Raw genomic sequence first — 70,493 nt, forward strand, 5'->3', positions numbered from 1 at the left:
TATGATAAGTAAAGTATAAATTATATATAAGTAAAAAAGACACGCAAATTAAATGTTTCAATTTTTTTAGTTAATATATAATATTAGATTCATTGTGCATTTTTTACATATATATATACACACACACATATGCATGATAATATATACCCGAGTAAAACATCATTCCTTTTCAAACAGTACAAAACTTGAAAGAGAAAATAAGAGAAAAAGCAACATAAGTTCACTAATAAGAACAAGACAAGTTTTCTAATATAAGCACTGAATTCCTTCAGAGAACCCACATCTAATTTCCAAATATCCTGTCATTTAAGCTTGTTGTTTAAGGCATTAAAGTCTAAAACAGCTACACCTAATGTTAAATGCGAAGGTTTTCCACATACAAATTTCCAAAACGAATCAAGAATAGAATAATGGGAAGTTGCAATGTCAATTTCCTGTTGCCTATTCCCGTAAACTTAAGTCGTACTCTCTGGAGTGAACAATTTCTAAATTTTGCCTCAATAATGTGTGGATGAGATTGAATGCAGAAAGCCAATAACTACGGTGATGAGCACTCCTCCTCTCGTTGTTCTTCAAAAAGCTAGAACAATGATAATGAATTTATGAAAATAGTTCACAAATATTTTTTACTTTAACCTATTATAAGTTCTTTCGAGTTGTTAAAAAGATTATGATAAAATTTAAAAAGTAAATCCTTATATTAAACAAACATTTAATTAATCAAGATTTTCAATTAAAATAAAAAATTATCCTCCGACACAAATGTGCCAACCATGCACACTCCCCCAAGAAATTTTCGTACTGCATTCTAGAGTGCTGGTGTCATCAAATCTAAAATTGTCTATGTTGCAGGTTTTATAACCCTTGTCAATCCTTTTCTTTCCACTGCACAATGACCTATAAACGCAGTTAATAGATTCTATAGCGCATTTGGTCAACTAAGAGCTCCAATAACAATAATCGAGATGCGAATTAAGATTTTTTTTTGTTTTTTGTGATCGACCATTTCAACTTTCTTAAGTGTTCTTGAAGTATCTTATTCACAGGCGAGCACGATGTTCTCAACTCTCTAATGTACAAATGATGTAAGCGTGTAAAAGATATAAAACTAAAATTGCTCGTAAATGATTTTGTATCTGTGATATATTATCGTATATGAGTGATAAGGACTCTTCAGATAAATCGTAAAATTAATTTGAATTTCAGATCCATTCTTATCATCTTTTATTTTTCTAATGAAACAATTAGCTTTCAATGCATAATAAAAACGCCTTTATATGTATATGACGAACTCTAGTTTGAAACAACTCGCACAATGAGCATATGTTAAAATATATAGATTCATAAACTTTCAGCAAACAGTATACATGTTATAGAAGAAATTGTAGGCATCTTATTTTTTAGAAGTTGGCTACTTCGCGTCTGGTGCAAAAGGAAGTTTTCTCAAAAGTTTAGGTACATATACCTCAATCATAAATTTTTTATGCAAGTAACGATCAAGCGACAAAAACAAAATTAAAATTATTAGAATAAAAATAAAAAAATTAGCTCATTCTTTATTTTATCTTAAATTATATTTAAAATTAATTAAAGGTATATTTACAATATTATATATATAATATTTATATATAAACATTAACATAAATTTTAATGATCTTCTTATATTAATAAGTTCAAATTAAAATAAATTAAATAAAATAATAAGTTTTTATTTTAAATTAAAGTTTAAAGTATGTCATGTTTAATATTAAAATAATTAAATTAAATATAATAATTAAATTTTAACAAGACTCATTAGAATTCAAATTTTATAAGCACGTATAATATACTATTTTTTTTAAAAAAATAATCTTTTTTATCTTTTCCTTTATCACATTAAACTCTTCCAATACTTTAAACATTTTGTCTTTAGTAATTTTTTTTTTATTTTCATTGACAGGAGTCTTTTGTCCTAAAATAAAAATAAAAAATTATGTAATTTTTTAAATTTGTGTTATTGTTTTTTATATAACATAGTTATTTAATTTTGTTTGTTATTATTATAGCTTTTTAAATATTTTATTTCTATGCTAGTCTCTAGCTTGTGGTTTAATTTGTCACAAAAAGGTAATATTTTTTTAAATAATTTGATGATAAAATTTTTAAAACATTAACGTGACTGCAATTTGAACCTTTAAAAATTAATTTAATCATTAAATAATATGATGACGGATATAACTTTAAAATACCAAATTGGAGATTTTTTTTTCTTCCTAAAAATTTCAATTTAGGTGCATAGAGAGTAGAGTGTTACCTATCTCTACATCTTTTAATTTTTTTCCTTTTATTTTTATCATACATCGGTTACTTTAATCTTTAAAAATATAAAATTATATAAAATATAAGTTTAAAGTGAATGCGATTATAATTTTAATGATTAGATATGAGTTTAAACATGATTTGAGGTTGCATTAAGAAAATGAGGGGGATCTTCACTCACGTTTTGATGTACTTGTTTTAGTCATTGTAATATATGAAAATTTTGAGAGGAAAGCCAGAGAGATAAAGCGAAAACAAGGATAGTAAAAATTCTCATAGCGTGTGGGTATTTATGAGCATCACTCCTAACAAGGCACCTACCTATACACACACATACTACACGTATTTATTGAACTTTATAAGCATGACTTCAATGATATCAAGTTAAACTTCTAATTAATATTTTTTTTTCTGAATTGATTTTTCACAGTTAATTAAGAATTGAAAAAAATGTTTTATTATTTTTTTTAAAAAACATATAAAAAAAAATTCACTTTAACTAAAATCTAAATAATGAACCTAATTGTAGTAGAAAATTATAACGGCATCGTTACTGATATAACAGTAGACAATGCAGGAGATATTTTTTCATGTTGTTTGCTATAGTACTTTTAAACTTGAAAGTGTATTGAATATTTTTTTTATTATATTAAGATATTAAAAAATATTTATATTTTTTTAAATACATCACTAATTTTATTACTAAAATTAATGATTATGATTATTTCACGCATACATATTATAGAATATTTTCTTATTTTTTAGAATACAGTGAAATTTATTTTTTTATTAATTTGACGAAATGTTAGGACGTGGTGGATTGTAGGACTAGTTGAGTCATAGTTTTACTTTTAGTTATTCAGTTGAGTCATAGTTGGGTATGTAAGTTTGATATGGATCGGTCACAAAACTTGGGCTTTGGGGGTTGGTACCTTTAACTTTTGTGTTAAAACTAAGAGGAACAGGGCCCAAACTGAAGCTTTTGTAATAGCAACGGCTTAGGTGAAAGCATGCAAGAGAGAAACTAAAATTTTGGGAAATTAGCCTAATAATGGAAGACATTTATGTGTTATTATAAAAATGCACGCCAGCATTTGCTATCATCATGATCATTTTATAAAACGTTACCAATGAATAACGACATTCTCAAAACCTTTTTATAACATATCGGCATGTTTTAAATTCGATTAAATTAAAACAGTGAAATATGTAAATAGGTTACAACTTATATAAATGATTTTTAATTTTTTACAATAAATTAATCAGTATAATTAAAATATGCTTTTTTATTTTTAAAAAATTATAAGATAAACATTTATATAAGAATTTCAACATACCCTTAGTTTATATATATATAAAAATATTTTAGTTTTCGTGTAACATAAAATTTATAAATTACTCTCTACTATTTATTATCTTGCAATGTTTTACACACAAATTTTAATTTAAATAGAAATTAAAAGGATAACGAGTATTAAGTACATGAACAAAATTTAATATTATTTTAATTTTATTACAGTAGATAATTTCATTACTTATTTCATTTTTATTTATAAAAAAACAATTATCACTATTTTTTGTCACATGAATTAATGAAACACTTATTCATTATTCATATAAGTAAATACATTTATTTATTTTATATTAATTTAATTATTTATTACTATAGATATTTTTTAAATATACTGTGAATTTATGATATATATAATTTTTTAATTTTAATAAATTAGTCATTTATTTATTATAAAATGATAAAAAATAAAATATAATTTTTAAATATATACAATCTGAAAAAAAAAGTATCCAATAGATGAACAAAATTTATAATCAAACCTAAAAAAAGAGTAATGTTAATATAAAATGAAAATATTATTATCAAATATCGATGTTAAGTTGGCGTGTGAATTTTTCCTTTCTCTTGAATTAGTGAGATAATGATAAGAATAGTGAATAAGACGGAGATACCATCGATAAATGATGAGAAGTTCGAAGATATACACTGAATCACAAAACATTGCATAAGCACATGAATCAACGATATTTCAGACGACCAAGCCAAACAGAGACAATTAAATAATACGAAAAATATCACACCAACATTTCCACTTACTTTCACATAGCGCACCCTTTCTCTTCGCTCACCAACTCTCTCTCTCTCTCTCTCTCTCTCTCTCTCGATCCATGGGTAACACGATCCTCTTTCACTTTCACTTCGTTACTTTTTGTCAACCAAACGCGATTCATTTTTCTGATTTTTGTTTTATATTTTGGTTTTCGTTTTGAAATGTTTGGTCGGTTGGTGCAGCTTCTGAAAATCCTTTCAATAGCATTTTGAAGACGCTTGAGAAGCCCGGTGGTGGTGCTGAGTTTGGAAAGTACTATAGCTTACCGGCTCTCAATGATCCTAGAATCGGTGAGTCGCTGATTTTCATTCCGCTGATAATGATTAATGGTTGCTGAAAGAAAATGATCGAGGAAACGCCGTTCGATTTATTTTGTTTTTGGTTTTAGTTTTTGTGTGTTACTTGAAAATTGTTTTGATGGATATTGGCATGACAAGGACTCTGGATTGAGTTCGATGGTTCTATTTATCAATTGCATTGATGAGATCTGTTGCTGTTTTTTTTTTTCTTTTTTTTGTTAATTTGGGAGAGGGATTGCAAAATGTAATGCGGTGATTTCGCTGATGATTGCTGAGTTAAATTTGATTTGTAGAGGTAGAGAATTAATGGTGATATTCATGTGTTTGTCGCAGATAGACTTCCTTACTCTGTCAGAATTCTTTTGGAATCTGCAATCCGTAACTGTGATGAGTTTCAAGTTAAGAGTAATGACGTTGAAAAAATTATTGATTGGGAGAATACCTCTCCAAAGCAGGTGGAGATTCCGTTCAAGCCAGCTAGAGTGCTTCTGCAGGTGAGTAGTACGAAGATATTGATGCTGTTAGCTATGTTTGTGGTATTCACTGAGCTCTGAATGTCAATATCAGGATTTTACTGGGGTGCCTGCTGTCGTTGATCTTGCTTGCATGCGAGATGCGATGAACAAACTTGGTGGTGAGTCTAATAAAATTAACCCCTTGGTAAGCCCCATGCATATGTGTATTAATGGATTTAGATTAATATTGATTTTTTATTTTTCAATGTGTTGGATATGTGTAATGATTTTGAAATTGGATTCCTTTAGGTTCCAGTAGATCTTGTCATTGATCACTCTGTTCAGGTTGATGTGGCGAGATCAGAAAATGCTGTTCAGGCAAATATGGAACTTGAATTCCAAAGAAACAAGGAAAGATTTGGTTTCCTCAAATGGGGTTCAAATGCATTCAATAACATGCTCGTTGTTCCTCCTGGATCAGGCATAGTTCATCAGGTCCATAGCCAGTGATGTGTGTGTGTGTGGATATGTAATATTTGATCTGATTCTGTAATATTTAATTTCAAAATTACTTCTTTTTTTTTAACATATGAAGACAGACTTTCTTATCCATGGATTCCAGTTGTCTTCTGAATCAAGTTTTGCAATTTATATTTTTGCAGGTTAATTTAGAATACCTTGGTAGAGTCGTGTTCAACACAAATGGTGTGCTTTATCCTGACAGTGTTGTTGGAACTGATTCACACACAACTATGATAGATGGCCTGGGTGTTGCTGGATGGGGAGTTGGTGGAATAGAAGCAGAAGCTGCGATGCTTGGCCAGGTATAAGTAACTTTGCTAATTTATTTACTGGGTATTTCTGAAAATTTTCATCTCTCTCCCGTGTAAACAATATGCATGTTGGTTGTTATAATATATTTAGACTTGTGTAGCTCTGGCCAATGGGAAAGTTGTTTTTAGTTGTTACAAATTTTTATTTACCTCTCATATTTTTGCAGCCCATGAGCATGGTCCTACCAGGTGTTGTTGGGTTTAAATTGTTAGGCAAACTACGGGATGGTGTCACAGCTACTGATTTGGTGTTGACTGTTACTCAAATGCTAAGAAAGCATGGGGTTGTTGGCAAGTTTGTGGAGTTTTATGGTAAATACTAATTTATGAAAATGATGCAATGGTATCTTCTTTTTGTATCATTGCCTGTCTAGCTGATTAATATTTCCTTGGATAATTGTTTTTTACCTCCCTTATGCAGGGGAAGGCATGAGTGAACTGTCTTTGGCAGATCGTGCCACCATAGCAAACATGTCTCCTGAGTATGGTGCAACCATGGGCTTCTTTCCTGTGGATCACGTCACTTTGCAATATTTGAAATTGACCGGCAGAAGTGATGAGACTGTAAGTCAACACATATTTCATGGTATTTCAGGTTGTCTACATGTGCTTACATGTCTTTCTTACAGGTTTCTATGATAGAATCCTATTTACGAGCTAATAAGATGTTTGTGGACTACAGTGAGGTATACTATGCATATATATTGTTTATTGAAAGTTATATCTAAAATGTGTGAAAGGACCTCATCTGGCCAAGACTTTGCTATTGTACAGCCCCAAGTGGAGAGAGTGTATTCATCATACTTGGAACTCAATCTTGAGGATGTAGATCCCTGTGTCTCGGGTCCAAAAAGGTAACAAGTCATTGTGTTTTCCACTTAAAGATTAGGGTAAATTATTCTCCCATTTCTTGTATTTTGCATTTACTGCACGTCTTTCCTCTATTAAAAAATTCTACCTAGAACTGCATTGCTTTAGAAAAATTAAAAAACTAATCCCAAAATGCTATTGCTACCCTTGTTCAGTTATATATTTTGAGAAAAGGGAAGAACACATTCATTTGGCTTAGCTGAATTGATACTTAAATTTGGCTACAAAACATTTGTAAGCTACTACGTTATCAAATATTCGTATTCTGACAATCTTGAGGAGTTAGATGTGGTTTTTTATTTGAATGAATACAGTAAAGTTTTGTGCAGGGCTTCAAAATGGAGGGTTTGTATAGTAAGCATGAATTAGATGGGAAAAGGATGAGTTTTATTCTAAAAGTAAATTATATTTTCAGTTTTTTCATGGTGTAAATAAATCCTTTCAGGCCTCATGATCGTGTCCCTTTGAAGGAAATGAAAGTAGATTGGCATGCCTGCCTCAACAATAAAGTTGGGTTTAAGGTATGAACTTCTTGAAATGTGTATTCTATTTTTCATGTCTAAATAAATATATATATAGTAACATAGCTTTATCCATAGCATCTATGGCATCTAAGATTTTATCTCTTCAGTTTTCAAATATGATTTTTTTTAAGGAACTGTACTTTTTTAGCAGCACATCTGTGTGTGTGATGGGGGGGGGGGGGGTTGCCTTGAAATCACCAATGAAATGTGCCAAGTAAGGCACCAGATGGGTTCAGCATCGCTTGTTTGTTTTAGGATCTGCTCTAGGTTTGCACCTTAGGCACATCTTAATGGTTCAAGTGAGGCACACCTTTGGTACCTTATTGATAGTATTAAAAAAAAAAAAAATAGCTCACCTCCCACCTGTTTAATGTGCTAACTGTGGTTCTAAAAGATGTAAAATAGTCCAACACACACACACACACACACAACACATGCATGAATGCATATACTATTTTACTTGAATATTTTATTTTTAATATGAATAATGTGCTTGTTCAAGTAATTCATGAAGCAAATTAATGCAAAATAGTCATATATTTTACAGTACTTTTTTAAAAATAATTTTCACACCTATTTTTCATGAAGTATGCACTTATTGGTGTCTCTCACTTTACGGGTGTTAAAACTGCCTTGCACCTCAATAATGACCTTTACCTTTGACTACCTCTGGTGAAATTTGAACTAATATCACTGCAGATTCATTACCTCTTCCAGGAAGTCAAATAGTGCAATTGACTATATATACTTATCCTAGGGAAATGATTTTAGTATTTTGTGCCACATTACAGCTTTAATCATTATTGTTGTTTGAGATTTATAATATTGCATAATTTCAGGGTTTTGCTGTACCAAAAGAATCTCAGGAGAAGGTTGTGGAGTTTGCATTTCATGGGACACCAGCACATCTTAGACATGGGGATGTTGTTATAGCGGCTATCACCAGCTGTACGAATACTTCAAATCCCAGTGTAATGCTTGGTGCTGCATTGGTTGCAAAGAAAGCATGTGAATTGGGATTGGAGGTTAGTAGATGGCTCCACATTTTGTACCTTCATCATCATTATGATTTAACTCAATTATGATATGCTCACACATATTATGTACATAAATTGAATGAGCAGATACTCTGATGCTATAATTGGGCTGTGTGAGAGTATAGACAGGCTTGATCTGGATTTTACTTAAATTGTCTAAATGTATATATATCTTTATAACATTATCACGTACAATGACATTGCATCCTTGAGATCCCCAAACAAAAGATTAAGAAGGAAGACCATGTGTTTAACATTTGACTTGGCTGTTGTAGAACTTAGTACATCTTTGTATTCTTGTTGCTTTCCCATTTCTGAACAATGTTGAAGTTACAGTGGCAACTATTTTAGGCTTCCTTTTGTTTTCTAGTAGTTAGATTCATATTTGATAGAATACATGAGATGAGCTTTAATTTCTTTTTCCCCAATGTTGTTTGATGCTGCTAATTGTTTGCTATTGTTTCACAAATTGATATTAACTATCAGGTGAAGCCATGGATTAAAACAAGTCTTGCTCCAGGTTCTGGTGTTGTAACTAAGTATTTGCAGCGGAGGTATTATTTTTTAGAATATAGTCAAGTGTATAAATTCACAAAATGGTGGAATTCACATTTAGGTGGCTAAACGATTCCTGACTGGCTTCTGCAGTGGCTTGCAAAAGTATTTGAATCAGCTAGGGTTTCATATAGTTGGGTATGGATGCACCACATGCATTGGAAATTCAGGGGACATTGATGAAGCTGTTGCATCTGCAATTACTGAAAATGGTACATATCCTTGTGTAAGTAGTATTTTCTTAGTACTCACTTAGGAGTCTCTCAGGTTACCTAAGCATTGGTTTTCTGAATATTCCAGATATAGTAGCTGCAGCCGTATTGTCTGGAAATAGGAACTTTGAGGGCCGAGTTCACCCATTAACAAGGGCTAATTATCTTGCTTCTCCTCCTCTTGTTGTTGCCTATGCCCTTGCTGGCACAGTATGTGGCTTGTAAATTGATTCCAAGTATGAATTTCAAAGCTTGCTATACTTTTTAATTTGGCACACTATTCTGCAGGTGAACATTGACTTTGATACTGAACCCATTGGGATAGGGAAGGATGGAACAAAGATCTTCTTCAGAGATATTTGGCCATCCAGTGAAGAAATAGCTAATGTAAGTGCCTCAATGTATATTTAGCTATTGCTTTTTCTTATATTAAATTGGAGCTTTCACAAGAGTGAGGACTTCTATCAATTTACTCTCTATTCCAATGTGCTATATGACTTCTTCCACGTAAAGCACTTCATTTTTTTTTTCTCGAAGACTATTCCTTAAATTTAGTCAATATCAAATTACCCTATTATCAATACCAAAACTTTCCATATCTGTAAATTTACAATTCATAAATTTTGAATTTTATCACATTATATCTAATTAGTAGTTAATTCACATAATTTACTCGTTAAATCTAAAAGTCTTATCTCTTAAATTTTTTTTCTTATGCAACAATAATTCCAAAAAGAACAGAACTTGAGTAATAAAACACCAGGTTATTTTGTTCTCTAAATAAAATTGGAGTTTTACCTAAATATTACATAGGTTATCGATCATGTCAGGAATATGTAATTGTTTAAAAAATATAATTTTTAAAAGAATGAGACATCAGATCTGGTTGGAGCAACCTAAAGTACTACCCATCTTGTTCCTACAATATGTTGCATATAAATTGTTCATATTTGTCCAATTTTCAGGTTGTACAGTCAAGTGTGCTGCCTGATATGTTTAGGGATACATATAATGCAATCACCAAAGGCAATCCCATGTGGAATAATTTATCTGTTCCATCAGGCACTCTTTATGCATGGGACCCTACATCAACTTATATTCATGAGCCACCTTATTTTAAAGATATGAACATGTCTCCCCCTGGTGCTCATGGGGTGAAGAATGCTTACTGTTTGCTCAACTTTGGAGACAGTATTACAACAGATCACATTTCTCCAGCTGGCAGCATACATAAGGACAGTCCTGCCGCCAGATACCTTATTGAACGTGGGGTTGATAGACGAGACTTCAACTCCTATGGAAGTCGCCGTGGTAATGATGAGGTGATGGCACGGGGAACTTTTGCCAATATTCGCCTTGTCAACAAATTCTTGAATGGAGAAGTTGGACCTAAAACCATTCATATTCCCTCTGGGGAGAAGTTATCAGTTTTTGATGCTGCGATGGTAATTTTTCTGAACTGTGCCGTATTTACGCAACAGATATCTCCACCTACTGTGCATGTGTTAATTTTGATTTCTGGTTGGAGAAGATTGTTGATGTTGTGATCTGATATTTTGTTGTTCATGGGTATCAAATTACGAAAATGGATAAATTGGAGAAAGATAAATTCCCAAAATTTATGATTTCAATTACTTTTTAATCCAAGAACTAAAACAGCTGACCCAAAGATTTTAATTTGGTTTCTTGTTATGCTTCATATTGACTCCGAGGTAGATTGCAAATGCTCCATGTGTGCATCAAATTTTAAACATTTCAACCTTTGTTTCCTTTTGGTATTGACACTACTTAATTGTCAGAAATACAAGACCGAGGGGCATGATATGATTATCTTAGCTGGAGCTGAATATGGTAGTGGAAGTTCCCGTGATTGGGCTGCAAAGGGGCCAATGCTACTGGTACATTCTGGTGGCCATTCTGCTCTGACCGATTTGTTTGTGTATATTCTGTTGGTTTTGTGTAATTCTGTATCTGTTTATTATCATTTCTAGGGCGTGAAAGCTGTCATAGCAAAAAGTTTTGAAAGGATTCACCGAAGTAATTTGGTGGGAATGGGTATCATTCCTCTGTGTTTTAAGCCTGGGGAGGATGCTGAGACTCTTGGATTGACTGGCCATGAACGTTACACCATTGATCTTCCAAGCAGTGTGAATGAAATACGACCTGGTCAAGATGTCACAGTGGTGAAGGATGACGGGAAGACATTTGTATCTACCCTGAGATTTGATACAGAGGTTATATTTTATCCTTCATCTATTAATGGTAGTATCTGTTTGTTGTGCTTTGCTCTTATTCCTTGAGATTCTCTTTTTTCCTGCTGATGTTTGGTTACTTCATTGCAGGTTGAACTAGCTTACTTTAACCATGGAGGCATCTTACAATATGTCATCCGAAACTTGGTCGATGCTAAACATTGAATTGGATACATACCAGGTTTGCGGGTTGAATTGCTAGCACCCACTGGTGCTCATTTTTAGCTTTGGTCAAATAATCTAGTATGGGTCAGCAAAGGTCCTTTCAATTAGTGTGGGAGGAAATCCATGCTATTCAGCTATTCAAATAAACCAAGGAACTTGATGGCTGCTAGTGCTACAAGAAAGAGTTGGTCTGTGTCGTTTGTTCAGGAAATGTGATTTTTTTTTTTCAGTCTGTCTGTCTCGATGAAAAATCCTTGTTAAAGAAATGCGATTTATAAATAGTTTTACAGTTTTGAGTTTTTAGGAAACAATGCCCTTCTAGTTCTGCCACCCGACTATGAGATTGAGAATATCAGGAATATTTGTTGAAATTGTGAGCGGTGTGCCCTAAAATACTGAGGGGTGAATGGTCGTAACTTTGTATAATCAAAGCTTGAAGCCTTAATCTTAACAATTGAGCTTAAAAGGACATTGTGACCTGCTACAGCTGGAAAGCATTTCCCAAGAGACAAGGCAGTTACTCGAGAAATGATTATAGACTGGGTCTCAAGCACGGTAAAACAAAATTGAGAATGAGTTTGCTCCTAATCTGAGTAATATTGCGCGTAAAAATGTTTGAGATGGGGAATTTTTATTTTTTTTTAGAATTTTTCACAAACCATAAAAACTAATTCTTTCAAAATTATCTAATCTCTCCTAGAAAAGCAGGCGACTCGTCGAATATTATCATAGCTAACAAACCTAGATTGAGCTTTTAAAAAGGTTTATGAAGACGTTGTTATTTAGGTCTATTCGGCCTATTATGAAGAGTTATTATTTTTCATATATAGTTCAAAATTTGATATTTATAAAATTTAATACTTGTAAACTAATATATTGTATAAATGTTATTTTTTGGATAAAACTTATTTTTAATGTTAAAAAATATGGTTTTATTTATTTAGTTCTCTAGATACATTAGTTATGAATTTTAGAATTTTTATTTTTATTTTTTTAACATCTCTATCACTGCTTACTATGATGTAACATGTTAATCACATTACTTTTAAGTACTGTTTTTAAAACCAAACTAGTGATTGCACAAGTGAAAGCACTAGTTCACGGTTTAATAATTCGATCATGGTTGAACTAGCATCAAACCGGTGATAATTAAATGATACTTGTTAATATTATATAGTAAATTAACAAAATATTTAAAAGATGAAAATTTAATGATATCTATATAAATTTAAAATATATCGACTTTAATTTTATATATAATATAATAATTTCATTAAAAGTTATACTCATTTAATTTTTTTTTTTTAAAAAGAAATCTGTTGACTGTGATGCTAATTCCTATCACCTATATTTAATATACAAAAATGTTTACCTAAGAACACCTTGCCCACAAAGGTATGTATAGACAAATGTAGGTTACAGTCATTCCATCGCTAGAGTTAATATGTTCTGTATAATTTTTAAATTAAAATAATATTGGTCCCTTAAAAATTTACATTTTTTCTCATTTAAACCCTCATGCGTTTAAGATAAAACGTATAAGTTGCAAGACTATAAGTATAATATTAATTTTTTAAAATTTAAAATTAATATATTAAATAACACGAATAAGGACGGGTTGGATGGTAAAATATCCATACCAACATCCATCTCCATAATTTTTTTGCTGGTAAATATTTTTCAAAAAATACCCATCGTAAATATTTTTTTAAAAAGTACCCCATTGGGTTTAGGTCCAATTACCATCCATACAATACAAGCTGACATATAACAACGATTACAACACAAAGGTAAAGGAAGCTCCAAGGAAAAAGCTGGTATACTCGTTCCATCTATTGGTTTCATACATTTCTTGAACATCCCTAATTTAATACATAATTTTTTATTATTATATTTGCTAGTAACATAAATGAAAAGGGTAGGGAAAAAATGAGTTAGCTTACAGAAGAACATCCAAAATTACAGAATGCCACGTCATGCTGTAAATATTTCCTTCAAGATCTGAAGATTATCGCAGAAAGTTTTAGCTCAGACTTCAAAATAGCACACCATTGGCTAGATGAATTCAGACAAGCCTGAAAAATAAGGTAATCAACGTGAAAGGTGATCAACAATACTAGCATATTAAATATATCAAACTAAAGGCAACAAACTGAGAATAATGCCAAGCAAGGCACACTATTGAGCTGTAAATACTAAATACAGTTCTGCAAACAATATTAAATGTGACGTACACAGAGATCAATTTTCCAATTTTAGCAATCTTAATCCTAAAGAATATTCTAACCTACCTCTCTACATGAGCATATATTCTGTGATCTTAAATTCAATTGAATCCAAGAACTTAAGAACTTGGCGAACATGATAGTTCGCACAAATCAACTCTTATGATTACATTTTGTGTAAAACTATATTAAATGCATGCAATCCGTTGGCTAATTAATACTAATGTTAAATATTGCCAACAAGCATGAATATCTTGCCTTAACTGTATTGACAGTATCACAAGAAAGGGGAGATAAATACCTTTAGTAATGTATATTCAAGCTTTGTATTCATCGACACGCATCCATTTGGTACTTGACCACTTATTACCCTTAATCACTGGACAACCACCTGAAAATGATCAAGAAAACAGTTTTGCCAATTTAATCTCCTTTAGTCCTCTATTAAAGTTTATTGTTATATAGCAGCACAAATATGGTAATAATGAAAATAATAAGAGAAACTAACCATGCAAGCTTGATGGATCTAATGTTGCATCCGGCTTCATGCTCCAAAAAAGTAAAGCATCACCCCTCTTTGGCTTAATTGAAAGTCCTTTTTTTCCACAATCAGAAAGCTCATTCCACCATGGCACGGAACTAAAATTCCCTTTGGCTGCTGGGAACACTGTCTCACCCCCTTCTTCCACATCTGTACTGAAAAATTAAAATACAAAAGCAACAGAGTATGAAAACCTGTCCTCATATCCAAGAGAACTTGAACTTAATAACTAAGTGTGCACATGATATCACTTACAGGTACATCAGTAGTGTTGCTATACGCTGACCCCCATTCTTAGTGTTAAACTCATCAAGAAAGTAGTCATAGTGAGGCTCATATTTTTGTCCAACTTCATAGTGTAGAACTTGAAGCCCTTCACCATGCTCTGTACATTGTGAGTCATAATTTATGTAATGCTTTGCAAAGTATTTAATATTAAATAATCTACTATCCTAGATCATAGAATAGAAAGGCAGGTGGAAAAGGAAACTGAAAATACTCCACTGAAACATGCATAACATCTCAAACTACTCAACAATTCTAAATCACAGACAAAATGATCACTGGAGAAAGAGACTTTATGGTACACTAATATAACAGTTAGATACTATTGTAGACTTTAACACATAGGAGAAACATAAAAAACAGCACCAGCATCAAACCCTTCACTGGTTCATTTTATTAATAATACAAAGTTTGTAAAAAAGATATAAGAGTTGCAAAATACTTACCTACAGGGATAAAAGTAAAGTCTGCAATTCTTTTCTCAATATTCCTGACAACCTTATCACGACCTCTAGCCAGAAAAGTTCCAGAGCTTGTACGCACTCTAAATGTTAAAGGAATATGTAATGTTAAGGTTTGTCATATGGCAGTCTAAATGACACAAGAAATTATTATCAATATCAAAGGACACTTAATAGAGAAAAATAGAAAATAATCCAACCTGCTGTCTTTACTCTTTCCAGTTTCGCTATCCACAACCGTTGACTTGTGCATACTTGGCTTTGCTATTTCAATGAGATACTCGCATTCCTCCTTTGTCTACCCAGATTATTCAGCTAAGCTTTAGTATTTGGAAGATGAGACATTAAAATGCATCATACTAAATTATTATTGCTCCAAGGGAGCACAAGCCTTAACCAACAGTTAAACATAAGATCATCCCATCATGCTAAAGTCAAATTCAAAAGCACAAATTGAACATTGTGCCAAGCATTGTTTAGCCAAGGAAAACAAACAGTTATGGTGATATCATAATCATCAAAGTGAAAGAAAGACAAATTCATCATCATAAACTACAAGGAATTAAAAGACTCTGAACTGTTGTATCGAGAAAAAATCCTAGTACTAAACCCTAATTCTATTCCTCTTCATTCACAATATCGTTACCCTAATTGCATTAGATCCTTAACATAAGATCCAGTGAAATTACCAAATACGGAATCTGAAAACGGAACGCATTTGCTATAACGAGAAACTAACCAGAAAATTATGATAAACAAAAGCTCTAGGCTCCCACGATATTACTTCAACCCACTGTTCTCCCCTCTCATCGTCACCATCGGTTCTGATTAGAAAACGAAACGTACGAATAAGATAGATAATCAATTTGAATACGAAAATTAACAGAAGAGGAAGAAGGTGAAGTGAGATACCTATCGAGTGTGTTTCGAGCAATGGAAGTAAGATCGTTAGGTTTGGGCAAATTGGAGCGTGAGGAGTTAGGGATGGAGAGGATTCCGAGAGCAAGGAGAATGAGAACGAGGAAGGTGAAGATAAGTAACAAAGTGAGGATGAGCGTAGATGAAGAGGATGATGACTTTCGCTGTGGAAGCCGAGAGTATCTTGGTTTCGCCATTGTCGTTGTGCTCTCAGATCTGGAATTCGATGAAATGAAATCAACACTTGGATTTGAATATGTGTAATGGAACACTATGTCAAATGTCAATATTCCTGTACTCTCTGGACCAGAGACGGTGGAACAAAAGATAAGTTTCTTTCTTCTCTTCGTATTTACTACAGTACTATACAACAATTATGTTGATTAATACCCTTTTTTATTAATTTTTAATAAATAATTTCTGTTTTTTAGTTTTGAAAGAGGTTCTTTGGGAATAATTGTTGTCTTTAAAAAAAAAAATGTCAATATAACTTTATTAAAATTTACTATATAATATATAATAGTATTTCAAATTTCTCTGTACTATAACTATAGTAGATAAAATTTAGGGGGAAAAAAGCTTGTTGTCCATCGGATTTCATCTAAAGTATCACCAAAGTGGGAAGGGATAATATTTAATTATGTTATACTTCAATGTTTAAACATCATTTTTTTTTGTTTCTCATGCCATTTTTGAACTAAAAAAGAATAAGATTATTAAAATTTTCAAAATTACATTTTAAAAAAACTATATGGTTATGTATTCAGAATTCAAACCAGATTTAATAAGTTAATATAATTCTTTATTAATATCCATTGAAGTATTAAATGGTAAACTTATATATATATATATATCAATGGATATTAATAAAGAATTATATTAACTTATTATATATATATATATATTACTTCATGAAAAAAATTATTCAAAAAATTGAGTTTGATAAGAAAATTGATATTAAATAGTTATTAAAAACTTATTTAATTATACAATAAATAGTTTGCATTCGATTATACACATAGAGATAGTTTCCGTGTGTGTTTAAATTCGTGTTTAAATAATCATTGATTCATGTTTATTTTAATATTATTACTTATAATTTTGTATTTGATTTACCTTCGCATGATTTTAAACATGTTTTCAAACATGCATGTAATTTTATATTCATTATAATCAAAATACGTTAAATATAATTTCTTAATCTCAACAAAATCAATTCTAATTTTCGTACAAACCTTTAGGCAGATGAAGTTAAATGTAAGCGTTATTTGTTTTACTTTGTTAAACAAAATTATTTAATTTTATACTAAAGCTTGATTGTAAAAAACTAACTTAAGCACACAACTTTCATAATTATAATGATTAAACTATTTACATTTTTAGGTTGACGGAAAGGAGTGCTACTTTTGTTTCTCTTTTTTTTTTTTTCGGGTTTAATTCAGCATAAAATTAGCTAGCAGAGGCAGAGGATGATAAGGTAGATACGAAAAACAACTTCTCTCTGATTATTAAAAAAGAAAAAAAAGAACTTCTCTGACTAATTATGCATTTGTGTCAAAATATTCTTAAACTAATGTCTAATGGAGTGTGGGGTAAAATAATTTAAATATGGTAAAATATAAATAATATACACAAAATATGATTTGTTGGCAAATTTATGTGAACACGGTGTTTCAAAAATTGCTATTGGCGAGATATTTTGGAGACCGAATGACATGGATATCTGAAAAATTGCCACTAACGATGTTTGACCACATTGCAAGGGATCTTTCAAAAATTGCCATTGGCGACCGACTTTATGGCAATTGCCTATAAATACCGAGTTCTTCATTCTTTGTAAGTTGCAAGAGTAAGATTTTAGATAAAGAGTAAGCGGAGAGGAAACATTTTAAATAGAGAAAGTGAGTTTATCATTAGAAAAAAAATGAGTGTACTTTAATTGATTTACTTTAATTGTGAGATTATTACAAATACTTGTGAAGATGTGAAGTAAACTGACCAGCAAGTGTATTAGTGTTGTTGTAGCAAGTTATAAAAAATCTTAGAATTAAATTGAGTTCCAAGTATCGTTTCCAGGGAATAAAGTTCTCAATTACCATTTCACAAGATCACAATTAGTTGAGCTTAACAAATTTCAGATGAATTTAGTATGAATGTATCAAAAACTAATTTAGAAAGCAAAACAGAACACTTAGCATGAAAGTATGTAGTAAACAGATATAGAAAGAGTAGTTAGGAAATTGTTTCACCAAAACTTCAACATTGAATCAATAAAGTTTTTAACTTTCAAGCATTTAGATGGAATGACAATCAGTTTTACGTTCTATTAATCAAAGGACAATCCCTTGCCCAATGAATCTAGCATCTAATTAAATCTCTCTAATCCCTTAGATCTAATCCAATTAAATGCTGCATTAAGTTTGAGAAACCAAAAGATTGCAAGATTAAGATATCTTATCCCTAAGAAACCAGTAACCTTGGCAATTGATTCAAATATGAGAAACAAATTCAATTCCCATTGATAAGAGTTCCTTTATGATTAGTTAATCAAATTTCCATTCAATCACTACTTTAACAATAGAATCAATCACTCAATCCAATCCAAAACTCAAAGTTCAGATCCAAAATCAATTCAACATTTCCATTTCACATCCACAGTTCCTAACTACAAAGAGTTAAACAAACATTACAAAAAGAGAAGAGAAGAGAAGAGGAGAAGAGAAGAGGAGAGGAGAAGAGAATGAACAAAGAAGAAACATCTTCAAGCCAATCTCTAATTTGATCCCTCAAGAAATGAAGCTTGGTGTTTGTCCTCAATCTCCCTCTCTGACTTTCTCAACAGCAAAAACAAATGGAAAATGAAAAATGAACAAAAGATTACAAAATTCCTGAGCTAACTGTCTTTTATAGAATTCTTGCTCTGCTGGCGTGATCACTTTCACCAGCAATAGTAATCACGCAGAGGCTGGTTTGGAAACTCTAAGATTGGAATGATCACTTTTATGGACAATAGTGAACACGCAGAGGTTAATTCTTCATTTTCACTTGCGCGTGTTCACTTTTGTTGAAAATAGTAGCCACGTGTACTTCAAAGTGTTCACTTTTGTTAAAAATAGTAGCCACGCAGAAGCTTCCCTTGCTTATATCATGCGCGTGTTCACTTTGATAGGAGAAACTCTTTCTCCTCAAGGATCGATGCTTATAGTAATCGATCTGACTTTGTCTCTGCTAGAAGATCTTTTTCTTCTAGATCTTATGTTAGACCTGATATTCCTAGGTCTGTTAATCATGACCCTTCTCTAAATCTTCAAGGTTTAGACACTTCTTCTAGGATTCCTAGAAATGTTTATCAGACTTCTGAAAAAGAAGACGAAAATCAGAGTATCCAATCTCCAACTTACTCTTCCCTTAATGAGTCTTATGATGTTATCTCATAAATTCATTATAGATAAGGAAACCCTTAGGAAAGATTTCTACTCTGAGGAATGGAAACCTCAAAGAGAGTGGTTCTTTCAAAATTATAGGGGAAAAGACAGGTCTGCTATCCAAGAGAAATTCTATCAATTTCTTGAAAAAGTCAAACAAAATATTCCATTCTTTGATTGGTATCATGCTTATACCATTCGAAATAATATTAATTATCCCTGGCAAGAAGATGTTATTAGTACCTCCTCTGCTAATGTTATAACCTGGCAAATCAAAGACGGACAAATAGTCCAAAGTGATTTACCGCCCACATCTCAATACCAATTGCCTAATTTGAAAGACAAAGGCGGTAACCCTGTTACTGCTACTCCTTTTAAGTCTAAAAATCCTGATGAGTCTATCACTCCTCATGACATCTAAGGCCTCATGGAACAGGCCAATTATACCAATAAATACCTTCAGGTTTTAGGTGAGAAAATCTATGTTAATCCTGTCAAACCAAAAATTGAAGAAACTACTTCTTCATCCTCCCAACCACAATTAGAAAAACCTCTATTTAAACCTTTTAAGATCAGCGCCAAAGCTAAGCAGAAAATCTTAGAACTCAGGCAAAAAGAGAAAACCAAAATAAATGAGGAAAACCAAAACGAGTTGCTTAGTAAAATTACTAGCCTCCTCACTACCATTCCTGACACTCCTCAGCCCTTTGAAGAATCTAGTGCTAAACCCAGGACTAGGTCTCTCGCCAAAACTATCAATGCCATCTCTAAGGCTGATTCAGAACATTGTTCTGAAACAGACTCTGTCTTAGCCATTAATCCAATCAATAATTGGAAAAATTCTTCCAAGCTTTATTATAATAAAGCTACTGCTCCTGATCTTATTTTAGAAGAAAAACAAGATTTTATTCAAAGTTTTAATTCTAATGATATTTATATTTGGAATATCGATGGATTATCTGAATATAATATCATTGCCAAGCTTCAAAATATGTCGGTTGTCGCTATGGGCTATTTTACTAACCAAAATATGCCTGAAGACACCATTGTCTATATTCTCGTTGCCGGTTTTACTGGCCAACTCAAAGGTTGGTGGGATAATTATCTCACTGAAGCTGACAGAGATAACATTCTCTCTGCAGTTAAAATTAATGATAAAGGGAAAACCATTGTCAGTGACAATGAGCATCTCCCTGATGCTGTGTATACGTTATTATACACAATATCCCAATATTTCCTAGGTGATCCTTCTCTTTGGAGAGAGAGATCTGGTGAGTTACTTTCAAAACTCAAGTGTGATTCCTTAGAACATTTCAAGTGGTATAAAGATACCTTTATGTCTAGGGTCCTTACTAGGGAAGATTGCAACCAAGCCTATTGGAAAGAAAAATATCTTGATGGTCTTCCTAAAGCATTCGGAGATCTTATTAGAAGTAAACTCCGAAGTCGTTCTCCCACTGGAGAAATCAATTATGATAATTATGATTATGGTCAGCTTACTGCTATCATTATCCATAGCGGTATTAAAGCCTGCCAGAAAGATAAACTCCAAAAACAGCTTGCTAAAGAAAAAACTTTGAGCAAGAAAGAATTAGGTTCATTCTGCGAGCAGTTTGGTCTTCCATCCTACTCTCCCAAAAGAAAGAAACATGCCCCTAAGAAAGAGGCTGTAGAACCTTACAAAAAGCCCTATAAGCGCAGGTACAATAGAAAACCCAGTCCTAAGAAACAAGGGGATAATGTCATCCCCACCAATATTCCCAAAAAACCTAGAACAGGCGTAACCTGTTACAATTGTGGTAAACCTGGCCATATTAGTAAGTATTGCAGGCTAAAGAAAAAGATTAGTAGCCTCAATCTAGAGCCTTCTTTAGAGGACCAAATCAATAATCTCCTGGCTAATACCTCTGATGAAGATTCTAATAAAGAATCTGAAGAAGAGGTCAACCAAATTCAAGATGATGATCAAGCTTCTTCTTCTGACAGCGATGAAACTCCAGAAATCAATGTTTTGACAAAAGAACAAGATCTTCTTTTTGAAGCTATAAGCTCTATTTCAGATTTTCAAGAAAGAAAAGAATTTTTAAACAAATTCAAAGAGGTTTTAGAAAATAAACCTAAACCTAAAGAATATTTTACCTCAAACAAATTTGATATTACAGATATTTTCAAAAGATTAGAAAAGAATTCTAATATTAAACCAACCACTATTCAAGATCTCCAGATTGAGATAAATAATCTCAAAAAAGAGATCAGAGAAATCAAAGATCAACAACAAATTCATCAAGTTATTCTTTCTCAGATAGATGATGATTCTGACATTAAGAAAGTAGAACTTCCTGAGGATAATGATTCTGTAAAGGTTGATTCTGATAATCCAGAAGAAACTTTTATGTGTTTGATCAACAAGGTCAAAATACAAAAATTTTACATTAATATCAGAATCGTTATTAATGATTTTGTTCTTGACACTTTGGCCCTTTTTGATACAGGTGCTGATTCAAATTGTATTTTAGAAGGATTAATTCCTACAAAATATTTTGAAAAAACCTCTGAAAAACTCAGCACTGCTAGTGGTTCAAAACTGAAAATTAATTATAAGCTTTCTAAAGCTGTAATTGAAAATCAAGAACTTAAGATTGAAACAAACTTTCTTCTTGTTAAAAATTTAAAAAACGAAGTTATTTTGGGAACACCTTTCATAAAGGCTCTTTTCCCTTTGCAAATTTCGAGAGATGGTATATCCACTCGACATTTAGGGAAACAAATAACCTTCAAATTTTCTAATAAGCCCTTTACAAAAAATATTAATTTTATTCAAAACAAAGTTAATCAGATTAACTTTTTAAAAGAAGAAGTTTCTTTTGCTAATATTGATAAACAATTATGTAATTCTTCACTACAAAAGAAAATCCAGTCTCTTTTAAACAAAATCCAAACTTCTATATGTTCTGACCTACCCAGCGCTTTCTGGAATAGGAAAAAACATATTGTCAGTCTCCCTTATGAATCAGGATTCAAAGATACCCAGATTCCCACTAAAGCCAGACCAATTCAGATGAATGAAGAACTCCTTCATTATTGTCAGAAAGAGATTACAGATCTCTTAGACAAAAATCTTATTAGGAAAAGCAAGAGTCCTTGGTCTTGCTCTGCTTTTTATGTTAATAAACCTGCTGAGATTGAGAGAGGTACTCCCAGACTTGTCATCAATTACAAATCCCTCAATCAAGCCCTTCAATGGATTAGGCATCCTATCCCCAATAAAAAAGATCTTCTTAACAGACTTAATTCTGCTAAGATCTTTTCAAAATTCGATATGAAATCTGGATTTTGGCAAATCTAAATTTTCAAAAATGATAGGTACAAAACTGCCTTTACTGTTCCTTTTGGGCATTACGAATGGAATGTTATGCCCTTTGGTCTAAAAAATGCTCCTTCTGAATTTCAAAAAATCATGAATGACATTTTCAATCCTTACTCAAAATTTGTCATTGTCTACATTGACGATGTTTTAATTTTTTCCCAATCCATTGATCAACATTTTAAACATATAAATGTTTTTATCAATGTTATTAAACAAAACGGTCTTGCCGTTTCAAAATCAAAAATTAGTCTCTTTCAAACCAATATCAGATTCCTTGGACATAATATCCACCAAGGTACCATTATCCCTATCAGTAGGTCCATTGAATTTACTGATAAATTTCCTGACAGGATTCTTGATAAAACCCAATTACAGAGATTTTTGGAATGTCTCAATTACGTAGGAGATTTCATCCCCCACCTAAATAACATCATCAAGCCTTTACATGATAGGCTTAGGAAGAATCCTCCCCCTTGGACTGATGTCCACACTAATGTCATTAAAGAAATCAAAAACAAAGTCAGGAAGATAAATTGCCTATATCTTCCCATCCCCCAAGCCTTCAAAATCGTTGAAACTGATGCCTCAGACTTAGGTTATGGAGGCATTCTTAAACAAAAAATCGAGTCTCATGAGCATATCATTGCATACACTTCAAAACATTGGAATTCTGCACAACAGAATTATTCTACTGTTAAAAAGGAAGTTTTGGCAATTGTTTTATGCGTTTCAAAATTCCAATCTGATTTATTAAACCAAAAATTTTTAATTAGGGTAGACTGCAAGTCTGCCAAAGAAATTTTACAAAAAGATGTTAAAAATCTTGCCTCAAAACAAATTTTTGCGAGATGGCAAGCAATTTTAAGTGTTTTTGATTTTGACATAGAATATCTCAAAGGCACTTCAAACTCCCTTCCTGATTATCTTACCCGTGAATATTTACAGGATAAGTAAAATGCCTAGAAAGGCAGTTACCCCTTCTAGGGGAGGGACCACCAGAGGCGGCAAAGTCAGATTAGCTCTGACTCTAAACAAACCAAGACCACAATCTGCTTCAGCAGATTCAAAAACCTCTTCTTCTGGGTCATCTACCCCCATTGAGTCATCGACTCAAAAGGCAATCCAAATTGTTGAGTCATCAACTCAGCAATCTGGAACTCCAAAAGAATCCTCCAAAAAGACTGATTCTGTTGTCAAAACCACCAAACAAACCAAAGCAGACTATGCTCTCCCAATTAGTACGCTTTTAGCTGTCCAACAAGGAAGCTTGAGTAGCCTACCAAATAAATCTTGGGCAGACATTGCCTCTGAAGAAGATATGGAATTAGATTTAGCTAGCCTAAACACTATACTCCAGTCCTTCAACCAAACCCAAAAAACAATAACCAATAAAACAGAAGGGACCCTTGACCTTCAAAAGGGAAAACAAAAAACTTCAAATCCAAGCCATTATGTAGCCAAAGGAAAATTCTCCTCAGTCATACAAATGGAACCTGAATTTTGGGACAAAAACCCATACAAGGCAATTACCAAAGTTTTCCCACCAGGATTTCATTTCAGACCATATCAGGCTAATAAAACCAGGCAGTTTTATGAGTTTATCTTAGTGGATTCAGATTCTGTTTCCATTAAACACTACAAAGACCACAAAGATCCGTCAGTTACAACCCATTCGACAATCCAAATCCTGAAAGTCTTAACTCCAAAGGCTTTTGGAAAAAATTTAAATTCTTATAAAAAGTTTTCCCAACCATTTGATCCAGTAGGATATAATTATTGGGATTACATTGACGCATGGACAATAGTGAACACGCACAGCAACGCTTCTTGGAGAACTCTGGAATGCTCACTTTCACCAGCAAAAGTGATTACGCAAAAGCTCTTCACAATGCAACCTCTCTGGAACGATCACTTTTGCCAGCAAAAGTGATTACGCAGAAGCTATTCTTCATTTTATGGTTCTGGAGTGATCACTTTCACCAGCGAAAGTGATCACGCAGAGGCTGTTCTTCAATTACCAGCTTCTTTCCTCCAATTTTTGCTACTTTTCTTCTATTTTTCCTTTGATCATCCAATCCTCGTAAACTTGGCTCAGAATTTCCTACAAAAACATACTTGAATTGTCACATTTTTATAGAAAATCTATGAATTTTAAAACAACTATGTTTATGAGTGACATGCAACATTTTATTATTTTTTTAGGTTTTCTACTATTTCTAGCATGTTTTCTTTATTAAATGCACTAAAAACTATTGTAAAATACTAGTAAAATAAGGATTCAGCAGTGAACTTATGAGAGCGGTTAAAAATGAACTGTTCTCCAAAGTGAACTTATGAAAGTGGTCCTAATTGAACAGCTCTCCAAAGTGAACTTATGACAACAGTTCAAATTGAAGCACTATCCAAAATGAACTTATGAGAGCGGTTAAATTTGAATCGCTCTCCAAAGTTAACTTCTGAGAGCGGTTAAAATTAGGCCAAAGTGAAATTAGTTCAAATTGAACCGCTATCCAAACTAAACTTATGAGAGCAGTTCAAATTGAAGTGCTCTCCAAAGTTAACTATGCAATGACGTCGTGCCACTTTCCTGCTCACTCTCAAATGAGTAGTTCATTCATTGGTAAGTTTTTTCATTTTCTATATTTTAAATATTAATTTCAGATAATTTAAACAATTATTCCATTTTTTCATTAAGTTATATATTTTTAATACGTTTAATGTTTTCTTTTTTATTCCTCCTATCATGCCTTAGATCACGATGATAAGTAAATCAAATTTAAAAACAAATAGATAAAATTATACTTGTCACCAATTTCATTTAAATTCAAATAATTTTTTAAAATTTTGATATATGAAAAATAGATTAGATTTACGAGTGAACTTATGAGAGCGATTCAAATTAAATTGCTCTGCAAAGTGGACTTCTGAGAGCGTTTCAAACTGAACTGTTCTCCAAAGTGAACTTCTGAGAGCGGTTATATTTTAGCGCACTCTAAAGTTAACTTCTAAGAGCCGTTCAAATTGGGCAAAAGTGAACTTATGAGAGTGGTTAAAATTGTACCGCTCTCCAAAGTTATCTTATGAGAGCGGTTCGAATTGAACCGCTCTCCAAAGTGAACTTACTGATAGCGGTTAAATTTGAACCGCTCTCTAAACTTTGCATTTTCAATTTTTTTTTTCACAAAACCAAAGCAAACCAAACTGACCCGTGGACACTCCTGCAACTATGGATTTGGGGAATTATCAATTAGGTCCCTTTTCAAGTTTTCCCTCTCACTTTCTCCACTCGTATTAGAATGGGCACTATGCAACGACGTCATACCACTTTCCTGCTCACTCTCAAATGAGTAGTTCATTCATTTGTCAGTTTTTTCATTTTCTATATTATAAATATGAAATTCAGACAATTTAAACAATTATTCCATTTTTTTCATTCAGTTATATATTTTTCATACGTTTAATGTTTTATTTTTTATTCCTCTTATCATGCCTTAGATCACGATGATAAGTAAATCAAATTTAAAAACAAAAATAGATAAAATTATAATTGTCACCAATTTCATTTAAATTAAAATAATTTTTTAAAATTTGATATCTGAAAAATAGATTAGATTTAAGAGTGAACTTATGAGAGCGGTTCGAATTGAACCGCTCTCCAAAGGGATCTTCTGAGAGTAGTAATATTTGAACAGCTTTCCAAAGTTAACTTCTGAGAGCGGTTCAAATTAGGCCAAAGTGAAATTATTTTGAATTGAACCGCTCTCTAAACTGAACTTATGAGAGCGGTTCAAATTGAAGCGCTCTCCAAAGTGAACTTATGAGAGCAGTTAAATTTGAACCGCTCTTCAAAGTGAACTTATGAGAGCGGTTCAAATTGATGCGCTCTCCAAAGTGAACATATGAGAGCGGTTCCAATTGAAGCGCTCTCCAAAGTGAACTTGTGAGAGCGATTAAATTTGAGCCACTCTCCAAAGTTAACTTCTGAGAGCGGTTAAATTTGAACTGCTCTCTAAAGTTAACTTCTAAAAGCAGTTCAAATTGGGCCAAAGTGAACTTATGAGACCGGTTAAAATTGAACCGCTCTTCAAAGTGAACTTATGAGACCGGTTCGAATTGAACCGCTCTCCAAAGTTAACTTCTAAGAGCGGTTCAAATTGAAGCGCTTTCCAAAGTTAACTTCTAAGAGCGGTTCAAATTGAAGCGCTCTCCAAAGTTAACTTCTTAGAGCGGTTAAATTTAAACTGCTTTTCAAACTTTGCATTTTCAAATTTTTTTTCACTAAACAGAACCAAACCAAAACGACTCGTGGACACCCCTGTATGGATTTGGGGAATTATCAATTAGGCCCATTTTCAAGTTTTCCCTCTCACTTTCTTCACTCGTATTAGAATGGGCACTATGCAACGACGTCATACCACTTTCCTGCTCACTCTCAAATGAATAGTTCATTCATTGGTCAGTTTTTTCATTTTCTATATTATAAATATGAATTTAAGATAATTTAAACAATTATTCAATTTTTTTCATTAAGTTATATATTTTTCATACCTTTAGTGTTTTATTTTTTATTCCTCCTATCATGCCTTAGATCACGATGATAAGTAAATCAAATTTAAAAAGAAAAATAGATAAAATTAAAATTGTCACCAATTTCATTTAAATTAAAATAATTTTTCAAATTTTTATTTATGAAAAATAGATTAGATTTAGGGGTGAACTTATGAGAGCGGTCCAAATTGAAGCGCTCTCCAAAGTTAACTTCTGAGAGGGAATAAATTTGAACCGCTCTCCAAACTTTGCAATTTCAAAATTTTTTTCACAAAACTTAACCAAACCAAACCGACCCGTGGACACGCCTGCAACTATAGATTTGGGGAATTATCAATTAGGCCCCTTTTCAAGTTTTCCCTCTCACTTTCTCCCCTCGTATTAGAATGAGCACTATCCAACAAAGTCGTACCACTTTCCTGCTCACTCTCAAATGGGTAGTTCATTCATTGGTCAGTTTTTTCATTTTCTATATCATAAATATGAATTTTAGATAATTTAAACAATTATTTTATTTTTTTATTAAGTTATATATTTTTCATACGTTTAATGTTTTATTTTTTATTCCTTCTATCATGCCTTAGATCACGATGATAAGTAAATCAAATTTAAAAATAAAAATAGATAAAATTATAATTGTCACCAATTTCATTTAAATTAAAATAATTTTTTAGATTTTTATATATGAAAATTAGATTAGATTTACGAGTGAACTTATGAGAGCGGTTCGAATTGAACCGCTCTCCAAAGTGAACTGACAAATTAAATTTGCTAATTGCTTCCATACAGTGTTATGCGTTTCATTTATTTGTTAAATTGCTAATTATTTTTTATATTACCAAGATTGCTAATCCTTTGTTTCCCCTGTACAGCATCTTTATTATCGAGTCCTAATTTAACTAGGAAAGCTACCCGTCAAACTCTAACTAAGGAGGGCCTATGATGGTGATGCAAACCCAACAATATTGTGAGGTGCTGAATTGGCTGATCATATTCCCATTAATTTATTAGGATTTACTTAAACAATGAACAAGAGGTAAAATAGCATACATAAACAATAAATCTACTGGTACATTTACCAGATAAAGAAGTTTCCCAGGGTAGCTAGTTACTTAAAGAAACTACGGCAACAACATACTTGCAACTTGCTTGCTGCACCCCCTGAATCCTGATTAGTACACGAATTTTCAAAATCTCAGGCTCATTTAGTAGAAGGAGAAAAAATTTTAAATTGAACATTCATATAGCATTTATAATAATCGGCCAAGGCTCCTCAATGAACCAGAGAAAACAGATAAACCAATAAAACATGGATATATCATTGATATAATTTTCTACAACGTTATTTTTTTTCTTTGCTTCTTCATCGCATCAATCATCTCATACCACATTTGTCTCTTCTCTCTTCCAATTTCTTCCTTTGGACAAACTTTTTACAAAGAAATTGTATAAATTCAAAATCTCCATATCATAATCTTGATGCAGCTGAGTCCTTCCCGTTCATTCATTCATTCATTCATCTCCCTACACATATTTCAACGTGACAATGAGGACGTTCCTAATCCTAGGCAGAGAAGGTGACATTGAGAATATCTGGAAACTTGTCTTTGATAGCAGCTTTGATTCCTGATCCAATGGACTCAGGCCCAACATACTTCACAAGACACTCCCCACCTTCAACGGACAACACTTCCACACTCCCTTCATAATTCTTAATGGTCGGTCTCAATATCCCAAGATGATTATTCACCGCCTATAAATAATTTCAATTTTCACATTAGACAATCATATAATCACTTGTTATTATAAACAATTTCAATAATTCAAATATGTAAACAAAAGCTAACCTCAACCGTTGTCTCTCTCGTTTCTTCGTCGTAGATTTGACGTATATCCTTCACGGCTTCGCCAAATTTTTCCTTGAGAACGCGCTCGATTCCCATTTTCATTGTTGTGGTGGAGCTAGGGCAACTCTCACATGCTCCTTGGAGACGTAGGGATATAACGCTGTCTTTCACGGAGACGACGACCACGTTGCCGCCGTCGACGATGAGGTAAGGGCGAACGTCGTAGAGAACGAGGTCAACATTAGATGCGGTGAGGTCAAATTTCTTGGCAGAGTATAATCCGGGAGAAGACTGAAGATTCTGGTTGTGATTAGAGGCAAAGACCAATCAGATTGTGCTATTTTGCTTTCAAGGTGTGAAACTGAAAATCGATGATTTGAATTCATGGCTATGGTTTTGAGTACTGAATCTAATTGTGGAACAAATAGGGGTTATTGCCGCCATAGGAGCCACTAATCAGAGGCTCACGAACATTGCGAATGTGAAAGATATTTTGTTTGAAATAATTTTTCGTAAGAGGCAAGTGTCAATAGTAACTAACCCACTGGGCTTGGGAAATGGGCCTCTCACGTGTTTGGGTTGTCCCCATTTGTTATTGGAACTCTCGTTTGTACTAAAAGCATGTTTTATATAAATGAAATTAAAAGTAACTGTTTAACAAAAATTATTTCACTTCCCTCTTGATAGCTTAATATTATGTTAGAGCGAAATAAAATGTAATTTTTTTTAATTTTGATTAAAATTTGTAGTAAAAATATTTAATAAATTATATTTAAGTTATATCGATTAATTATTAGGGAGCACTTTGATTGAACTTTGTAGATATAGCATCTCGTAAATTTAAAATATAACTATATTAGGAGCTCTACATTGTATTACCACTAACATAGTATCAAAGTTTTGCAAGTATGATAACAATGCTCTCTCACTCATCGGCTGTAATCTTATAGTTCTAAAACCTTATCTTTCATTTAAATAATAATACGGCATTAATCAAAGAAAAAAAAATAAGTTACATCATGTTATGGTTAAAGTAATTTAAACTTAACATTATTGTATAAAATTTACTATCAAAAATTCACTAGCATTAATCTTGAATATATTTTTTTATTTTTGTTTTTGTTAACTTATTAAGACATTTGAACCAACCTCTACAAAATTTATACGTATTCAATCAAATATTGAATATTTGGTAAAAGAGAAAATTATATAGTGAATACACATATATATCCCCCCCCTCTCTCTCTCTCTCTCTCTCTCTCTATATATATATATATATATATATATATATATATATATAATTTTCTTACACCAATGTAAGTCTAAAAATTCTTACGCTTAATTTGAGCCTTTTATTTAACCAAAATTTAATCGTCCGTAAAGTAATAAATTATAACCTATTAAATTTAAATTAAATAAAAAGTTTAGATTAGATGTAAAAAATTTTAAATTTATACCAGTATAAAAAGATCCTATGTATAAAAGTGATTTGAATCTTATTCAATTTTCTACCTAAAGAGGAATATTTTGGAAGTTGACAATGATTGGTTGGTTTGGTTGGTCGAAGTGTGGGGTAATTGACTAACCGGTAGTTATATTATGTGAAAATTTTGGGAATTGAGGTCCACCACAGCCTATACATATGGTAAAATAATTTAAATATGATAAAATATAAATAATATACACAAAATATGATGTTTTGGTAAATTTACGTGAATATGGTGTTTCAAAAATCGCCATTGACAAGATATTCTAGAGACTGAATGACATGGACATCTTAAAAATTGCCACTAATGATGTTTGACTACACTGCAATGGATCTTTCAAAAATCGCCATTGGCGAGATATTTCGAGAACTCAAACAAAAACCTGTAATCTGGAGACTGAATGACATGGACATCTGAAAAATTGCCACTAGCGATGTTTGACCACACTGCAATGGATCTCTAAAATCGTCATTGGCCTGAATTAGAGAGCGATTCAAATTGAACTGCTCTCCAAAGAGAACTTATGAGAGTGCTTCAATTTGAATCGCTCTCCAAAAAAACTTATGAGAGCGACTTTATGGTAATTGCCTATAAATACCGAGTTCTTCATTCTTTGTAAGTTGAAAGAGCAAGATTTTAGAGAGTGTAAGTGGAGAGGAAACATTTTAGATAAAAAAAGTGAGTTTATTATTGAAAAAAAAAATAAGTGTACTTTTATTAATTTATTTTAATGGTGAAATTATTACAAATACTTGTAAATATGTGTTATTTAGGTATGAAAGGCCAACATGTGTATATATGAGAGAGAATGTATCATTTGAAGAACTGCAGCATTGACTTATTGAAAATATTATATTTGAGTTTCCAAAGGCAGTGAAAAGTATTATTTATAGGTGTCCAGTATCAATATTTGGAGGTTTTGTATAATATAAGACACTTCCAATAATGAATGATGCTGATATTTTACAAATGTTTCAAATACATCAGCGTCATCCGCCAACTCCTGCCATTGAGTTATATGTTTTTTTCAAAGACATTGCAGTTAATATTGATAAAGAAGATGTTGATGAAACATATGCAAACAGTGTACCAAACAGAGATATAGAATGGATAAATGCTAACAATGAAAGTGTTGACTCTGACCCTGAAAGGGAATATGAAAGCAGTGAGTTGAGTGAAGATGAAGATATGGATGACGATGAAGGTGGGGAGTGTCTTGTGAAGTATGTTAGGCCTGAGTCCATTGGATCAAGAATCAAAACTGCTATCAAAGACAAGTTTCCAGATATTCTCAATGTCACCTTCTTTGCCTAGGATTAGGAGCGTCCTCATTGTCACGTTGAAATGTGTAGGGAGATGAATTAATGAATGAACGAACGGGAAGGACTCAGCTGCATCAAGATTATGATATAGAGATTTTGAATTTATACAAATTCTTTGTAAAAAATTTGTACAAAGGAAGAAATTGGAAGAGAGAAGAGATAAATGTGGTATGAGATGATTGATGTGATGAAGAAGCAAAGAAAAAAAATAACGTAAAAAATTATATCAATGATATATCCATGTTTTATTAGTTTATCTATTTTCTCTGGTTCATTGAGGAGCCTTTGCCGATTATTATAAATTCTATATGAATATTCACTTTGAAATTTTTTCTCCTTTCACTAAATGAGCTTGAGATTTTGAAAATTCGTGTACTAATCAGGGTTCAGGAGGTGCAACAAGCAAGTTGCAAGTGTGCTATTGCCGTAGTTTCTTTAAGTAACTAGCTATCCTGGGAAACTTCTTTATCTGGTAAATGTACCAGTAGATTTATTGTTTATGTATGTTATTTTACCTCTTATTCATCGTTTAGGTAAATCCTAATAAATTAATAGGAATATGATCAGCCAATTCAGCCTCTCACAAAATTGTTGGGTTTGCATCAACATCATAAGCTCTCCTTAGTTAGAGTTTGACAGGTAGCTTTCCTAATTAAATTACAACTCGATAAAAAAGATGCTGTAAAGGGGTAGCAAAGGATTAGCAATCTTGATAATATGAAAAATAATCTACAATTTAACAAATAAATGAAATGCATAACACTGTACGGAAGCAATTAGCAAATTTAACCCATCCACCTAGATGTTAATGTGAAGTAGCCCAGTGCCAATGAACCCTGGCTTGTACTTGTATTCATTTAAATAAAATACTTGTTTTTCCTCTTTTTTACATATCAAAACATATTTTTAATCTTATTTTTACGCTTATATTTCTTTATCCCGTATTTCTTTCTCCCCTAATCCCTATTTCATCCTTTGTCCAAACAAGGTATGTGATTCTTCTATGTGGAGAGAAGGCACCAAGAAATGTTGAGCATAACGAATCATCATGAAGATAGCACTAAGAAAATTATTTCAAATATGGAAAGGACATAACCAGTTAATGAATTAGTTACTCCTTCCTTCTTTCCTAAACTCCTGTGTTTGAATGATCATTTTGCTAAACATTTTCTTCATTGGGAGTGTCTGCTCGTTATTAAGGTTTTTTTCCTCAAATTTTTGCTATTTTTATTTTTCACTCTTTTTCCCTGAAGCGAGACACATGTTCTGTCAGCTTTCAATCTCTACATCTCGATATAAGCTTTCAAAGACATCTAGATTTTCCCAATTCCAAACTTATATACATGCATATCCAAATAAAAAGCCTTTTCCATGTACCTGGTATCCCTACAAAGCATTACCAGCACAAAAAGTAAAGTAAACCTACATGGTTAAGATGGGAGATCTCACTCATCCCAAGGATCTCAATGCTCCTTTTTCATTCAAGAGTGGCATTAGTCTGAATTGCGGAACAAAGTAAACCGAACTTCATTTAGACTAAATATACCGCAATCAAAATTTCTAGCTGTTTTGAGTTCATTGCTACTTTCTACAACATTCAACATTTTGATTGAAAGAATTCTACGAGTTGAAAACACCTTTCCTGGTGGCCACCTGACAAATAACATGCAAAACATCATTCAGTAAATATAATGCATTAACAAACTTTCTTGTGCTGGTTAATTATTCAAGCAAAATTGAAGAACAAGTACTGTAAAGATATTGAAGCACCAAAGATATATTACAGAACCACACAAATGGTACAGACGGATATTAAATTATAAAATGGCAAATAACAAGTTTTGTCTGTATCATCTGTGCAAAATTTAAGCTCTCACCTGTAGAGCTAAAGATCTGAGGCCTTTAGTTTCCTAGGTCTTTTATGAGCTGATGACGATGGAGCTCCCGGAGCCTGAAAACAAAATTTTCAATATCAACAATAATGATTAGGAAAATGGTCCAAAAGTATGAGGAAAATGAACAATCCAGGATAAATAATTGGACAAACACTTTGTAGTGTACCTTGCGCTTTTGGTCCTTTCTGCCAACCCTTTCCACTGAAACCAGAGTTATATGCATGGCTTTAATAATAAATGGATGAAATTCCTATCATTTACCGAAATTAGGTAGCAGATGCAAATGAAATTAATCTATTACCTCCAAAAGTCATGGGGTCTGGAATAAATGACCGATCCTGATCCCCACCACGATGCAAAAGCTGTCATTAGTTTCTAAATCACAAACTCGTGTTTGGGTAAAAGAATGGAATGCTCGGACAATCACAGGCCTAAAACAATGAAAGCAATAAAGGGGGAAACATCAAAACCAAAATCAGGTTTCTAACCTTTGGCGTGCCTGGTGTTTCACCATATGACCCATCACGGAAAGATGAGCCTTCTGCTTCTTTATATTGCACCTGAAACAAATACCATTACGAGTGATTAAATTAAAGAAATTGGGAAAAGCAAGCAAACACTGACATTGCTACTCCTATAAAATAATAAACATTAGAAAGGCAGCCATATGGACATTCTAACTAGTGAGATCCTCAAAATCTACTCAAGAATACACAATAAATAATGCTCCCAGTAGCAAATATATCTATCGCAACTCTTATATACCTGTTTCTGGAGATTCAGCCAAGTTAATATTTCTTTTCTTAGTTCAAGATGCTCTGCACAAACGGCTTTCGTGGGAACCCTTGGTTTCAAATTGACCTGCAATACCAGTAGAACCAAATTAAAAGGGAAATGCATTAGAAATAGAATCACTATTCTTCTTAAGTGATTGGGTATAATATACAAAGGTATAATAACTCATGAATCCAATGATATGCTCAGATTTGATACACATAACACATTGCTGCTCAGATTATATGCGTGTGATGTATCAAATGAAAAGGATCTTATCATGAATAATCAAGATTAGAACATACAAGTCATGTGAGTTATTTAAAGTCACGTGACTTTTTAAGTGATCATGTGATTTCCTAAATCTTTTAATCTTGACCATCCATGTATAGTTATATGATTCAAAATTATTCCTTTCAGTCTCATGTAATAAAGCTGGTTTTAAGCTTAAATAAGCTCAAGTATATTTTTATGTTATAAGATAATGTAATGAGGCTAGTTAAGCTGACACAAGCCAAGCTTAGATAGATCTCTGAAACTGAAAGTATATAGCTCATTTGCAGCCATACACACAAAACCAAATACCAATTTAATAGTTAAAACAGGCATTTAAAATCATCAGCCCTCCAAAAATAAAGAACATAAGGGCTTTATAAATGGGCCCTAGCCTACTAAACAGTAATACTAATGAGTACCCTAAGAGGGTACTAGATAGAGAATAAAAACATAGAAAAGTATTTAATAAAAGTACAACAATTAATAAATTCGAAACATAAAAGCTTTATTTTTTATTTAACATTTTCCATTTTCAAATCCTTAACAACTGCATTAAGGCACTCATTAACATTTGCCTTTATATACTGTAACAAATACAGATCAGTGAATACCACACGACTGCACCAGGGACAAGAAAATGAAATATCATAACTGCATAACAAAAGTGTAAAAACAAACCCCAAGATCTTGCAAAGTTTGTTCAACCCGCTTGATAGTTCGAAGTCCAGCAGAAGAGTTTGCAGCTTGTACCATTTGCTCAAGAGCATATGTTCTCAAATATACACGAAGCTGAAATGTTTCGCTGTCAGACTACGTTCAAATGTATAAGGATAAGAAAAATTGCTGAAATGGCCTCTCATAAAAAACTATTATTGAAATATTATGATTAATACATGATCAATTTTTTTAACATCAGTATCCACGTTAACCTTTCCTATGGGCAGACCAGGGAATGAGATTTAGGAGGTGCTAAAAAAAAGTGTCAGTGAACAGAGGATGCATCACCATAAACCTTCTGTATAACTTACCATGCGAAGAGAAGCTAAAGTAGATGTGTTATCTGGTAATGTAGAAGGCACAACCATTGATGGAAGTTGCATATTGGACGGAGATACAGTCTCACCCGGGACAGTCCTCTCTGTAAATTCCGCACCAGCATTAGAAGCAAACAACTGAGACTCTTCAGCAACCTAAAACGCATAAAATCAAGCATGTGTTATCTCAATACACACAAAGCTCCAATCTTGGCCCCAGGTGAAGACCTTAATCAGTTTCTAGTATACAATAATGTAAAAGAAAAAGTGAGGTCTACCCTATGCCCCCTATGCAATATATATGCCATGACCTACACATGGGTGATGATGTTTTTGGTTCCTTCCCTTTAGCAGCAAGCAAGCAACAATTAAAATTCTGATGACCTACAAATAGTTTGGTCAGGGGAAAGCCCTTATAAAGGGCACAGCCAGAGGTGGAGCTTGGTCCACACAATCGATACTCAACCTAAGGTAGCAACTAGGTTGGTCCATATAACTTGGGAAGAACAGCATGACATCACAGTGACAGACACACAGATGCTTGTACAGCTTAAGTGAATACATTTTATATATTCCATTAATTTGTTGCCACAATTCAAATGAAAAGGTAAATACCGGGATAATTTTGTATGATGCAGAAATACATAAGAAACCTCACCAAATAGTTTAATCATGTGTAGGAATTTAGAATCATGATCAATCAAGAAATCCAAATTTGATAATCTAAAACTTTAACATTGATTTTTTATAATGATTCCTCCCCTACACTTGTATTATAGAAAAAACAAATCTTTAAAAGATTACCTTAGGAGGAATGCGTGATTCAGCTATTCTTTTTGCTTCGACAAGAACCTGCATAAAATAACAGGAGGTAGCTATATTTGATTTGCTGTGAAAGTATGCTCATAGAGAAACATGTAAACTACTAATTTTTAACTTTTTTATAGAAAGGTAAAAACCTCTTCATCTCTTCGTTCTTGTTGCCTTGTTTGAGAGAGGACCATGGACAGTGCTCGTTTTCGCTCCATTTCTTGTGAAACATTATACGGTTCCTGCAATAAGGAGGAAAGCAAAGTTACTACTATGACCACATGGCAATATCATAAGGCAGTTTCCAGTTTGTTTTTACTGCACCTTAACAAGAGGATGTGCTGCAACATCCCCAGAAGATGGAGCCCTGGCAATTAATATCGCTCGGGATACTGACAGGGCATGAGATTAGAAAAAATGTTAAAATATCACATTTTTGCTTACACATTCTCCATCAAATCAAACTTAAAGTATGAACAAACGATAATTTGCAACACACAATAATTTATTAAGCAAAGACATACCACTATAATATCGATCCTTTAATTCCTCTACAGTTCGAGATGATGGGAACCTATCAGCTATTATAACAAATCGAAGATCAAATCTCTCACACAAGTCAAATAGTTGATTTGTCTCCTCCTTGGTCCACATCTACATATATATAGCATAATGTCATCACTCATAAAAGTATATTAATCCAACTTGACGCTAAACTCAAGGTCAAGGATTTATAATGGAAACCAAGGAGCAGAGATGTGTAGTATTCTTGAATAGAGAAACAAAATAAGAGAACTACAACCTCCCCCAACAGAGCAAGTGCTCCACAGAGAAAACAATCTCTGCCCAAAGCCAGAAGCCAAAAATAATAACAGAAAAAGGAATCCATGAATCCATGCAGCTCACTCCTCCCGTATAACTATCACTCAGTGTTGGTATATTACAAGAGGCAAAGCAGAAAACATAATAAACCAGCTTACAAGTGTCATATTTATCCTAGTGTAAACCCTCAAGGTCCTAGGCCATTTGCTTGGCTCACTAGTAATAGGTCTCTATCAGTCCATCAATTATTTTACACAAAATCTGTTAAATTAATGACTAAACAAAACACCTCTTGGATATAATGGTATAACTTCTTGTCATTAGCCGACACAGGAAAAACACAATTTCCAAAAATAAAAAAGGCCTTTCCAATGTAATGATTTATAAGCTCCGTCACAAGTAACAAGCAATTTAACACTTCTAAAATGGTGTATACACAAAAATACCTTTCAATTGTCCTCTTGCAATAGAAGTCAATGGAGAACCCACAATTACAAGTTGATATAGTGAATAAAATTCAGTTTGGGTGCCATAAAAAATAGCAACATCAGTTTAAGCAAACCATTCATCAAGTTCCATAGAATTGTACAATTAGACATGATACTCACCGGATCAGTCAAATACTTGTCATACTCCTCGTCTGTGTACTTGATAACGTCAACAGACTGCAGCACACCATATAAAAGAACATTCAATGATGCAAACAGAAGACATTCACTAAAGCTAAATTCAAAAACCAAGCATTGCAGAACATGCACGAAGACAAAGAGTACACTTGCATTTACCTTATTATACTTGGCAAAAGAATAGTCCCCCGTAGGAGGAACACCGTTGACAACTCGAACCTGAATTAGAAGAGAGAAACAACAATAACTTGCATGCTCATAGTCACACATAAGATACAAGATTACAAGGACTGTGTCTAACCCAATGGTAAAGCTGAAGATTATCTTTACGAGCAGAACTGGTGAAAGGAAGCCATTGCCAAGTGATCTGAACGGAGGAAGAAAAAGTGAAATTCCTCAATAAGTTAAATCACCAGATTAAAGCATTTCGAAAACACAAATAAAGAAATAAATAAAATAAACCAAACCTTTTCAAGAGAATGAGGTTTTTTTTTCAATTGAGAGGGTTCAATAGCAGGCATAAGAGGTGGCATGCCACCAGTAAGCGCATAGACCTAGAAATACAATTGAATTAAGTAACCAGAAACAGAGAATTGAGTATTGCATTATTACAGTAATTGATAAAAAAATTCAGAAATGCTACCTCGCGCGAAATGCCATCTGGTTTTCTCTGAGACTCTTTGGGAGGTCGAGACTTCTTCTCGAGGGGTGGGAATGAGTTTTTGGGTAATCCCAATATATCCTTCGCGTCCATTCACAATCATATACCGTTGACGGGCAACTTAGGGTTTCTGGATCAATTTCTCCATTATACGGATCGCAAACGCGGAGCAACTAAGAATTGGAAAATTCGAGTTTGGAGAGCGGTTGAATTGAACCGCTCTCATAAGTTACTTTGGAGAGCGGTTCAACTAATTTTTCATTATTTATATTTTGTCACATTTAAATTATTTTACCAATTCTTAGAAACTATCACAGAGTCCTCGTATCCCATCAACTACTTATAGCAATAAGATAAGTCGTTTGAAAAATGTTTCTCAAAATCAATTCTACCATTAAAAAAAGTTTTAAAATATTTATTTTAAATAAATAAAATTGCGTTTGAATCCATCAAACTCTTAAAAATGTACTTATTTTTATCAGTAATTTTACTTTATTGAATTTTCTACCTCATATGTTATGGAGTCAAAAAATAAAAAATTGCTATTATAAAAAAGCCATTTTTTAGTTATGCATGGTATAATATTTCTTTAGTAATTTATTTTATCTTTTACAATACCTAGTATATAGAATGAAAAAATCGAATTATTTTGTAACAAAATGACTCACCTTTCGATATTGTATTGTCATTTCAACAGTGGATTAAGCCCTTTATCTTGTGGGCCTAATTCCAATAACGTCACGACCCATAATTTATGTTTTCTTCAGTTGAAATTAACCATGATCTTGCATAGTAATATCATTTAACTTTACAAAAATTTCGCCCACAATAAATCTTTCAGAGTTCGTATAATTTTCACTTCATCCATGTTACACTTCAAAAATGAATGTCAAGCATATAATTTTCCTTTTTTAGGGTTCATCAAACGGCACCTGATCTATGTAAGTCCTAACATCATTTGGTCACAAAAAGAAAAAAGAAAAAATACATATATAGATTTTATCTCTGCATGTTACGAATGAAAGTTTCAAATTACAATCACAATCATCTTTCTGCAACTGTAACATCGAAATCATACAACACTCCTCTCCCGCTAGCAAATTTCTTCATCGTATTCAACGACGGGGCTTCCATTGTGGCCGATCCATTCTCTTCTCGCTTTAACCCCTCATCACTTCCCTTGGGAATCCAAAGAAGAATCTTCTTGTTTTCAACAGTGCCATTGTTCTTGGTTGAAATCTGCTGAGCCTTTCTCTGTGTCTTCCCCTTTTTCTTCTTCTTGCCCTGAACCTGACCCATGCACGACACTTTGGGAGACGATGGCTCTCTTGCACTAAAGCTTCCACCTTTGTTGTGCTTTCTTCGAGCTTCCTTCGGAATTATCGAAACACGTGCTGGCGATGATCGACAAGGATTCGGAGTTGGCTTATGAAACATTAGTATAGTCGCAGGTTGTTTTGACAGAAACTTCAACAACTTCCTTTTAATTTCAAACAATTTCTCCATATGTGATGATCCTTAGATTCAATTGATTCGAATTATGAACTGTGAGAAGGGCGATACATGCTAGACAAACATATTGGGCACGGTATATATAAAGGACGATGTTAGGGAAATTAAAAATCAAATAATGAGAAAAAAAATAGGGGGAAATTAAAAAATGTTTATGGTTGACATTGATGGTAGAGTGTAGCGTGCTATTATTGTAGAGTAAATGTGGAGGAAGTTTTCTGCAACATGCTTAAGTTGCCGGCACACAATAAAAAACAATACATGAAGCTTGGATTTGGTCGTCGTTTCATAGATTGATGCGTCATTTTGACACTGACATTTGTCCACTTGTTGGGAAGTTCAACTTTTAGCCAAAATAATTAACAGTTTCGTTAATAAGATTGATATAACATCTAAAATTACATATATATTTTTATTTTATATATATTCCAAAAATATATCTAAAACATTAAAAAAAACGTCTTTAGGGCTCCCTTAAATGGTACCTAAAACATTTTTCTATTGATTAAAGTATCAAGATCTCTCCAACCAGGTTTTAATTTTCAAATTACTTATTATAATGCTGTTCCACGAGAAGACAAGCACTGATGCACGAGAGTATATTTTGTTGTTTCTTTTCTTCCTGTCTTTTATTGAATATTGTGCTGCTTAATTAATTTAAGAACATAGTTTGTTGAGTGAAGTGCTGACTTTAGTTATTGCATAATGTCAGAAGGTACGATCTACTGAACTTCAAACTGAAAATTATATATATATATATATATATATATATATATATATATATATATATAATGTCATGTAAATGTTTTAATTTGTCCAATTTTTTAAAGAGAATTTGAGAGTTATAGTAAGTAAAATTTATGTAATTGGATCAAATATTTTAAGACCAACATATTAATTTTATGTCTACATAACTCTTTATTTGGATCTGTAGACAGAAAATAAAGATAGATAAAAAAAAGTTTAAAATTTAATTAAAATAAATTTTTTCTTAACCTTTTTCTGTACTTCATGTCAAGTGGTGGTAAGTTAAGACTAGAATTGGTTTCCTTGTTGCATTTACTATTCCTTAATTTAGTTTCAATTTTTCAATTTCAAGGAAGAGTGATGAATTTGGTTCCCTTGATGCATTTACTCTTAAATCATTTAAATTATACTATATTATTTTTATAATTATTTGTATCATATTTTTCATAATTTAAATATATTTTATTGTTAAGGGGTGATATTTCAATATATATATAGTTAATATTTACACACGAAAATAAAATATAAAATACAAAACTGGTTTGATAACAAGTATGGTTAGCTGCTTTCTAATATTTTGTGTGCTATTCTTTGTCTTCGGCCAGCACCAATTGTCTTCGCTTCTAAAATTGTTAGGATCTTTGGTAATAAGTGCCTTTTCAGTTAGTTGAAGGTATCCAAAGGTATTGGTTAAAAATAAAAAGTTAAGTTTAAAATACATTAAAAATTAGGATATATAAAAATTGTCTGATAAAATATTAATTTTTACTAAATTTACAAATCATCATAAAGGAATTAAATAAATATTCTTAGAAAAAAAAAATAATAATAATTTTAGAGTTTAGAATTTAAAGATACAAATTAATTTTAACTAAAAAAATGTAATTTACTTTTTATCTCATTTTCTTTTCTTAGAATTATTAAAATTTTATTCAAAAATTAACACCTGTAACACTATCAAAACTTTATAACAATTCCATTAGAAAATTTAGACCAAAAACATGTTTTAAATTTTAATGAAACTTCAAATATTTTTTATACAAATATATAAAATATACTTAAGAGTTCTTTTTTTTTTTTTTTACAAATATCTATTTTAAATAATAAAATATCATACATAACACGCCGCATGTTAGTTCTAAATTAACTCACAAAATTTTTTTCTCTAGAAACTTATTACAGAACGCACTAGAGGCCAAAAATAAAATTACGTTTTAACAACAAAACTTCAGAAGGTTGGGATATCTGCAGCGTTATTAAATAAATGCTGGGGGAATCCAATTAAGCCACATGTTCATTGGCATAATGGTACTCTTTTGCTCCTACCATAAAAAGAATCCAAATTCCAGTGAAATGACCTTCGCATAAAATAAGCACCCTATATTTAGTGAAAGTAATCAACAATATGAGAGACAGGAAGATACCATTTATTTTATAACTAGGTTGGGACATCGTTTGTTCAACATCCGTACCAATGTGCCTTAAACTTGTTACAAAATAGAATTTTACAGCGATCAATATCATCCTCAAGACTTTACATGCACAAGTATTGAACAAACGTATATTAGAACCGGATGACTCAATCACAAGCCAGGCTTAAAAAATGTTCAACTACTAAAAGCAGATTTGAATTCAGCGTTGACAAACTGTTTCGAAGTTTTTGTCAAGAGGGAGTCAAATGATATAGGCAATTAATGACTAATATACCTCGAACATTCCAATATCTCCTCCCACCAGAACTTTGAGTACTCCATCTAGCCTCATGTTGTCCTGAACATTTTTGAATTAAGCTGAGTTCAAACTAAACTTTTTGAATTAAGCTCGAGTTCAAACTTGAGATAATTTTTTTTCACATGCACAAATAGATAAGGAGGATGGAGAGTTGAAGAGTTTTTCACGGCCAACAGAGTCTCTAGTAAAGAATTTCTGAATTATTTATATTGTTAAAATGCCTAATCCAATAAGAGAAAAGTCTTGACAGTCCTATATATTAGCTTCAGCAAAGCTGATAGTTTACCTCAGCGAGTGCTTCTATCATCCTTGTCACTAGTCTGTGGAGTGTACTGGCTGGTTGAGGACGGTGAGTAACCAGGTTGACTTGGTGAGTAACCCGTACTGGGACTGCAAATGATCAACAAGAAAAATAACAAAACACAGACGGTGGTCAATGCTCTCCATTCAATTTAGTAGTTAAAGAACGATCTATATACGTATGCATACCTGAATTGGGGAGAGCTTGGGCTATAGTCTGGGCTCACCCCAGAATTATACGGGCTATAAAAAAAGAAAAAGCATGAAAAAGTCACAAATAATATAGCATCTTCAATTTTACAAATAACACCACTAAACAAGGCAGAAAAATCTCCAATTCTACTACTGTTCTTACCTCGAAAATGAGATAAACTATTCAAAGGCTTGATAAGACAATAAATGAAGTCAACTTACCTGCTGGGACTGTATGTTGGGCTTGAAGGAGAATAAGACGGAGACGTTGGTGAATATGATGGAGAAGTCGGGCTGGAAAATAATAAATTAGACATTTACTTGGAGTAAAGAAATAAATATGCAATTGAGAAAAAAAAACACAGGACAACGATTTTATTCAGCCACCCAACTAGCTAACCATTGAACAATATGGAATATTCAAAGGAAAATAACTTCTATTACAAAAGATCAGGATTCCTCCTCAAACCCCAGTTCTTGACTGAAAAATGAAGGGAATGAGACTCAAGTTTTTGGCATATCATTGTTTGTTTACAGGTTACACACATCACATTCAGTAGCAAAAATAAATATAAAAAAAAATCCAGGAACTACTCACCTATAGTTTGGAGATGTAGGACTATATGGACTAGATGGAGACAATCTTGGACTGCTGGGAGAATATGCCAACGAAGGACTATACTTTGCTGACTGTGGATTGTAACTAGGGGAGGTAGGACTGTATGATGGAGATGTTGGGCTATATGAAGGCGATGTTGGGCTGTATCCAGGAGACGTGGGACTGTATGCAGGGGATGTAGGACTATATGATGGAGAAGTCGGACTGTAAGAGGGTGATGTAGGGCTGTAGGAAGGTGAAGTTGGACTATACGAAGGTGATGTTGGGCTATATGATGGAGAAGTAGGACTATATGCAGGTGAAGTAGGGCTGTAAGCTGGAGAAGTGGGGCTGTATGCAGGTGAGGTGGGGCTGTAGCTGGGAGATGTAGGGCTGTAGCTGGGAGATGTGGGGCTGTAGCTGGGAGATGTGGGGCTGTAGCTTGGTGATGTAGGGCTATAGCTTGGTGAAGTGGGAGAGTAAGATGGACTTGTAGGTGAATAAGCTGGACTTGTAGGACTATAACCTGGAGAGCTAGGACTGTAAGTTGGAGAGGTAGGGCTGTACCCAGGAGATGTGGGGCTGTAACCAGGAGATGTGGGGCTATACCCAGGAGATGTGGGGCTGTAACCAGGAGATGATGGACTATATCCTGGTGAGGATGGACTGTAACCAGGAGATGATGTAGGAGAAAATGCCATCCCACCCACATAAGGTGAAAACTGGGCATCAGAAGTAGGAGACAGACGTAAATTTGGGCTCAACAAATAACTTGGAGACATCAACCCTTCATGATATGGGGTTCCAGATATTGGGGATCGAGCAGGAGTCATGCCAAAATCAAGACCATCCATATAACTAGGTAGTTGAAGCTCAATAGCATTCTTCAGCATCTCATCATTAAGATACAGGGCACATTCACCAGTGCCAATGGGGGCAAGCTGACCTAACATGATATTCTCAGTGACACCCCTCAAGTGATCAGTCTCAGCATACACTGCAGCATCAAGCAGAATATCAACTGTCTCTTCAAATGAGCATCTCATCATTGGCCCAGTATCATTCCGGTTGATACCATGGCGTGTAATTGCCATCAAATGCCCCCGATAAGTCATGGTATCACAAAGAATAGCCAAATGCCTATAATTGACATAAGAACCGTCAAAAGAAATGACAACACGCAATTCATCCAGCAGAGCCCGCCGAACTGCCTCAATACCAAGAACTTCAATAACTTCAATCAAGTGATTGCTTGTGGTCCTTCTTGCATCAACATCTTCATGGCACATCACAGCTAAAAGGTTGACACCTTCAGTATCAAGCATCCATTCCTCATGAGGCTTAAAACCTTCACTCTCATCAAACTTTTGAACTTTAGTGTTTTTTATAAAGACTTTATTGATGTCTGGGATACCTCGTAAGGTCATTTCAGTCAGCATGTTGCTTTCTATTTTCTTCAAGAAAACATCATCTTCAGCAGATTCATCCTGAATCTCTCCCTTGGGTGCCTCATCATTCATAATACGGATTCGAAGTATAAGTTTTTCAGCATTATCATCATTAAATATACAAGTCAAATCATCATCAAACTCAAGGTTAATCTTCTCCGCAATGTCAGCCATACTCAACTTCTTATCTACCATCATTTCACGATTCAGCTCAATACGAAGCAACCAAGGTGAGATTTTTTCAAGAGCAACTTCTTCATCCGGCATTTCATAGTAGGACTTCACAAAATCAACATCCTCTTCAATAATTGTACTCATTGGGTCTGGATCATACCACACCTCTGTAGCCTGAGTCACACTCCTAAGAGTGGTATATTCTAAAGCACACTGCACACTCTTTGCTCTCTCTTTAGTCTTACCAACTTCAGGTTTCAAGTACACAGATAGAGAAGGAGTTTTGATTCTCTTTGCCACATTGATGATTTCCCTTAACCTAGGGACTCCTAAAGTAACGTTCTTGGCACTCACACCAGCATAGTGGAAAGTGTTGAGAGTCATCTGAGTGGCAGGCTCACCAATTGATTGTGCTGCCACACAACCAATCATTTCCCCAGAGGCTACAAGCGACTGCAAGAACCTTGATTCTATTTCTCCCACTACCCACTCAAATGCCTCACGCGAAAGTCTGTATTCCTCCAGGACCCTTTTACTGGCAAAAGTACTGCGAAGCAGAATATTGAACAGGAGTGTAGCATTCTTTTGAGCCTCTTGACTCAAGAGATCTTCACCAGGAACAACCTTGAGTCGCTCTTGGAGCTTATCAATGGCTTCCACAATTTCCATGGGATGCATATCAGATGGCCTTCGGAAGTCAACCTTAAAGGTCTTTTGAGCATTCCAGATAAGCCTCTTAAGGTTAACAGGCAGTGGCAGAGAACTGTCACCAGTAGTTGCTATCTCAGTTGCCAATTGATATCTATCAGCTTCAAGCTTTTGAACTTCGGCCTCAAACACATTACGAAACTCTCTGATGGTTTTCAAGTCTTCTACAGGCTCTTCAAGCATGTAACTAGGCTTCCAGTTTTCATCATCGAACTCATATCTAAAAACCCTATCAAATTCTGTTTTTTTCATTTTGAGGGAATCCAGCTTCTGTGTTTCTATCCAAACAGCATCCATACCATCTTCTCCATAGAGAAATTGTATGACATCTCCCAAAGAGTTTCTAACTGTCCCATCATATTTAACCATGATGTCCTCCATAGCCTTCACAAGTCGCCTCTGAATGTACCCAGTTTCAGAGGTCTTCACTGCAGTATCAATAAGACCTTCCCTACCACCCATGGCATGAAAAAAGAACTCTTGAGGGGTCAGTCCACGCAGATATGAATTCTCCACAAAGCCACGACTTTCAGGCCCATAATCATCTTTTGTAAAGTGGGGCAAAGTCCGGTCTACGAACCCATATGGAATTCGCTTACCCTCAACGTTCTGCTGGCCCACACAAGCCGTCATCTGAGATATATTAATAAAACTTCCTTTGGAACCAGCTGTCACCATTGCTTTCAGATTGTTGCTCTCAGATAAACTTTTTTGTGCACTATTTCCAGCATCATCACGAGCTCTATTTAGAGTCTAAAATAATCAAATATGGCAATTCATCAGATTCACCCAAAAGCTAATTTTAATATAACAAAGTGGCAAGCAATCCAAAGTAAGCACCTGGTTCACCCTATTCTCAAATGAATCCATCATTGTCCGACCAGGTTCAGCCTCCAACTTCTTTTCTTGAGCATCCCTGATAAGTTGTTTCACTTTCTCCTTAGCAGCTGAAATAGTCTGATTTATAGTCTCCATAGTGGAAGCATCAGCAATTGTATCACCAATTCCAATGCTAAAAGCATTCTGCAAAAGCCAGTAGTTCACGAGCCACTGAGTATGACCAAGAAATTTACGAGCTGCATCAGGGCCCACCTCTTCCCTGTATTCAAGGAGACATTCAGTGAAATGAACAAATATAGAACTGACTGTAAGAGTTTCCAGAGCCACAGAAAGTTCACTACTATTATCAGAAAGCACTCCATGACATTATAAAATTATTTTATAAAGTCTCTTGAGAATTGGAGTTTGGATCAATAGAAAACAACCCCTCCTCTGGACAAGCTTGTAAAGGTAGATTGACCATTACATAATCTAATTCATCCAGTCATTTCAAATAGAAATATTTGTATAATTGCTGAATTGTGGAATCAGCCTCTTGCATATGCAAGACTGCATACAATATACCTGTAATGGGTCCAACCCTTCCCTAGACCATATCATGACAGGAACTTTATAACACCAGGTTCACATTATATACATAAGATGCATACACATACCAAATCACATGAATGAGACTTCCAGTAGAAGTTCCAAGTGTCTTCTTGCAAAGTGTTCCAGTAAGTAGTTCCCCTTTTTCAATTCTGACCATGGTGTCCCCAGGGGTTATGGATCCCCTTTCACTCTCATTGTGCCAGCTAGAATATCTAATTAGATTTATTGGTTTAGGAATGATGAGATTGAAAACTTGTTTCCCAGTCCACAGTGGTTCTGGCTTCAATATTGCAGGAGCAGGAACTTTCCCGTCAAAATCTTCCCACCACATCAAAATATTCATAAAAACATCCTGGTAAAAAGAAAAAAGCTTCTATAAGACTTCTAGACCAGCTTGTACAAGAACAATGAGCCATAACTAAACAGAAACAAAAGAAAAATTCACTTAATATATAACCTTAGTGATGAAAGTATCTCTCTTGGTGATTTTTCTGCATCCTAAAAGTGTATCTTGGACAATTCCCATTACTGGCCTGTTTGACTGAGGCGATACAATGCATTTAGGCACCATCATCAGCTCCAACACCTCAGCTCTGGTTTCAAAAGACTGAGGAACATGCATATTCATTTCATCGCCATCAAAATCAGCATTATATGGTGAAGTTACAGATAGGTTCAGCCGGAAAGTAGAATATGGCATGATTTTGATTCTATGTCCCATGATAGACATTTTATGAAGACTAGGCTGACGATTGAAGAGAACAAAATCTCCATCATTCAAATGACGCTCCACCTAAAACCACAACATTAAGAACTATTAGAGGGCATTAAGGAAAAACCTAAAACAACAATATTATGATTGTGTAATAAACAATGCCTTGTATCCAAGCTCCAAATGGTGATCACTACTTTTCTTCAAATATCTGAGATCAAGCCTTTGCCCATCATCACGAATGATATACTTGGCACCAGTTTTTCCAGGTGGAGGATGGGGTCCATACTCAACAAGTTCCTTCAACCTGTTTTTTTTTTTTTTTTAATTTCAAACATTTTCTATTGAAGATTAGAGTGCACCAATAGACAAGCAACAGGAAAAACATATCAAAATGATAACCTTTCAATGTTATATGGAGTCACAGTCTCAGGGTATGTGAGGTTCAATGCAATACTCCAGGGTACTCCCAATTCGTCGATATTGATCGTTGGATCAGGTGTAATTACTGTACGAGCAGAAAAATCAACTCTTTTACCCATCAAGTTACCTCTAATCCGGCCCTCTTTTGCCTTGAGCCTGCTACATATTGATTTGATAGGCCTTCCAGATCTTTGAGTAGCCTTTGGAATAAAAAAAAAAAAACTAGCTATTACTTTGTTATCAAAAATACAAAATCATTGAAGGTTAAAGGAAGCATAGTATATATCATAGTTATCAATCTTAGATAGAGGTGCTTAGCGGCCAATGCAAAAATAGCTATAACAGGATGATCACTGTTTATAAATTTTATATACAAATTAAATAATTTATACTGCATATATAAATGCTCAAAATCCATGACAAATATTCATAATTAAAAATAGAAGGCCATAGCTCTTAAGCAAAACATACAAGTAAATAACAATAAAAGTAAAAAATCCCCCAAAACAGTGCTTTTTTAGGGGAAAAAAGAATTTTTCTGAATCCACTCTAGGCTGCAGCGCTATGGCCACTAATTAGAAACACTACTATTCGAATTTTTAGTGGCTTGTGGCCGCTCTGCTCTATATGGCGCCGCTATAGTCCGCTATTAATAACTACGGTGTATATCAGTATTAAATGCTAGAGAATGAATGCAATTATACCCTTGGCAGTCCTGGCAATTCATTATCAAAATATGTTGCTATGTGGAACTGTAATAACTGAGCGAACTCTGAAATAATATGTGCAGGAGATCCATTCCTTTCCTGTCTCTTCAGATTCTCATTGTGCCTGATGATCATAGCCAGCTGATGAGTTAAATCATCCTACAAGCAACAGAGACAAAAAGTCAGCATTGCAAAACACAGACTAAAATTGTTCTTGAAAATTATATCAGTCACTACGATCAATAGTAAAATATAATTAAAAAAAATGACCTGCAAAACTTGTAAACATAGCGATCATGTAAAACTGTCAGAAAACACTTGCCTCACTTCTGGAGGATGTGTCCATCATTACAGAAGGCCTCACAGGTGGAGGAGGAATTGGAAGAACTTGTAAAATCATCCAGTCAGGACGGGCGTACTTTGGATTCAAGCCCAACAACTGACAGTCCTCGTCACTTATCCTTTTCAGAACACCAAGAACCTTCAACAGATATAACAAATCACCAACAATTAGTTTCTGTAACAGTGAACATAAAAGTGCTCATACTAAAAATTCAGAATTTAGAACAATCACCCTTTCTGCAGAAAGAGTCTGTTTCCTTTCTACAGGTTCAGGAAGCTGTTCTTGATCATCACTTTTCTTCCTTTGCGCTTTATACTCAGCAATCATTTTCATCCCCTCAATAGTAATCTTTGGTTGCTGAGCACCGCAGCCACCACGACTCTTCTTGACAGGCTCCTCAGTATCTTGACCAGGAATGTCAATCTCGTCTCCCCCTTCACACTTGCTTTTGTTTTTGCAAGCATCCAGAATTTTTTTCAGCCTATTTTTTGGATTCCTGATTCTTAAAGCTTGCTTAAACTTATGATCATTCTGCACAAATTGCAATCAATTCAAAAACCACGTCACGTTTCACTTTCCTAGAGTCACAATATATAATATTAGCTAAGAACTCAGAAAACAAATTACATACACAAAGCATCTAAGTTCCTTCCTGCTATTTATCCAACACAAATAGTTCAAAATCCAACTGACAGCTAATCAGGCAGGTGGAACTCGGATTCTCATATTCTCACACTGACATAAACAGCTAATTAAGTTGGTACTATGCAAAGTCCATTTGCTAACTACCTCTTCCGCCAGAATTTTAGAACAGTTGAAGCAAACACAACGCATTATAGTTAACACAGTCTTCAAAAACCCAATGTGGAACATTGGCTTGGCAAGCTCCAAGTGGCCAAAGTGACCAGGGCACTCAGCCATACTAGCCGTACAAGTCTCACACTTCAACTTTCTGTCAATAGTTCCAAGCCGAGGGTCACTCAATCCTCCGACCTTTGGCTTACCCCTCTCCGTTGTCTCGCCGTGTTCGATTTGCACCACAGACATTTGCCTCTGTAAAACAAACACGCAAACAAACAAACCAATCAACCAGCAATCGCTTCACGAACAATAAGCCATAAAATTGGAAATATTCGATTCAATTTTCTCTGAGAATTTCCGAAACAAAGTGAACGGATCAATAGCATAAGGAAAATTACGATCTCGTCAGGACTCAGTATTCCAAACTGAACCATGCGAACTTTGGCGACCTCCGCCGGAGAGAAAGGGAATCGTATATCCATGGCGGTTGCGAAGCTCTAGGGTTTCTGAATAAATGAGATATTACGAGGGAAAATTAAAATTAACTTTGGCACAGGGAATAACAGTGCTGTTTATTCGTTTTTTGAGGTTCACTTTCAGTGTTGTGCAAGTGTTCGAAGAGATCGGCTGCAAGCACCTTCTCTCGAGTCAGAGGATTTCTCCTCGCAAAACAGAAACGAGAACAAGTCCCCTAGGGCTGAATTTATAGACGAAGGGCAACCGTACCGTGCGCAGATTTGCTATCGTGCACTCCGCGCACACTGTAACGTGATCCAAAATGTGGTTTATGATTGAGGTGGCTATGGGCCTTAAGGCCCCGTAGCAGGGACTGATTTAGCTCTTTCAAATTAAATTGATATTTAAAATAAAAAAATTATTTTATAAGCATTTTGTTATATAAGATATGAAATATATATTTATGCGTCATAATTACATACTTTAACGATTACATAATTTTGTATAGAATTGAGTGTTTAGTTGTATTTATAAACTTGACTTTAGATTATTTTATCAAAATTATTTTAATATTAATTATGTTTTGACTTTAGATTATTTTATCAAATTTTTTAATTAAATTTATTTTAATATTGATTATTTTTATAAATAAAAAGAATGTATGACAAATTTTTTGTAAAATTATTGATCTGCATAAAAAAATATTTATTGGTTAAACTTATCTTTAAAAAGTTAAATAATTATAATTTCAAATAATAAGTTAATTTTTAAGTATAAATTCATTTTTATATAATTTTTATTTTGGAGTAATATATGTTGACGTTGGACTAGGAGATAATCGTAATTAAATCACTCCAAAACCAACACCCTGCCATAGCAATTCACTACATTTTAAAGGAAATAAACGCTTACAATACTTGTCATGTCATATAGTTTTTGCATGCCCAAAATCTTTGTCATTTAAGAAGGCATACACGCTATTTTGAAAGAACCAAAACTATCCAAAATCTGCTATGAACATCAAACTATAGCTATGCAGCCCATGCTCGGTGATCCACTTCAAGTCAAGTATGAAAACTCTAATCAAGAGGCAATGTGACGTCTGTATAAAGAAAAGAAAACTTGACTCAGATACGCTGCATGATCTTTGCTTTACACAAAAAATCTTACCTTAAACTTCTTCTTATTTGAGCATTGGAATATTTCATTGCAGAAATCCAACCAGTTCGCTTAAATTACCTCATCACATATGAGAACATTCACAAAAATGCCAATGTCAAAGTAACGAATACTTTCCTTATGTCTTCGACTTATACAAATATAATTTTTTGCAATGGGGTGTGAAAGAAAAAAGTGTATAAATAAAATATTTTAAATGGCCAACAATTGAGATTATTTAAGTTATCACTTTTCATATTTAAATATTTGTTTTGTGAAATAAATAAAAAATTCTAAAATTTGTATCTTTATTCTACTAGCTTTCTTAGTATCATATCTTTGGTAGTCTCCACCTCCATCACTTATAGTGCATTTATTTGCATAATTTTTTCTTATTTAACTAAAAAAAATAGTCTCTATTATTTTATTTTTTTAGTATTCACACATTTTTTTAACTTCACTTTTTTGTTTTTTATTTTTTTATATTTAAATTATTTTATTATTTTGCAAGTTTTTCACTAACTTAAATTGAATAATTTGTCAAACTTGCCTCAAACTCTCACTCAATAAGCACTATCCTTTGCTGTAACATTTTTATTACAGATTATCTTAAACCTTGAAAATATTAATATAATACTAAGTTTTATTACATAATATATTTTAATGTGATTGTTAGGATGAAAACAAAATCTCTCTGTAGTGAGTTTACAATTGAGAGATCCGGATCTATGGTAAATCTAACTTAAATATACTTTTTATCATGAATTCTGTCCCAAGAGTGTAATGCCATGTGAGTTTATTAATAATGGCCCAAGATATTGATAGTTATGCCATCTTGATATTTTCAGGTAAATTTTACTATAATAAATCACTATCCCAACCAATTTTAAGATATTGAAGGGCAATAAAGACTTAAATTTAATGGTTTGAGCAACCAAGAATCATGTCACGTGACTATATTCGATGAAGAGGGGCATGCCAAATCAGTGCAACTATTACCTTTCTTGAGAGGATGTTTTAACATTCCTGTCTTTATCCATGTAATCTTTATCCCCAAAATGACCCTGCATACTTCTGTTGATCCTGGATAGTAGGGAATGACACTTGTCACTAATTCCAACTGCTAGTTAATCAGTGACTAATTAACTAAACAATGAATTAACTCCGCAACAAAAATATCATCCCACTCTCCCTTGACTAATTTCAAATTCTACTTGCTTTCGTAAACTTGTAAATCTGTCTCTTAAAAATTTAATGATGAATTCATTAAAAAAACAATTTACTCATACTATAAAAGGATAACAAATATAAACTAATGCTTATTTTTAATTCTTACGTTTTAAAAAAAATTAATCTCTTCAAATAATTTTTTTATTCTAATTTCTATTTTTTTATAAATTTTTAAATTTATATTATTAATCTCATCTATTGAAATACTGTTAAATTTTAATATGAATTCAAGATAATAGTTTATAAAAAAGAGGAATTAAAAAAAATCATTTGAAGAAATTAAATTAAAATATTGACTAAAAATATGAGGATTATAAATATATTTTAAAAAATATAATTAAATATTAAAAAAAGTTCTTGAAATTTAAGATTTATCCATACCGGACCTGCCGGCTGCCCCTTGTATACGGCACAACACATCCAGAAGCAAGCATTTGTCCCCAACGACGCGGTTTGGACTTTAGACAAGTCGCTGGCTGGTTTCGTACAAAACCATTCTCTAGTAACAAAAACCTTAACAACAACAACAACAATGGCCTCTGTCTACAGTTGTATGGAATGCGGCTCCAACCTCAATCTCAACGCCATCTACGCATACCCACCCGATTTCTACTTCGAAGCCGGCAACAAAGACTCCGTTTCCTTCTCTGCCGTTGATGCTTCCAAGTTCAAGTTCGAGAAGGAGGACAAGATTCGACCCTTCTTTGAGACCGTTAACTACTGGGGAATCCAGAGGAAGAGGACTAAGATCAAGTGCAATAGTTGTGCCCATCTTCTTGGTTATGTTTACGATGATGGCCCTCCTCTTACCAACAGTCCCGGTCAATTTCACATGGGACCTAGCCAAGTTATCCCCAGAGCCCCTAGATATAGGTTCAAGACCAAAGCCCTTCAGATCACTTCAAATTAAACACTTTCTCGTCATGTTTTTATACGGATCACAGTTTTTCTGTATTATTTCACACCCTTCTTTCGAATAAAGTAAAAATAGTTTTGTAATATTTCCATTCAATTCAATTACTTCGTTGTATATTACCAATTTGAATTGTTTTGTTTGCTAATTAGGGAAATCATTGTAATTACAAGAGAATCTGATTTTTTGGGTACCTTGATCTGCTTCTCATAGATTCAAGGGTGGGGACTTGGGAGTTGGAATCAAAACGATTCCTTCATATTTGATGAAGACCTCGTTTTTGATAGTTTGAAGGATAGGGTATTAACCACAACCCAAGTTTTCCGATCTCCTTTTTGACATTTCTTTTCAGTTCCCTTCATGCTTGATGCCTCTCCCAAAATTGACAAATTGGAATTCTGTTTTGTTTACCTGGGGAAGGGAAGAGTGAAAGTGGATGTTATGGGAAGTGTGATGGATAGGGTTTTGCTCATTCAAATTTTTTTTTACCCTATTATATTTTTGCTATATTATGTAGTTGACTTTAGAACTATCTGCTATTCTGGTTTCAGGCTTGGGTAAAGCTTCTCCAAAGTGAGTTTGTTTGTAAACTGAGAAACTAAAGAGTTATCTAATTGTTAATTTAATTTGAAGTATATGATGATACTGACTCATAAAGATCCAAAGATAGATAAACTTCTTACTTTCTCAATTTGCAGAACAATTCACTTTAGAAGAGTTTTTTCCTTCAGGCTGAAGGTGCAGAAATCTTTGATGTTTAGCCTTACATGTATCATGTTTCCTGGTAGGAATACTTGGCATATTGTGGTGTTCTATATACATAAAGCTGAAGATTTTTTAGTATTGCTCAAAGAGCACCTCTGTTATTTCAAGAAAACTGAGCCATTTTGATGTTCTATTGGAATTTGTATGTTTTATTTAGTCAGTTAATTAGTCATACTAAAACAGTAGTAAAATCTTCTGGTTTCTACTTTACTAAAACATATAATTATTCTTTTCTACTGTTAATAAACTAAGTAATTACAATTGGCTACTGTACTGATATGACAGCAACCTTCTCAACTTGAACAAAATACTAATCCATAACTGCTAGGGGGATGAATGAATATAATGGGATGATTTACTTGAGTAATGATTTTCAGGTTTTATGGCCTCATGTCTGTCCAGAGTTTACAGATTGAAAGCCAGCGCGTGCTATTTAGTATTTTTCATAGGAAGGAAAATTCTTGTTCTACGTGAATTACTGGCATCATTGATCTCTTTTTTCCTATGGCACATTATTCCCATCTTGGCTTGTGCTTGGATGTCACTTTCGTTTTTCATTTTATCTATCAATGGTTTCTTTCTTTCATTTTGTGCTTCATAATGTTCCCATATTGTAGCGTATCCAAGTGACTGTTTCTCGGAGAAATGGGTCATAGAGTTACACAATTACCTTGAAACTTTGGTGGCACAATATGCTTGCTCGGAGTCTCAACACAGAAAGTTCTAATTAATTTTATGTTGTTTTGAACATTCTTCAATTGTAATTCGGCAAACAATTTTTTTTTAAAATAATCCAATTGTACGTAATGCACTCTTAGAGGATAATAATAATAAACAAGCCTGTATTCCGCTCCCCTTTCCAAATATCAGGTGGTAAAGGTAAATTAGTGGATTTTGTGCACAAACAACCAAATTTCTAATGTAAGCTAAGCTTTGCTCAAAGTCATAATAAAGACTAATATATTATAAACGGTAAAGTGGGGTTGGGAAGAATTGGATTGGCACAAAATTAATCTAAATCTATTTATAATCTAATTATATGAATTTGATTTTAAATTAATCTATTTTATTTTTTTCTAAAACTAGATTAAAACTCATTTTAAAAATTTATATTTTGTTTAAAACTGTTTTTTTTAACCAAAACAGTTTTGTAACTTTTCAATGGCATCAATCAGCTCTTTAACTCTCTTCATTTTTCCAGGATTCATGAGCTTGATAAGCAAGGGCTAGTGGAAACAACATAATATTAGAAGCTTGAGAAATAGAATTTGTGACAACCTCTTCAGTATATTAGATGTTTTTTATAGGAAAAAAACAAAATGGTTTTAATAGGATGTTTTGGATAAAACCAGCTAGACAATTTCAATTTACAGCTAGATTTACACATTATAATCAGTTTGACCTTATATGAACCAATTGTTCAATTCACATGTTAACAAATTAACCTCATAACGTTATCTAGAAGATTAAACTCTCAGTTTAATCCCTGAGAACTTGAGTCCAACATTTTAGTTCCTAAAACATTTAAAATATCATGTTAGTCCTCAACTTCTTTCTCCGTCATTCATTATAGTCCTTGACGTCAGACTCCGTTAAGAAATCCAGAAGACTGAGTTTTCAAGTTAAATGCTACATCAGAATCCTACTTGGCAAAAACAGTGTCGTTTTTGGAAGTTAGCGTGACACTTTTAATTGCAAAACTGTGTCGTTCTGATTGAAGCTCTTCTTGCCTAAACTAAATGATATATTTCCTCATTTGTGTTAAAGAAGAACCTTACCCTAAGTGCACACAGAATCTTGCTCAAATTTTTGTTCGTAGTTATGTTTGGGAGTGAAATATTTAAAGATTGAAGTTTGTTATAGTGGAAGAAGGGCCAACAAATAGAGAATTAGGTGAAATTTTTTTTTTCTTAATTCATTGAGTTATTTTTTTGTTTTGGGGACAAAGAACCCTAAGTAATATTTTGGCGACGAACAAGATAAAAAAATTAGATCTGTGGCTTTTAATTGTGCATGATTTTTGTTTTCTATTGGTTTGATGAGATTTTTTTTATTAATGGATGTGTGTATCATCCCCTAGTAATGTTTTACTTTTTTTTATTTTGGATGTTCCGTAGTACTGTGAGGACTTCTTCTAATTATGATATGTGTATTAGACCCTTGATGGTATGTCTACCCCATGGAGAACAATCAGTGATGAGAGCATTCATGCTCCACCTTCTCATGTTGAGGTGAAATCTAAGTATGGGCTGGGAGGGAATTCATTAGGCAAGCAAGTGGCTCCAATATCTCATATTTTTGTTGGGATTGATAATTTTTTCTTGGTCAGGGTCACTGCGGTGGTTCACATGGCGATGAATCCTCCGAGTTTAGGAGGTAGTAAGGAGCAAGGAAGTTTCGACATTGGTGGTGGTAAGTCCAAATGTATGATCAATGTTTGGCAAATGGGTCCTTAGATTAGAACGACACCTTTTGGCAATTAAAAGTGTCACCCCAACTTTCAAAAACGACCTTGTTTTTGCCAAGTAAGATTCTGACTCAGGAACTAAAATGCTGGACTGAAACTCTCTCAGGACTAAAGTGGGAGTTTAGTCTTATCTAGAATGAAAATACAAAACCTGGAGATCTTCTCTTATTTGGCGTAAAATTGTTGTTTCATGTTATCCACTACACTGAATATGGGAAGAGTGTGGTGGATAGGGCCTTGCTCATTCAATTTCTTTTACACTATGATATTGTTTATATATTCCGTACTTGACTTTAGAACTATCTGCTATTCTGGTGTTTCGGGCTCCGATAAGGCTTCTCCAAAGTGACTTTGTTTGTAGAGAGAGAAGGTAAAGAGTTATCTAATTGCTATTTTAATTTGAAGTATGTGGTGATATTGACTCATTAAGATGTTGGAAACAAATTCACTTCAGAAGAATTTTCTCCTTTGGGGGAAGGTGCAGGAATCTTTGATGTTTAGCTTTACATGTATCATGTTTCCTGGTAGCAATACTTGGTAGATTATAGTATTCCATCCACATACATAAAGCTGAAGATTTTTTAGCATTGCTCTAAGAGCACCTCTGTACTTTCAAGAAAACTGAGCCATTTTGATTTCCTATCGAAATTTGTTTTTTTGGTTTAGTATGCTAATTAGTCATACTAAAACAATAATAAAATCTTTTGGTTTCTGCTTTACTAAAGCAGCTAATTATTCTTTTTTTTGGATAATAAACTAAGAGCATCTATGATATGAATGAAGATGAAGACATGAGACGTGGGCTTGAGGATGACGAGGTGGATCCCATTGAGGAGATAGCAGATCAATACCTTGAGGCCCAAGAGGAATGCTGGACAACCCAAGTAGATAGGTCCATTCGTGGTAGACATTCCAAAACGCAAGAGCAGAGGCAAAGATAGGAAAGATTAGTTAGATTCTAAATTGTTGGGACGTTGCAATTTACCAATTCTTATCTATTTGTTATATTGTTTGTCTTTTTCCTTGTAATCAACTATATATGTGCTACTCACTTTTGGTGCGAGGTCATGAATGAATTGATTCCAAATCTTCTCTCTGATTCTCTAAGCTAGGTGTATCAATTGGTGCTCTCTTTGAGAGAATGACTGGTGATGAAACGAATTTAGCTACTCGTCATGCAAAAGATTATCGTTAATCCTCATCAAATATGCAAAGAAATAAATGCAGTACTAGGGTGTTGTCCTAGGTCATCTCCAAGGAATTTTTAGTTGGGAACATACATCGAACAAGTGTGAACATATATTTTAAAGCAAGTAAATTGGGGGGAGGTTTGTCAATTTTTAAATTTTAATCAAGAGCAAAATGTAAACTAGTAAAATTCAATCAATTAAAATGAGTAATTCCTAGTCAATTAATGAGTTCCATCATTATTCTTTCAAATGATTCAATAATCCCCTTTCTTTCCCTTGAATTAAGTTAATCTAACAAGCAAAAATTAACTTTAACATCCCAATTAAAATTAAGCATCTTAATGGGTTCCAATCTCTATCCCTAAGATTAAGCAACCTCAAGGATTAATCAAAATTAAGCAATTTTGAATTAGAATTTCGTTGGGTAATTTGGGGTTCATTAAGCAATGTTTCCTTCATGCAAATTCCATTTCATTCAAAGATTGGGGTCAATAAATTCAAGGAAAGAAAGATTTGTATTGCAATTAATCCCAAGAATTCAAGATTCATGTGCATTGACTAGGAATTACAAGGAAGTTTAGCCCTCCATGTGGATAGGCTTCACAAATGAAAGAAAGAAATGCAAGAACGTAAGAAGCATTAATGTAAATTCAACAAAAATCAAAAGGGAATTTGGAAATTAAAACCTATAAAGGACCCTTAGCTGTCACCCAAGACTCTAGTGTTATGGGAAAATGTCTCAATTTGGCAAAGAAAAATTGTGTAAAGTGTAAAAAAAGTCTCGTACCCTAATTCCTAATATCTATTTATAGTGGATGACATGTCAGCAAAGTGTCCACTTTTGCCTTTGAAAGTGTCCACGCGCAATTCTCGTAAATTTGTCAATTCTCAGGAGTTGTCACTATTGGACTTGAAAGTGGAAACTTTGGATGCGTGTAGCCACTTTGAAAGGCAATAGTGGCCACGCGCATCATGCTTCCAATTTGGCGTCCCTGGAGCTCTCTGGAGTTGCCAATTTTGGACTTGAAAGTGGAAACTTTGGATGCGCGTAGCCACTTTGAAAGGCAATAGTGGCCATGCTCATCATGCTTCCAATTTGGCGTCCCTGGAGCTCTCTAGAGTTGCCACTTTTGGATTTGAAAGTGGCTACTTTGGAACCTTTAATGCCCAGACTTGCTGTAGTTGCCACTTTTGCTCCTAAAAGTGGCTACTTTGGGGGCAACTTTCATCCAAGTGTCAAGATTTCTCAAAATTAACTTGGGAGCTCTGCAAAATTATCAAGATAATTAAAATTACAATTTATATCTATGTAATTAAATGCAAATTAACTAAAAATTAATAAACCTATTATATTTACTCAAAATGTGATTTCTATATTATTTTCACTATCTAAGTCCATTTTTTCTATCAAGGAGCACCAAAAAGGCAAGTAAAAATATAATAAAAAGTGGATTCATCACAACATCAAACTTAAACTTTTACTTGTTCTCAAGCAAATCAAAATTCAAGCAAATCAAATGAAGAAGGTTGGATTTATCCAAAAAAATTTTTTTAGAGATTTTCATTTCAACTTCATGCTTTAATTAGCACTTCCAACATGTTCACAACCATAGACTCATTCAACAGAGGAATCATATTCATGTCAAATATTCCATGCAAAGTCCCACTAAATTGAAACAAAAGAATCAAGCAAGGTTTCATGTGACTCACATAATGCAAAGAAACTATCCATCTCACAAGGTGGTGTTTCACTCATCACTCAATAACATTTCAGGCCAAGTGTTTTCCCTCAATCCATGCATTTAGCCTCACCCTACCATAGGCTTGCCCATATTCTCAATCTCCTTTGCCTAGACACAATGAACCACCTATTATAAGGGCTTTGTTGGTCACAAATGGGGTTAGGATAGGCTCAAATTTAATCAAGGAGGGTCACAAGATCAAGTGAGTACTCAAGAGGAGGGAGTTCTTTTGAGTGATTTAGTACAACAACTAGAGCGGAATGCCTTAAATGATGTAGTTTAAGAGGTTCAAGCATTCTTTCACCACACTTTTTTTTTTTTTAATTTTCCTTATGTGGAAATCCTTTTTCAACTCAAAGGCCTTGCTATATTTTTCTTTCTTTCTTTTCTCCTTTTTCATTCATTCATTCATATTTTTGTGATGTCATGGACTTTGACAATCATTCTTTTCTTCTTCTCCTTTTTTTTGACATGTATTATTAACATGTATGTTGTCCACCACCCCAAACTTAAGATGTTGCTTGTCCTCAGGCAACTACAAGCATAATCAACACCCCAAACTTAGTTTCTTGCACTCAATCTTGAGGCAACTCAAAAGAAATACCTCTATGAAGGAAAGGGAAATATATTTGTTGACTAAGTTTGGCAAAAGCAAGAGGTGGGGAACATGGAAGTGAAGTGCAAGGGTGGGGGGGAAGAGTATGTGCAAAGAAGGTCTCAATCATCTAGATGGAAAATTGCCCAATGCATATTGAATTAAGAAACAGGACAAGTTCTAGAAGATGAATGCAAAAATACATGTAATATGCACACAGAAAAGAAGAAGAAAGACCCAATTCACTACCATGGTAAAAGTGATAATAACTTTGCAAAATGAGAGTACAATTCACCCGACAAGAAAATATGTTCAAAATAGTAGGGACAATAAATATGTACAAAAATGAGAATGAGTAGGAGTTAGATAGGAAATGCAATCAGAGCATAAGAGCAAAATACAAAAGAGAACTAGATTAAAAGGAAAAGAGAATACTTGAAATGAGGAAATATTTTTGTCTTTTATCTAGTACGGTGCAGGAAAAGTAAGCTACAAATAAATGCAAAATAGAGAAAAAGAGTTCACCCCCATTTTATAGATGATTTATTTAGGGTAAAATGATGCTCCTCTTGATGGAACTGAGGGCATCTCTGCACAATAATAACAAGAGTTCAGAAAAAGAATGAAAGGGAGGTAACATAACTGTTTGAAGGAAAGTAACATAAAAGCAGGAAGGGAAAGACAATAAAAGGACAAGTGGTTCCTAATTACTTGGGAAAATAAAAGAAAATAGGTACAAGCAGAGAAATAAAAGAAAACACGAAAGGTGGACTAAATGACATCTTCATCAGAGGTGGATGAGGTGGCGCCTTCATCTTCCTCTACTTCTTCTGCTTCCTCTGAGGAACTGGAGTTGCGGACATCTCTGAGGGCATTGGGATTGAATGGGGTAGGTCATTCTGAACAGCAGCTCAGAGGAAAGGGGCAGGGAAACGGTGGGCCTGATATATCTAGTCTGAAGTCATCCCCATCTTCTTGCCAATGTTCAGCATCATGGTCTCCATGAGGAGGAGCATGCTGGTTTGACCAGAGTGGATGGCAGTCTGCCTCTGTGCTATTTGCTGCAGCTGCTCCTTAAGTGTTACAGGGGTCTCCTTCTTGTATTCGGTTGGCAAGGTGAGACCTGGGTCTGAAAACTTCTTTGGCTTAAATAGGTCCTTCACCAAGGTAGTGGCAATAGGAGGAAATGCTCTAATTCTCTGCTGGTAGTCTCCAAAATCAACACCTGCATCCTGGCATAACATAGTGATTAGAGAGGGAAAAACTAAAGAATCCCTGCTCCTTTTAAGGACTTCCAGCATGGCGCTGCTGATGACCTCCCCAACATGGATGGGCATGCTAGTGAGAATAGCATAGATGAGTTCTTCCCTCTTTACTGCAATGGTGGAGGTGTGGATGACTGGCATGAATGAGCTGACAACGAAGATACTCCACACCTTGGCAGGAGGGAGAAGGTGTTTGGTGGTCAGATTCTTGGGCTGCATTTTACAATCAAATTCCCAATTTTCTCCTTCCATGCAAATTGTTTGAAGTATATGCTAGTAATCTTTTTCCTTCTGTTTGCAAAATGCAGTGAAATCCAATTGGCCAGGTTGCTTCTGTAGAGGAGGGATGTTTAAAACCCTCTGGATGGTGGCTGGAGTGAAGCTAACTTGCTTACCCCTGACCGTGGTGTGCCTGGGGGGGTAAATGTCATCTTCCAGGCGCAGGGCATTAGCATAGAATTCCTGGGTGATATCCTTCCACCCATTGCCTGCACAAGAAGTGAAAAGTCCCCAGCCACGCCTGTCTATTTCCTCCTGAAACTGTGGAAATGTCCCCTGCTGGATTTCAAAATTCCTGTCCTAGACAATCTGGCGCCGCAGGATGTTCTCTTTGAAATACTGTTCGTGCTCTGGGGACCTAAACCTTGGGTCATGAGTAGGAGGGGGTTGAGATGAAGAGGCTTCAGTTGTCCTACTCCTCTTGGTTCTAGGTGTGTTCCTTCTAGAATTGCTTGACATTATCTGCAGAGGAGAAATAATATGTGAATGGGCAGTGCAGGGAAATTGGGTCAACCTTCATAGTAACACACAACAGCAAACAATCAAACCAGGGGCTGCAAAATAATTTGATACCATCCTAAGTAATTTGTGTGCAAAAGGGTGTATAGTGCTACATATGACTTAGAGGGCAACCAATTTCAATCATGGTACATAGCCTACAAACATAGAGCTCAAATGGTATAGGCAAGAACAATTAAGCACAGAGAATGGTGTGGCATACGTTCACTATGTATAGCAATCCAATGGATAGTAGAATATAGCTTTTAAGGCTTTTAAGCTCAAGGATCATAATGCAGCAATTAGTGAAATTAAAGTCACGAAAAGCATGTTCAACACCCAGAAAGAGCAATAATCATGGTTAATTTTGTAATATGCATGAGGATCAAGTGCAGCAAAAGTAAAATGGCATGGAATTGAAAAGCAAAACAGCAAAATGGAGGGGTCAAAACTAAATAGAATTGGGCACGAACCAAATTCAGGCACTAACATACATGAACAAGAAGTTTAATAGCATTATTGGCATGTTTAGAGCATAAAAATGAAAGAGGGGAGCATAACAAAAACGATAAATAGGAGTCATGGCAAGGAGGAAGTGGGCGTGGCCACTATTGGAGGCAAAAGTGGGAACGCCCAATTGGATGGGAATAATACACCCCATTGGGTGTAATTTAGGGACCTCACCCTCTCTAATTCATGTAAGAATGCTCAATTACACAAGAATTACACCTCAATTTCAAGAAAAAAAATAAGTAAAATTGAAAAGCCCCAAATTGGAGAATCTATGAACCCTAACCATGAATGGAGAGAAATTGAGATAATTACCTTATTTGAAACCGTGGGTGTGGTGAGGGAAAGTGCGTTTTGGACCTAGGAGTGAGTGGGTGTGAGTGGGTGTGAATGGGTGTGAGTGGGTGTGTGAAATGGTGACGTGAAAATGGTGCGTGCTGGGCGTTGTGTGGGGTGAGGATTGTGTGAAATGGTGAGCGTGTTTACTTTCAAAGGAATTAGTGGCTACTTTGGGTTGGGCCCAAGGGAAATAGTGCAAATGGTGTACGTGCCTACTCCAAACAAGAAAAGTGGGAGCACCTAAGGGGCTAAATTTGATTCCAATTTGCGCGTGGTGACTTTCATCCAAGAAAGTGACAACTACAGTGAAGGTGTGTGTGTGGGCATATGTGCGTGGTGACTATGGAGCTTAAAAGTGGGAACTCCAGTGGGGGTGTGTGGCACTCCATTTGCGCGTGGTGACTATGGATTGGGAAAGTGGGAACTTTGAGAGTCATTTTGTGGGACAAGTGCGCGTGGTGACTATGGAGCTTCAAAGTGGGAACTACAGAGAGGTTGCAATGCAAGGAGATTTGCGCGTGGCCACTATTGGTCTCTAAAGTGTCCACGCGCAAAATGATCGAGCTCCTGGTGCCAAAGTGGACACTCCCACTCTTAAAAGTGGGAACTACAGAGAAGGAGTTGCTTACCTTGAGCCAAAGTAGTCACTATAGCCTATGAGAGTGGTCACTTTCATGAAGGATGAATTGTACCTAGCAAGAATGAGTGCCCAAAGTGGTGCTGCTGCTAGAATTCCTACAAAATTGTGAATCCACAAAAAGTTATTTACACAAAATTGAAGCATATCAGAAATTGCTTAGCTCATTACACCTCAAATGAAGACAAAAATGTAATTGAAGGAATGCAAAGGAGAAATAAGGGAAAGACAAAATTGCTTATTCACTTGTGAGTTGCCTCTCACAGAGCGCTTCTTTAATGTCATTAGCTTGACGTGCGAAGTGATTTACTCATGGCAAGGGTCTTGGTTGGAAGGAATGATGGGGGAATATACATCCACCTCTTCAATCTCCTCCACAGGAACTGAGTTCTCTAAAAAATGCTTCAGGCGATGTCCATTCACTGTGAAACATTTGGTAGTGGATTCACCCCTAATTTCCACTGCACCATTAGGAAACACTTGTGTGACTATAAATGGACCAATCCACCTTGAGCAAAGTTTTCTAGGCATGAATTTGAGACAGGAGTTGAACAAGAGCACCTTTTGACCAACACAAAATTCTTTCCTGGCAATTAACTTGTCATGGTACCTCTTCATTTTCTCCTTATAAATTCTGGAATTTTCATATGCCTCTAGACGTAACTCTTCCAACTCTTGCAATTGAAGCTTTCTTTACTCTTCAGCTGAGTCATAGTGCAGATTACAAGCCTTTACTGCCCAGTATGCCTTGTGCTCTATCTCCACTGGTAAATGGCAAGCTTTGCCAAATATTATTCTGTAAGGAGACATGCCCAAAAGTGCTTTGAATGCAGTCCTGTGTGCCCACAAGACATCATCTAGCCTGTGGCTCTAATCTTTTCTATGGGGCTGTACAACTCTTTCAAGTATTTTTTTTATTTCTCTGTTGGAAAGTTCTGCTTGGCCATTCGTTTGCGGGTGGTAGGCTGTGGAAACTTTGTGTAGAACTCCATATTTTCTCAGCAGAACTTCCATTGTCTTGTTGCAAAAATGACTTCCTTGGTCACTAATGATGGCACGTGGGATGCCAAACCTGCAAAATAGGTTAGAGCGAACAAATTCTGCAACAACTCTAGCATCATTAGTCTTGGTAGCTTTAGCTTCTACCCATTTTGAAACATAGTCAACAGCAAGTAAAATGTACAAGAAACCAAAAGAAGAGGGAAAGGAGCCCATGAAGTTAATACCCCAGACATCAAAGATGTCACAATATAGGATAGGTTGCTGACGCATTTCCTGTCTCTTGGTGATCATTCCTCCTGACTTCTGGCAGCTCTCACAGACAGAATATGTTCGCCAAGAGTCTTTGAAAATGGAGGGCCAGTACAATCCTGAATCCAACACCTTTCTTGCTGTTCTTTGAGGTCCAAGGTGTCCTCCCACAACCGAATTGTGGCAAAACTGCAATATGGATGGGATCTCTTCATCAGGGACGCATCTTCTGATCACTTGATCATTACAGAATTTCCATAAGTAAGGGTCGTCCCACACATAATGTTTAGCATCGCTCTTAATTTTGTCCCTTTAAATTTTTGATGCATTTATAGGGAAAATTCCTGAAACCAAAAAATTAACCAAATCAGCATACCAAGGTACATGTGATGTGCACAACTCTAAGAGTTGTTCATCAGGGAAATCATCCTTGAGGGGAATGAGTTCAGGGACTCCCTCTATTCTGCTTAAATGGCCTGCTACCAAGTTTTGTGCTCCACTTCTATCTTTAATCTTCGAGTCAAATTCTTGAAGTAAGAGCATCCACCTTATTAGCCTGTGTTTAGAATCTTTCTTTTTTAGCAAAAACTTCAAAGCAGAATGATCAGTGAACACCACAACTTTTGATCCTAACAGATATGATCTGAATTTATCTAATGCAAACACTATGGCCAACAATTCCTTTTCAGTTGTGGTGTAATTGGATTGTGCAGTGTCTAAGGTCCTAGAAGCATAATAAATGACATGAGGGACCTTACTAACCCACTGTACAAGGACAACTCCCACTGCATAATTTGAGGCATCACACATCAGCTCAAAGGGTATTGACCAATCTGGAGGTTGGATAATTGGTGTGGTGGTTAAGGCTTTTTTAAGGAAGTTGAAAGCCTCCTTGCAGTCCTCATCAAAGTCGAATTCAACATCTTTTTGCAGCAGCTTCGAAAGAGGAATTGTAATTTTGGAGAAATTTTGAATGAACCTCCTGTAAAATCCTGCATGGCCCAAAAAAGAACGAACCTCCCTCACGCATGAGGGGTAAGGAAGTTGTGAAATAACATTCAATTTTGCAGGATCAACCTCAATTCCTTTTTCAGAGATTATGTGTCCTAGAACTACACCCTGCTCTACCATGAAATGACATTTCTCAAAGTTAAGTACAAGGTTAGTTTCAATACACCTCTTCAAGACTTTTTCTAAATTGACTAAACATGCATGAAAGGATGTGCCATAAACTGTGAAATCATCCATGAAGACCTCTATGCAATGCTCCACTAAATCAGAAAAAAATGCTCAACATGCATCTCTGGAATGTGTCAGGAGCATTACATAGGCCAAAAGGCATTCTTCGATAAGCGAATGTGCCAAAGGAACATGTAAATGTGGTTTTCTCCTGGTCCTGAGGGGCAATACATATTTGGAAATAACCAGAGTAATCATCTAGAAAGCAATAGTGAGACTTACCTGCCAATCTTCAAGCATTTGATCGATGAAGGGTAGTGGGAAGTGGTCTTTCCTTGTTGCCTGGTTCAGCCGCCTGTAGTCTATGCAGACTCTCCAGCTGTTCTGGACTCTGGTAGATATCATTTCATTTTTCTCATTCCTGATCACAGTAAGTCCAGATTTCTTTGGGACCACTTGCACAGGGTTAACCCAGGTGCTATCAGAGATTGGGTATATGATCCCAGCTTGAAGCAACTTGGTGACTTCCTTCTTTACCACATCTAGGATGATGGGATTTACCCTCCTTTGAGGTTGTCTCACCGGTTTAGCATCCTCTTCCAACAAAATTCTATGCATGCACATGGAGGGGCTAATTCCTGGTATATCAGCAAGTATCCACCCAATGGCTCTTTTGTGCTTCTTGATCACTTCTAGCAACTTCTCCTCTTGATCACTATCAAGCTTGGTGGAGATGATAACTGGGAGCTTCTCATTTGGTTCCAAACAAACATATTTCAGATGCTCCGGTAGAGGCTTTAACTCCAATATGGGAGGCTGCTCTATAGAGGGAAATGATTTAGCATTTTCATTTGACAAAATTTATGCAACATTCAAATCAAAGGGGTTAGATTCAACTGTATTTGATAAATCCAATACTTCACATTCTACCCCTATGTAATTATCAACTTAATCAACACCAAAATTTTCAGAACTTTCATTCAAATAATCAGAATTTTTAGCACAAGTATCACACAAAGAATTTTCATATGATTCACAAACAAAAGCATCTACACAATGGGAAAAATTAAGGAAATAATTTCTCAAAACTTCGGTCCAGCTCTCATCCACTAATGCATCAAATACATCAATATGGAAGACAAAATGTTCTTCAATCGGATGTTTCATGGCATCCAATATGTTGAAGCGCACAATGTTCTCTCCGAATTCCATGATGAGTGAATCGGCATGTACATCAATCTTCGTTCTTGCAGTCTTCAAGAACGGTCTTTCCAAAATGATTGGTGCAAAATTTTTTAGTGACTCTTCTTCTTGCATGTCAAGGATGTAGAAGTCAGCTGGGAATATGAGGTCATTCACCTTCACTAACACATCTTCAACAAGTCTAGCTAGATGTGTTGTGCTTCTATTGGCCAACTGAATTACTACACCTATGGGCTGTAAGGGACCAAGAGATAGAGAAGAAAAAATAGATAATGGCATAACATTAATGGATGCTCCTAGATCTAACATTGCATTGTCTATCATATTATTACCAATGATGCATGGAATAGTAAATGTTCCTGGGTCTTTACACTTCTCAGGCATTGTGGTTCTTTGTTTCTCAAAAAGTGCAGAAACATTCCTACCCATGTTAACTCTCTCATTACCTTTCAGACGCCTTCTATGTGTACACAAATCTTTTAAGAACTTGGCGTACTTGGGTATTTGTTTAATTGCCTCCAGCAAGGGTATGTTTACCTCAACCTTTCTGAAGGTGTCTAAGATTTCTTTGTCACTCTCCTCAGCCTTCTTACTGGGTTTGGTGACCATAACCCTTTGAGGAAAAGGTGGTGGAATTGCCCTTTCAGCTTCTTCTACCACTTCTTGAGTGGTGGGTGCATTTTCTTCCTCCCTTTCATCAACCAAGGGGCGTGGGATCTCCTTTTCCATAGGCATTTTAGACTCTTGCATTACCTTCCCAGACCGCAGAGTAATTGCACTGACATTCTTTGGGTTTGTGACTGTCTGTGCTGGGAGGTTGCCTGAACCTTGGGACTGAATTTGATTTATAGAGGAAGCCAATTGTCCCATCTGGTTCTCAATTGTTCTGATAATGGCCTCTGTTCACTGTCGAAAATTAATGTTGCTCATGGTCATCTACTTCACAAGCTCCTCCAATGATGGCTCATTCTTCTGACAAGAAAAGGCTTGGGATGAGGACGCTTGCTACTGTTGGTGAGGTTGTTGCCCATGTTGTTGATCATTCCATTGGCGTGACTGATGTGGCCTACCTTGACCAGCCTGGTAGTTGTTGCTTTGCTGATTTTGCTGGTTGGAATTTCCTCCCCACCTCAAGTTTGGATTATTTCTCCAGCCCAGGTTATACCGGTTTGAAGAAAGGTCCCAGTTTAGTTGTTGCTGCGGCTGCTGAAAAGGAAATTTGTTAGTGTAAATATTTGCAGCATAGGCTTAGGGGTTACCTTCAAGAGTGTCTGACTCCTGCAATGTGGGGCAGTTGTCTGTATAATAATTTGCAGCTGAGCATATTCCACAAAGTGTAGCTGGAATTGGTGGTGGAGGTGTTGCAGAGACAGCACTCTTTTGCATTGCAGCTAATTACTTTACCATGGAGGCTAGCTCATCAATCTTGTGCTCCAATTTGTTTGGTTCTGCAGCTTGAACTTCATGCACACCTCTAGTAACACAAGAATTCTGTCTAGTTGCAAATTGCTGGGAGTTAGCAGCCATTTTTCTATCAAGTTCCTGGCTGCCACAGGGGTCTTATCTACCAAGGCTCCTCCATTCGCTGCATCGATCATACTCCTATTCATTGGGTGTAATCCCTCATAGAAATACTATATCAGCAATTGATCGCTGATTTGGTGGTGGGGGCAGCTGGCACATAGTCTTTTAAACCTCTCCTAGTATTCATAGAGAGTTTCTCTTTCTAGCTGTCTAATTCCACAAATTTCCTTTCTTATGGATGCAGCTCGGGAGGCTGGAAAGAACTTCTCTAGAAAGAGTCTTTTGAGGTTGTCCTAACTTGTAATAGATCCGGGAAGAAGGTAGTAGAGCCAATCATTCGCGGTGTCCATTAATGAGAAAGGAAAAGCCTTCAATTTGACATACTCCTCCGGAACACCTTGAGGTCTCATGGTGGAACATACAATGTGAAACTCCTTCAAGTGTTTGTGAGGGTCTTCACCTGCAAAACCATGGAATTTAGGTAGAAGGTGAATTAGTCCAGTTTTCAGAACAAAAGG

The 70,493-nt window shown here is 34.6% G+C and overlaps 7 protein-coding genes across 11 annotated transcripts; 2 read left to right on the top strand and 5 right to left on the bottom strand.

The window, feature by feature from the left end:
* Positions 1–4,203: 4,203 nt before the first annotated feature.
* On the top strand, positions 4,204–12,094 carry LOC113868690 (aconitate hydratase 1). Of its 2 annotated transcripts, none has more exons than XM_027504508.1 (20): positions 4,204–4,483; positions 4,604–4,711; positions 5,054–5,214; positions 5,288–5,380; positions 5,485–5,670; positions 5,838–5,999; positions 6,176–6,320; positions 6,430–6,572; positions 6,638–6,694; positions 6,783–6,862; positions 7,324–7,399; positions 8,242–8,427; positions 8,926–8,993; positions 9,088–9,206; positions 9,295–9,416; positions 9,495–9,593; positions 10,172–10,651; positions 11,006–11,104; positions 11,198–11,440; positions 11,549–12,094. In XM_027504508.1, the coding sequence occupies exons 1-20, from the start codon at positions 4,480–4,482 to the stop codon at positions 11,621–11,623; spliced, it is 2,706 nt and encodes a 901-aa protein (XP_027360309.1). In that variant the 5' UTR covers positions 4,204–4,479; the 3' UTR covers positions 11,624–12,094. The 2 variants fall into 2 exon arrangements, with proteins under 2 accessions (XP_027360309.1, XP_027360310.1); XM_027504509.1 differs by having other exon boundaries at positions 4,370–4,483; positions 5,288–5,354; positions 11,549–12,090.
* A 1,210-nt stretch (positions 12,095–13,304) lies between these two features.
* On the bottom strand, positions 13,305–16,406 carry LOC113869110 (probable prolyl 4-hydroxylase 10). The gene is made up of 8 exons (XM_027505258.1): positions 16,048–16,406; positions 15,875–15,959; positions 15,336–15,433; positions 15,121–15,218; positions 14,645–14,774; positions 14,357–14,544; positions 14,150–14,239; positions 13,305–13,698 (listed from the first exon to the last, which is right to left on the bottom strand). The coding sequence occupies exons 1-7, from the start codon at positions 16,248–16,250 to the stop codon at positions 14,166–14,168; spliced, it is 876 nt and encodes a 291-aa protein (XP_027361059.1). The 5' UTR covers positions 16,251–16,406; the 3' UTR covers positions 13,305–13,698; positions 14,150–14,165.
* A 12,191-nt stretch (positions 16,407–28,597) lies between these two features.
* Positions 28,598–29,723, bottom strand: LOC113869700 (nifU-like protein 1, chloroplastic). The gene is made up of 2 exons (XM_027506153.1): positions 29,241–29,723; positions 28,598–29,146 (listed from the first exon to the last, which is right to left on the bottom strand). The coding sequence occupies exons 1-2, from the start codon at positions 29,340–29,342 to the stop codon at positions 28,958–28,960; spliced, it is 291 nt and encodes a 96-aa protein (XP_027361954.1). The 5' UTR covers positions 29,343–29,723; the 3' UTR covers positions 28,598–28,957.
* Positions 29,724–32,939: 3,216 nt separating this feature from the next.
* On the bottom strand, positions 32,940–39,149 carry LOC113869171 (SWR1-complex protein 4-like). Of its 4 annotated transcripts, none has more exons than XM_027505365.1 (17): positions 38,930–39,149; positions 38,754–38,840; positions 38,588–38,653; positions 38,446–38,505; positions 38,269–38,325; positions 37,363–37,492; positions 37,163–37,230; positions 36,988–37,080; positions 36,833–36,880; positions 36,023–36,184; positions 35,673–35,783; positions 34,710–34,805; positions 34,433–34,504; positions 34,246–34,282; positions 34,111–34,145; positions 33,927–34,000; positions 32,940–33,702 (listed from the first exon to the last, which is right to left on the bottom strand). In XM_027505365.1, the coding sequence occupies exons 1-16, from the start codon at positions 39,038–39,040 to the stop codon at positions 33,935–33,937; spliced, it is 1,299 nt and encodes a 432-aa protein (XP_027361166.1). In that variant the 5' UTR covers positions 39,041–39,149; the 3' UTR covers positions 32,940–33,702; positions 33,927–33,934. The 4 variants fall into 4 exon arrangements, with proteins under 4 accessions (XP_027361166.1, XP_027361164.1, XP_027361165.1 ...); XM_027505363.1 differs by having other exon boundaries at positions 33,348–33,702; positions 34,246–34,306; positions 38,930–39,096; XM_027505364.1 differs by having other exon boundaries at positions 33,375–33,702; positions 34,111–34,169; positions 38,930–39,068.
* Positions 39,150–39,991: 842 nt separating this feature from the next.
* Positions 39,992–40,453, bottom strand: LOC113870490 (uncharacterized protein At1g76070-like). Its single transcript, XM_027507076.1, has one exon. The coding sequence runs from the start codon at positions 40,451–40,453 to the stop codon at positions 39,992–39,994; it is 462 nt and encodes a 153-aa protein (XP_027362877.1).
* A 2,101-nt stretch (positions 40,454–42,554) lies between these two features.
* LOC113869989 (DNA-directed RNA polymerase II subunit 1) lies at positions 42,555–51,295 on the bottom strand. Its single transcript, XM_027506572.1, has 15 exons — positions 51,173–51,295; positions 50,763–51,026; positions 50,205–50,504; positions 49,953–50,111; positions 49,628–49,789; positions 48,903–49,123; positions 48,666–48,807; positions 48,246–48,581; positions 47,854–48,140; positions 47,198–47,456; positions 44,028–47,110; positions 43,652–43,723; positions 43,427–43,480; positions 43,224–43,327; positions 42,555–42,976 (listed from the first exon to the last, which is right to left on the bottom strand). Exons 1-14 carry the CDS (start codon positions 51,254–51,256, stop codon positions 43,225–43,227), a joined length of 5,526 nt encoding a protein of 1,841 aa, XP_027362373.1. The 5' UTR covers positions 51,257–51,295; the 3' UTR covers positions 42,555–42,976; position 43,224.
* Positions 51,296–54,133: 2,838 nt separating this feature from the next.
* LOC113869794 lies at positions 54,134–54,947 on the top strand. The gene has a single exon (XM_027506270.1). The coding sequence runs from the start codon at positions 54,151–54,153 to the stop codon at positions 54,526–54,528; it is 378 nt and encodes a 125-aa protein (XP_027362071.1). The 5' UTR covers positions 54,134–54,150; the 3' UTR covers positions 54,529–54,947.
* The last annotated feature ends 15,546 nt before the right edge of the window (positions 54,948–70,493 follow it).

Source organism: Abrus precatorius, unplaced genomic scaffold, assembly GCF_003935025.1.
Source record: "Abrus precatorius isolate BTA unplaced genomic scaffold, Abrus_2018 Scaffold6, whole genome shotgun sequence".
NCBI lineage: Eukaryota > Viridiplantae > Streptophyta > Magnoliopsida > Fabales > Fabaceae > Abrus > Abrus precatorius.

Excerpts from the sequence above, each read along its gene's own strand:
- LOC113869171 (XM_027505362.1), bottom strand. The coding sequence starts at position 39,040 with ATGGACGCGAAGGATATATTGGGATTACCCAAAAACTCATTCCCACCC. Across the intron at positions 36,185-36,832 it reads AATCACGCATTCCTCCTAAG|GTTGCTGAAGAGTCTCAGTT; the intron begins GTAATCTTTTAA and ends TATGCGTTTTAG. Across the intron at positions 34,806-35,672 it reads AAACTTTGCAAGATCTTGGG|GTCAATTTGAAACCAAGGGT; the intron begins GTTTGTTTTTAC and ends CTGGTATTGCAG.
- LOC113869989 (XM_027506572.1), bottom strand. The coding sequence starts at position 51,256 with ATGGATATACGATTCCCTTTCTCTCCGGCGGAGGTCGCCAAAGTTCGC. Across the intron at positions 50,505-50,762 it reads CTAAAATTCTGGCGGAAGAG|AATGATCATAAGTTTAAGCA; the intron begins GTAGTTAGCAAA and ends CAATTTGTGCAG. Across the intron at positions 50,112-50,204 it reads AGACTCTTTCTGCAGAAAGG|GTTCTTGGTGTTCTGAAAAG; the intron begins GTGATTGTTCTA and ends TATCTGTTGAAG.
- LOC113870490 (XM_027507076.1), bottom strand. The coding sequence starts at position 40,453 with ATGGAGAAATTGTTTGAAATTAAAAGGAAGTTGTTGAAGTTTCTGTCA.
- LOC113868690 (XM_027504508.1), top strand. Across the intron at positions 5,381-5,484 it reads CTAATAAAATTAACCCCTTG|GTTCCAGTAGATCTTGTCAT; the intron begins GTAAGCCCCATG and ends GGATTCCTTTAG. Across the intron at positions 8,428-8,925 it reads CATGTGAATTGGGATTGGAG|GTGAAGCCATGGATTAAAAC; the intron begins GTTAGTAGATGG and ends ATTAACTATCAG.
- LOC113869794 (XM_027506270.1), top strand. The coding sequence starts at position 54,151 with ATGGCCTCTGTCTACAGTTGTATGGAATGCGGCTCCAACCTCAATCTC.
- LOC113869700 (XM_027506153.1), bottom strand. The coding sequence starts at position 29,342 with ATGAAAATGGGAATCGAGCGCGTTCTCAAGGAAAAATTTGGCGAAGCC. Across the intron at positions 29,147-29,240 it reads CGAGAGAGACAACGGTTGAG|GCGGTGAATAATCATCTTGG; the intron begins GTTAGCTTTTGT and ends AATTATTTATAG.
- LOC113869110 (XM_027505258.1), bottom strand. The coding sequence starts at position 16,250 with ATGGCGAAACCAAGATACTCTCGGCTTCCACAGCGAAAGTCATCATCC. Across the intron at positions 14,775-15,120 it reads CTTTACTTTTATCCCTGTAG|AGCATGGTGAAGGGCTTCAA; the intron begins GTAAGTATTTTG and ends CACAATGTACAG. Across the intron at positions 14,240-14,356 it reads AGATCCATCAAGCTTGCATG|GTGGTTGTCCAGTGATTAAG; the intron begins GTTAGTTTCTCT and ends GATCATTTTCAG.